The sequence below is a fragment of the Chionomys nivalis genome, chromosome 5 (assembly GCF_950005125.1).
Source record: "Chionomys nivalis chromosome 5, mChiNiv1.1, whole genome shotgun sequence".
Taxonomy (NCBI): Eukaryota; Metazoa; Chordata; class Mammalia; order Rodentia; family Cricetidae; genus Chionomys; species Chionomys nivalis.
In genome coordinates this window covers 23,193,247-23,254,194 of record NC_080090.1, presented here as the reverse complement: position 1 = coordinate 23,254,194, position 60,948 = coordinate 23,193,247, and the positions used below count along the sequence as shown (strand labels likewise).

The 60,948-nt window shown below is 45.8% G+C and overlaps 3 protein-coding genes and 2 pseudogenes across 5 annotated transcripts; 1 reads left to right on the top strand and 4 right to left on the bottom strand.

Annotated features, from left to right (window-relative positions):
- Positions 1-2,551: 2,551 nt before the first annotated feature.
- Positions 2,552-9,785, bottom strand: Fcrlb (Fc receptor like B). Its single transcript, XM_057770696.1, has 6 exons — positions 9,693-9,785; positions 9,391-9,411; positions 8,798-9,052; positions 3,930-4,196; positions 3,145-3,423; positions 2,552-2,979 (listed from the first exon to the last, which is right to left on the bottom strand). Exons 1-6 carry the CDS (start codon positions 9,721-9,723, stop codon positions 2,552-2,554), a joined length of 1,281 nt encoding a protein of 426 aa, XP_057626679.1. The 5' UTR covers positions 9,724-9,785.
- Positions 9,786-16,281: 6,496 nt separating this feature from the next.
- Positions 16,282-24,172, bottom strand: Fcrla (Fc receptor like A). Its single transcript, XM_057770493.1, has 5 exons — positions 24,093-24,172; positions 19,587-19,748; positions 18,847-19,113; positions 18,193-18,477; positions 16,282-16,528 (listed from the first exon to the last, which is right to left on the bottom strand). Exons 1-5 carry the CDS (start codon positions 24,169-24,171, stop codon positions 16,284-16,286), a joined length of 1,038 nt encoding a protein of 345 aa, XP_057626476.1. The 5' UTR covers position 24,172; the 3' UTR covers positions 16,282-16,283.
- A 1,188-nt stretch (positions 24,173-25,360) lies between these two features.
- Positions 25,361-30,150, top strand: LOC130874590 (40S ribosomal protein S24-like; annotated as a pseudogene).
- Positions 30,151-32,355: 2,205 nt separating this feature from the next.
- On the bottom strand, positions 32,356-34,265 carry LOC130874589 (serine hydroxymethyltransferase, mitochondrial-like; annotated as a pseudogene).
- A 5,440-nt stretch (positions 34,266-39,705) lies between these two features.
- Fcgr2b (Fc gamma receptor IIb) lies at positions 39,706-56,063 on the bottom strand. Of its 3 annotated transcripts, none has more exons than XM_057769416.1 (8): positions 55,895-56,063; positions 50,661-50,681; positions 48,625-48,882; positions 46,942-47,196; positions 46,178-46,306; positions 43,973-44,113; positions 42,068-42,105; positions 39,706-41,970 (listed from the first exon to the last, which is right to left on the bottom strand). In XM_057769416.1, exons 1-8 carry the CDS (start codon positions 55,995-55,997, stop codon positions 41,884-41,886), a joined length of 1,032 nt encoding a protein of 343 aa, XP_057625399.1. In that variant the 5' UTR covers positions 55,998-56,063; the 3' UTR covers positions 39,706-41,883. The 3 variants fall into 3 exon arrangements, with proteins under 3 accessions (XP_057625399.1, XP_057625400.1, XP_057625401.1); XM_057769417.1 differs by having other exon boundaries at positions 44,057-44,113; XM_057769418.1 differs by lacking the exon at positions 43,973-44,113.
- Positions 56,064-60,948: the final 4,885 nt, after the last annotated feature.

Sequence of the window (60,948 nt, the reverse complement as noted above, 5' to 3'; positions counted from 1 at the left end):
GTGATTTCAGGAATACCATCCCCTTCGGGGTTCCTGAGCACTGAAGTGTCACTGGCTTAGCACCTCTGATAATTAAAGAAGTCATTTATCTGTCTGCTCCTTTAGATTACTATCATTGCCCTTGTTTTCAGAATGAAGAAACTCAGAAGCTGTGTAGCCTCCTGTATAGGATGAGGCAAAAGTCTACCCAAAGGATGAACACATAAAAGATGGTAGCGTGTTGGGAAAACGACAAAGGGGTCAGTGTGGCCGAGAGTAGGGCGGATGCTGAGAGCTTGTGCCTCAACCTAGAGGATCACATTCAAGCTCTTACAAACAAGACACACATGTCACATATGGTGAGGATTAATGGATTTCTGTAAAGATGAGAAACACTGAGGAAGCACAAAGGCTGAGATGACGACCGAATCCTTAGGTCATCAAATAGAGCACGTTTGGGTTCCACGCCTACTGCTATCTGATATGGGAAGCGGCAGGTTTAGAGTCTGAAGCCTGAGCTTAAGATGCAGAAGGGCCAGGAGGGTGGTGGTGCACGCCTTTAATCCCAGCACTCTGGATGCAGAGGCAGGCGGATCTCTGTGAGTTCGAGGCCAGCCTAGACTACAAGAGCTAGTTCCAGGACAGGAACCAAAAAGCTACGGAGAAACCCTGTATCAAAAAATCCAAAAAAAAAAAAAAAAGAAAAACAAAAAATATGCAGAAGGGATCAGACAACCCGAGAGAAAGCAGTTCCCTCCACAGGTAACTGCAGCAACCTGCCACCTCTCCGATCTGGGGAATGGACTCCAGGATGCCCTATGGACAGCCGGGGATAGCTGACTTCTGTTTCCCAGAATGAGTGCTAAAACCGAAACAAAGGCAGGATGCAGCTGCTGCGGTCATTTCCTTGGTGCAGGCTCTCCTGAGAGATCCTGGCAGACACCAGAGGGGGTGGTCTCAGGCCTTCCCTCCCATGTGAGAGTGTGGGCAAAGACTCAAAGGTTCTGAACAGGGCATAGAGTTTCCTCTTCCTCACAGGGTAAGATAGGCTGTGAGCGATTTCAATTTTTGTCCAAAAGTTCTCCATCCTCCTCACTGTCCCCTCCACCACTAGCTCTAACGGAGGCAGATGGCAAGATGGGAAAACGGCATGCTGGCGTTTGATCAACTCATTTCATTTTGTTTTTATAGTGGTTTTTTCTTTCTTTTTCTCTTTTTTCTTTTTTGGTTCGTTTGTTTTGTTTTTGAGAGAGGGTCTTATTATGTAACTCTGGCCTGGAACTCACTATGTAGACCAAGCTGGTCTTGAACTCACAGAGTTCTGCCTGCTTCTGCCTCTCTGGGATTGAAGGCACGCACTTCCACAACCAGAAGATTAAAAATTATTATTATTATTACGACTACTATTATTGAATGGCCTGAGATATTTTGATTACTAAGCCTCTTGGCACTGATGATAGCTGCTTCTTGTCTAGATCTGGATGGGAAACACCTTGGGGGAACAAGATCAGAAGAGAGAAAGAGCCCGGGTACTGGAGAGGCTGTCCTAGAGAAGCCTGAATTAGAAAGTTGGGACATTTGTAGCTCAGGTATCTAACCCAGGGATTTGAACATCCCTTCTCAGAATTAGGCAAATATCCTTTGAGTTCCACAATGGAACCACCGTGAGTAGTCTTGTGCAAGTACACACACACACACACACACACACACACACACAAAATAGTAATCAATAAGAACACAAAAGCATGTCAGTTGTGGTTAATAAACTCAGAAGGAAATGAGCATTTGCATGTCACTGAATGTCTTTGGAGCAGAATGAAGAATGGGAGGGTGGAGTTATATTGGTTCTCAGCCTTTGACGTGAAGCTTAAGTGAGGAGGGCGTGATCCTGAAATGGAGTAAGGTTAGCTCTGGTGCAGTTAGTATGGCCTGCCACTCAAATTCTCCCAAGTGGCTCTGTCTGGCTACATGGGGACAAGGGGTGCCTCTGGGTGAGTCTGGCTCAGAATCTCTGACCTTTATAGCAAGAAATGAGAAGCTCACACTAAAATCTCTCCCTAAGTTGAAATCATAGTCGAGATTTTAAAGATATTAAACTCAGTAGTTAATAGAATTTTGAAAGTCATTTTAATATTAGAGAATAAATTCATTATGAATGATTACAACTTGACCCTAAAATTTAGTTCTAAAGCGCTCACTACTTCAATGAATTCAATTACAAACAAAACAAAACACCCACATACGCTGAGATGAGTACTTGTTAATTTCTGTGCGGTCTAAATTCACTTCCGAGAGAGTGTAAACTGACAAACAGGCGGCAGCAGCAGTCTACTTCTCTGCTGGATTATGGAAGAAAGGACACACCAGAGAGCTTGCTTTTGTTTACAAACTACTGTGCAAGCTTGCAATCGCTTACAAGCTGTCTAGTAAGGTGGAAGTCCACAGCACCACACTTCAGGGGCGTTTCTTTAAAAACCACAGCAGCACGAGGGGACACTAACAGATGTGTCTCAGGTTTGTCAATGAGCTGAAAAAGGGAAGATCCAGGAGGAACCATGCTGGAGAGCAGACACTAGCTGCCCACCCTACCCTCCGTGACAGTGGTCTCTGGGGTTCCGGGGCTCACAGAAACGTGAGAACTGGGTGTCTTGGGGGTCTCTGTAAGATCGCGGAGGGCCTGTGGGTCCTTTAATCCCAAAACCACGCGGCTCAGAAGGCCTTTGAGTAGCTGCATCTCACGAAGCAGGAGGTCCACCTTGGGCTGCAGAGTTTCGCGGGACTGTTCCACCGACGTGGACAGAGGTGCGCAGACATGTGGCCCGGCAGTGGGGACGTGGCCCGCAGCCAATGGCAGACCCGCAAAGGTGCTATTCGGGTAGGAAGTGACTGAGGGGACAGATCTGGACACCGGGGTCTTCCGGAAGGAAAGCGGCTTATCCCCGGGGGCTAAGGCTGCAGCCGGGACCGGAGCAGTGGTAGACGCCAGATCCAGGGCAGCGCCTGCAAGGCAACACACCTGGTTACCCGTGACTGAAATTGTTGCCCCTGATGTGGTGAGGGTAGGGGTGGGAATGTGTGGAGGACTGAGATGGAAAGGTGGGAATACTGCGGGAGGACCACGTGGTTCAGGAGGCAGGGCACCCGCAGTACTTAGCTATCACTCACCCCTTCCGGGGAGCTGCAGCCAGGGGCTGCGTTTTCGGACACTTCGAGTAGTGGTGGCGGCCTCGCACCAGTACGATTCGAGCTCCTCGACCTCGGGCTCAGGAACCACGTACTCGGCGCCCCAGTCGAAGCGGCGGACTGGCCGGCTGTACTTGTAAAAAGCAAACTGCAGTGGCGTGTCCCGCTTCTGCGGGTGCAGGCGCGTCTCGCAGCGCAGTACCACGCGACCGCGGGCCTCCTGCGGGCTCAGCGTCCTGAGTACGGGTGTTTGGAACAGTTCTGCGGGGAGGGCGGGCCGGAGGCCAGGATGCTCATTGAGTTCGTGCAAGGAGTGATACCCAACCAGGGCCAACCTGTCCACCGTCCCGGATCCCACTCTTTGCTTTTTCCAAGAGGTCTCCTCGCCGACCCAGACAACAAGAAGGGATGGGATAAAGAGAAGGGACAGAGAGACTGAGACCACGGGGGTGGGTGGGGGTGGGTGGGGGTGGGTGGGAGGGTGATGGGGACAATTTGAACGTAGGCGGGATGCTGACAGATGCTACAAGTTACATCCTAGCTGGTAATCAGTTGGCATTCTCTATATTTAAACGGGACAGCTGCGGTCCCTCTTCGTAGTAATATAGTACGCCCTCAGCACTCCTAAGTGGGATCCCTAGCTAGAAAAAGAAACCTGGATATGCGTCATAGGGAAGGGACACCTGCCTACACAACAGGCTGCAGAGGGCAGCCTCCTCCCCTCCCCCCTTCCAGCCCAAGAATTTCCCAGTGGTTGTCTCTCCTACCTTGCACAGTGACAGCCACCTTGGAGGAGAACATGGGCGCACTCTCCACTGGGATGCGCATGGTGCCTGAGCACTGGTAGTGACCGCTGTCACTAGCTCGTGCCTGTAACACCGTGTAGTTGGTACTAGAATGGAAGTATCTCACGGCCTGGCCATCGTGGTAGTAGTGAAGTTTGTAGACGATTTTGTCGTACCAGCCACGGCAGCGCATCACCAGGGGTTCTCCCTCGAACACAGCAGCGTAAGGTACTTGCAGAATTAGCCAGTCTGCAACAAACCCCACAGACACTGCTTACTCATCAGAAAAACCAGCCCTGCAGGGTGTGGTGGAACACCCTTTAGTTCCAGTACTCAGGCAGGCAGAGGCAGGAGGATCTCTGTGAGTTCAGAGGTCTTACAAAGTTCCAGGTTAGCCAGAGCCGTTACACAGCTGGCCTCCAACCCAAACAAGAAAACCCAGCAGGTCTCCCATTCTCAGCTTCCCTTAACCACTTCCCACCTCCCCTGCCCCCACATCTCCCCACCCCCACCCTGTTTGCACTCCAAGACTGTTAGCCACCAAGACCCCTTTCCTGTTTCCTAGCCTGGAATCCCCAACAGTGCAGAACACTGAAGGGGGGGGGATGATATCAGGGAAGCAAAGATACCTCAGATTTGGTTCTGGTCTCAGAGAGCCTCCTTTTACAATCAAACTTAGACCCTACAGTATGACTTCAAGGCCTTCCTGACCGAGACCCTGATAGCCTCTCCTGTGCCCTGTGTCTCTTTTATCCACCTCACCATTTCATTCAACACGAGCTAGGCCCAGCCACATTGAACTGCTCAGAAAATTAGCTCTGTACAGAGCCCAGGGCCCTTGTAAGCTGTTTCATCAATTCAAAAGACCTTGCTTCTCAGCGTAAATTGGGGCCTACTTGCCCTGCATGCCTGTGTTTAGGCCTTATCTTCCAAAGAAAAGGTCTCTAAGAACAGCCTTAGGTATCTCCTACAGCGCCCTGTATGTACCCAGTTGTCACCTCCACCGCCTCTACCACCACCAATGCCACTGCCACCACCACCTCCACCACCATCACTGAAGTCAGCACTTACTATCCTAGATGTCATTTTAGGTTTTATACATTTTAAAATTATTTAATTAGACACTTAAAGTCATGCTCAACCCCCTTAGCGATCAGGGAAATGCAAGTCAAAACAACTTTGAGATATCATCTTACACCTGTCAGAATGGCTAAAATCAAAAACACCAATGATAGCCTTTGCTGGAGAGGTTGTGGAGAAAGGGGTACCCTCATCCATTGCTGGTGGGAATGCAAACTTGTGCAACCACTTTGGAAATCAGTGTGGCGGTTTCTCAGGAAATTCGGGATCAACCTACCCCAGGACCCAGCAATACCACTCTTGGGAATATACCCAAGAGATGCCCTATCATATTACAAAAGCATTTGTTCAACTATGTTCATAGCAGCATTATTTGTAATAGCCAGAACCTGGAAACAACCTAGATGCCCTTCAATGGAAGAATGGATGAAGAAAGTATGGAATATATACATATTAGAGTACTACTCAGCGGTAAAAAACAATGACTTCTTGAATTTTGCATGCAAATGGACAGAAATAGAAAACACTATCCTGAGTGAGGTAAGCCAGACCCAAAAAGAGGAACAGGGGATGTACTCACTCATAATTGGTTTCTAGCCATAAATAAAGGACATTGAGTCTATAATTTGTGATCCTAAAAAAGCTAAATAAGAAGGTGAACCCAAAGAAAAACATATAGTTATCCTCCTGGATATGGGAAGTAGACAAGATTGCCGGACAAAAAATTGGGACTTGGGGGTGGGGTGGGATAGGGGTAAGGGAAAATGGGGAGAGAAAAGTGAGAAGGGGAGGATGGGGGGAACTTGGGGAAATGGGATGGCTGGGATAAGGGAAGGGTGGATAAGGGAGCAGGGAAGTATATATCTTAATTAAGGGAGCCATCTTAGGGTTGGCAAGAGCCTTGAACCTAGAGGGGCTCCCAGGTGCCCAGGGCGATGTCCCCAGTTAGTTCCTTGGGCAGCTGAGGATAGGGAACCTGAAATGGCCCTATCCTGTAGCCATACTGATGAATATCTTGCATATCACCATAGAACCTTCATCTGGCGATGGATGGAGATAGAGACAGAGACCCACATTGGAACACCGGAATGAGCTCCCAAGGTCCCAATGAGGAGCAGAAGGAGGGAGAACATGAGCAAGGAAGTCAGGACCGCAAGGGGTACACCCACCCACTGAGACAGAGGGACTGATCTATTGGGAGCTCACCAAGGCCAGCTGTACTGGGACTGAAAAAGCATGGGATAAAACTGGACTCTCTGAACATGGTGGACAATTAGGGCTGATGAGAAGCCAAGGACAATGGCACTGGGTTTTGATCCTACTTCATGTTCTGGCTTTGTGGGAGCCTAGCCAGTTTGAATGTTCACCTTCCTAGACCTGGATGGAGGGGGGAGGACCTTGGACTTTCCACAGGGCAGGGAACCCTGACTGCTCTTCCGACTGGAGAGGGAGGGGGAGAGGAGTGGGAGGAGGGGTAGGGAAATGGGAGGCTGGGAGGAGGCCGAATTTTTTTTTTTCAATAAAAAAAAAAAAAGAAGAAGAGCTGGAGAAAGGGAGCAATGGTACCAAAGAAAGAGGAATAGAAACTGGAAGGGCAGAGCCATATAAGTCCTTAGACATCAAATGTGGAAAAATAGGAGTTGGAGTTTGATCTGCTAGGTTTTGGTATTTCTCCCTTCCTCATTCTTTTGAGACTAATGCATATTCTGTGTCATTGTGTTTTGAAGTATATTGTGCTTTTTCGATTTACAGAAGTCTTCAAATAAAAAATTTCCCTTGAGTCAAAAAAATTATTTATTTATTCTTTTATTCATTTGTTTGGAATCGCATGTCATGCCTCTGTCTGTGTGGGTATGTGCTCTTGAGTGCAGATGCCAGAGGAGGCCAGAAGAGGGAGTCTTATCGGCTGGATCTGAAGTTATAGGTGGTTATGGCCTAATTCGGGTGCTGGGAACTCAGCTCCAGTTCTCTGCAAGAGCATTATGTATACTTAACCACTGAGCCATCTCTCCAGGCCCTGCTTTAGGTATTATACCCTGAGAAAGAATCCTGCAGGCCAGGTATACCTGTAATTTGAGCACTTGGAAAGTTGAAGCAGTATTAAAAGCCAAGGCATGCCTGGGCTTCAGATGGAAATCCTGTCCCCAAAATCTTTGCAAGGCATAATCACAGTTTCTGTGGCGTTCTCAATCTGTCTGTGGCCACTGTCTGTGGGCATCCCGGCTTCTACATGGGCTCAGACAGGAAACCTCTAGAAGTGTTAAATGATAATTTGAACATTAATCAGTGTTCTTTAGATGCTTAATAAAAATTACTGCCTGCGAAGGTAAGATCATCTGTCTTCCATACGAAGCAACTAATCGTATATGTTAATGAGTACATTTTTATTACTTTTCCTATCCTGGTTTTTTGTTTGGTGGACTTATTTGTTTGTTTTAACACAGGATATTATTCTCTAAGTAACCATGGCTGGGTTGCAGATTTCTAGCCATCCTTCTGCTTCTGCTTCTGCTTTTTCAGAGTTAATTTCTCATTTAACTGCTGGGTGCTCATGTATACATGCCAACAACATGAGTTTTATTAAGTTCTTTATCCAATTCCTTTGCCTGCCTTTCTTCTTTTCCTTCTCCCTCCTTCTTTTCCCCTTCCTTATCTCTTTTTCTCTCTCTTATTCTGTTCTTTATAAGAAGACTTTTGAGGTAGAGTATTACTATACCGCCTAGGCTGGTCTCAAACTTGCGGCAATTCTCCTGCCTCAGCTTCCTGAGTTTGAGATTATAGGTGTGTATTACTCTACCTGGCTATTCTTGTTTTTTTTAAACATCACAAATAAGCCAAGACTACTCAGAGAAATCCTGCCTCAAAACAAACAAACAAACAAACATCACAAATAATTAGCTTTCATTGTGGTATTGTTTTTCAAACAAACAATATTTTAAATTATTACCCCCCCTTCATCTCCAGTCCCCCTCTATTCCTTGTGGCCCACCATTTCTAACAGCCTTGTTACTAAGGATACTTACATGTTGCACTGACCTTTTGACACTCCCTCCCCGCTCTTGGTCTCCTACCTAATGTGAAATATATCCATTCTCACATCCTCTTATTTACATACACACAAACATTCAAGTTAAAATCCTGGCTGGACATGGTGGTGCACACCCTTAATCCCAGCATTTAGGAAGAAGAGGCAGGGAGAACTCTGTGAGTTCCAAGCTAGCAGGCCTAGGTCAGTGAGAACCTACTTCAAGAAAAAACAAAACAAACAAGCAAAAAGGACTGTGGTTGGGTATGGTGGTGCATGCCTTAATCCCAGTGCTTAAGAGACAGACAAAAGGAATCCTTGTAAATTCAAAGCCAACCTGGTCTACAGAGTGAATTCCAGGCCAGCTAGGGATCCTATTTATATATATATCTGAGAGAGAGAGGAGTGGGGAGGAGGAAGGGAGGAAGGAAGAAAAAAGAAAGGAAAGAAAGATAAGATTCCAGAATTATGGTGAGAGGGCAATTTTTAATTTCCTGAAACTGGGTCACCTCACTTAATATATTAATAATGTTTATTTTCTTCCTGCTTCATCAGGAAGATAAGGGGTCCTTTGGGGCCAGGAAAACTTTACTGCAGCCCTCTGCCTACTCCAAAGACTCAAAGTGGCACCGCATGACCTTTTTCTTGTCCTTTGAGCATAGCCTGGCATCTGCCCAGCCAGGCGGGTCAGTATCACTAGGAACAATACTGTGTCTTCTCCTCCTTTCATGTTCAGATCACTCACCATTAGACACAGAGAGGTGGATGGGGTCACTGACGGGTGCTCCCCGTGTTTGACATCGATACACCCCTGGTGTCTGTACCTCAATGCTCTTCTGGTGGGAAGGCAGGAGGACATGGCCCAAATACCAGAGAGTGCTAATGGGTCGGAGCTCGAGCAGAAGAGGGTGGTATCCATCACAGCGCAGCGTTACTCTCTCGCCCTTGAAGATTGTAGTCCAAGGTGGCTGTAGAGACAATACGGGCTTCTCCAGAGTAGCTGGGGGTGTGGGGCATGGGGCGGGGTGAGGAAGAAAAGGAGAGTGAGGTGCCTACCCAAAACTGAAGCTTGAGGTTGGGAATTCTTAGAAAACACCCATTTCTGGGACCCAGTCCACATCTGAACCCACCCTCGCGAGGAGGGAGACCACAGGTCATGGGGCTCCAAACAAGGATTCTATTAATCAGAGCCCGTTCTGACTGTCTATGCACAAGAAGACTTAGTCACCAAGATTGAGCAAGACTGGGGAGAAAGCACCATTTCAGGACAGCCGGGAACTGGGGCGTTTGCCCTACTGGAACTTATCAAAACTTGGATGAGAGATGTAGACAACTCACCAGCTTGCCCACTGCTTGGAGCTGCAAAAGCAAGAAAGAAGGAAGAAGGTGAAGAATGTTCTCTACGATAGGAAAGACTCTTGATCCCAGGAAAGACTGAATTGTCTCAAAGTCCGTTTTCCTTTGACCACGCCAAATCACCTAGCTTTGGGAGAGCTACCTCAGTTTCATCCTTCCGATGCAGACGCTGAGCCATCTGAAACCTGAGATCTGCAGAGCCAGCTCTCTTATCCCACACACCCTGCCCTGCCTTACCCCCCTCCCCAAATCCTACTGATGCCACCACAGCATCACCAACTCACCTAGAAGCAGGAGGGCTGCAAGGGTCCACATGATGAGTCTGCCTGCAGCAGCTGTAGAAGATTGAGGATACGCTGGCACGGAAGAGGGACAGAGGGGGGAATATGGCAGCTAGGAGCTGATACTGAGACCTAGGAAACACTGTTGCTTCGTCTGTCCATTCCTACTTCTTGAAGATGGTGGAGTAGAGAAAGCAGGACATCACCTAAATGTGCCACTCACTTATCCCTAGCATCAGGCACTGTCCCAGCTGCTGCCTTTGTTGCCATGGACTTCTACAGGGAGGGCCTATGGAGCAAACTCTGTCTTCTCTAGCACACAGAACCCCATAGAACCCCAGGTCCCTACAGGTGCCTTTGATATCTCATTCTCACTCTCGTCCTTTCCCCGCTGTTGATGGCCACAAAGCCCATCTTGTTTCTGCCTAATTCCTGAGAGGTCAATGCTGAGTTCCCTGAAGCAGAGCTCACATCCTCCCGCAAAATGAGTAAACAGAAAGGAATGACTCAACCCTCCTGCCATGCCCCTGCTGATCTGTTGTTCCCCAGTCAAAACTAGAAGTGTATTGTATTTTCTCCTTCTTTCCTAGAATCCAAAACCCTCAGAAATTAGAAAAGCCTTCCCTTCCAGTCCACAATGATCTCACCTTATAGCACCTCCACTCCCCTGTGCCTTTCTTCTTTCCTTCCCCCAGGCCCTAAGACCCCTCCTCAGCCACGTCTTAGTCCTCAGGGCTTGTGACCTGGAAGAAGAGTCACTACCTCAGAGTCAAAGGTGGCTCAGATCAGACCTCTGTGCTCTGGTTCTCCTGCATTCTGAGCCACGTGACCACACCTGAGCAATGGGGAACCTGAATTTTCATGTAAATATTTAATGAAGTTTCCAGCCCGATAGAATGTCTCCCCGAGCTCTATCCTGCCCACACTTGCTGTTGTTTAGAACCAGGACACCTGCTTTGCTTGGAACTCTAGCAGCAAGGAGATCGGTGATCAGATTGCCGAGATCGCATCCCCCAATTTTGCCAATGCGCCAAGTGTTCCTCTGAGAATTCCCTGATATTTTAGGTGCAGCATGCTTTCCCCTGTGAAAATGCAAATGTCTCTGAGGAAAATACGGCCAATTGTTTAAAGTATGCTGACGCTTCCGGATCTTGCTTTGGGAGCAGGATTTGATGGCGAGGCGGGGGTGGGGGGGTGGCAGATAAGTAGGTCTGAAAAGTAGGAAAGTATCTGATAAGGTGAGCAAGAGTTGGAGACAGAGCTGGATACAGAGAGCAGAGATGAATGCTCCCTTTAGGCAATGCTCTTATGCTTCCTGAACCCTGCCTGCTTCCTTATCTTGCCTCCTCCTTTGGGATCAGTGTGGAACTCTGTCATGGTATATTAAATAGGCAAAGATGTGTTACCTTTGTTTATGCTGAATTTATTTAATGATGTAAAGATGTGTTGTTGTTTCACCTTGCCTGCCTAAGGCACCTGATTGGTCTAATAAAGAACTGAACAGGCAATAGATAGGCAGAGAAAGGATAGGCAGGGCTTGCAGGCAAAGAGAATAAATAGGAGGAGAAATCTAGGCTTGAGAGAGAGAAGACAATGACAGAAGAAGAGTGAGGAGAAAAAGAAGGGCTACACCCAGGGAGAGAAGCCAGGCAACTGCTAGCCAGTCAGACAGAGAGACAGCAAGAAAGCAAGAGAAGCTCTGAGGGGAAAAGTTGATAAGGAGAAATAGGTTTATTTATGTTAAAAGAGCTAGCCAGAAACGAGCCTAAACAAGGCTGAGCATTCATAATTAGTAAGTCTCTGTGTTGTGATTTGGGAGCTGGTTGATGACCCAAAGGAAAAAGCCTGGTACAGGTCTCATCATGTCGGCCACAGCTGGTCCCCGTGGTCTGGCTTCTGCAAGGCCACCACCTCGACAAGAGTGCCATACACCTGACAGCTGTCCTTGCTGCACATACAAGCCGACTCTTGGTTTCTCGTAAGCCAGAACAAAGATCTCAGCCCCTTTACTGGATTTCAGAAGAAACCTGATCACACCAAGAATTCATTCGCTATGTAGTCCTGTGAACTCACAGGAATCAGCCACAGAGCCCTTTAACCACACAGACAATGCCCAGAGTTTGACCTGAAAACAACCCCGACCAGCACTTGTTTATTCTATGTTTTCCTCCGAATTTCTCCCAAGTCGGTCTTCTTCCTTTGCACATTGCCAAGTCCTTTAATACACAGACAAATTTGGAAATTTTTGTTGTTAGGGTCTTGTTTTTCCTCTTTAAGGGCCTTGTCATTCTGCCTGGCCTCGTCTCAAGCTCTACAGTGAGCTCAAGTGTTCCTCTTTTCCTCAGCCCTCTACGCGGTGGGACAACCGGCATGCATCACCACACTGGGCTTGAGTAATTCTTTGATTTCTTTGAAGTCTGTCCCAGCAAAACTTCCTGGCAAGATATGCCACGATTTGGTAAGGACTGTGGTAAGTAGACTGCTCTCAGAGACGACGTGGGGTAAGGAGAAGAGCTCACATGTAGGGAGTGCACCAGTGTGTGACCGGTACCACGTTCATACTTCACACGTATGGAAAATTACTTCATTCATTCCTCACGGGGGGGGGGCTCGAGGGAGGGATTATTACTAGTTCTGTTTTACAAATGAGGAAACTGAAGTGACAGAAAACAGGGATGCTTGGGGAGAAGCACACTCCAAAATCTGTTCTCAAGTTCATCTATGGTTAGGGGTCCACGGTGCTGAGCAGGGAAGGCTGTGGTCTTCAGCCTTTGTAAGTCTCCTCTCTCGTGTCCTTCTTTTCTTACTGTTATCTTAACCACCGAGCCATCTCTCCATCCCCTATATGTTTATATATTGAATCTTAGGAAATACTTAGCATTAGTAATTTACACAAATGGTGTATTCTGGGTGTTTTTCTTTATTTAAAATTAATTCTATATAAAATTCATCCTTGCTGCTCTGTGTGTATCACGTTTATTGCTTCACGCTTCCACCCACTGGTCCTGTCCACCCCCTCCCATGCTTCCACCAAGTGGTACCTGTCCACCCCCCCAATGCTTCCACCAAGTGGTACCTGTCCACCCCCCCAATGCTTCCACCAAGTGGTACCTGTCCACCCCCCCCCAATGCTTCCACCAAGTGGCCCTGTTCACTCCCTCATGCCCTGGCTGCCTCCCAATTCTCCACTATTGTAAATGCTACAGTGAACTCCTTTGGTGCATACTGTGAGGGCTAAAGGGAAGAACTAGACCTTAGAAACCTTAAAAATAAACGGGCACATAGTTCTTATGCCTTCTACACTCAGATCCTCCCTGGAACTCTCCTCACAGACCCATCCAGTAGCAGGGCTCTTAACTTATTTAAGATCTAATGGAGTTGACAATCAAGATGAATCATCACACCCTTGAAGATGCTAGGCACCACCATAAAATTCATTTTGCCATCTGTGTGATCCAATTTCTTTGTTTCTTTGTAGTATATCAAAAATGATCGTGTATGTGTTTGTTGTAAATTATTACAGTCTACACTGTAAAAAAAATAAATAGCACAATGAGAGCACAGTGGGAACACAACTCTACACAATGCAGGATAACGTGGTAGAATATGCATCCGCTAAGGCCTTAGTAACGTGATGTTTGTAATTCATCAACCAAAGGTCGCAGTAACCAAGGTTACTGCATCATTTGCAGGCTAGCGCTCATCATTTGAGAATGAACAATAGTAGTCCACGCATAGAACAAAGGAGTGTGACTACGATGAAAGTTGCAGGAAAGTGAGTGTCAGAAAAATAGCTGTCATCCTTGCAGAGATTAGCATCACTAAACACATTGCCGTGAGATAGTAGAGAAGGTGCTGGAGGGAGAGAGAGCTCCAAGTGCCTGAAGAAAAAGGATGGGAATAGAAAGAAGTTCCTGGGGACCCTGCTGGCAAAGGACTATGTAGGAAAGTATTATTATAGACTGAATCACCCACTGTGATCATGATAAAAAAGACAGCCTGACTACCTCCCAGCAGAACTTTGTGCTGTCTACACGGTGCTGGCTTTGCAGGCATGCAGTTATAGGGGTCATGAGGGATTACATTGAGTTTCCAGATAGAAGTCTGTGAAACAAGGCAATGCGTGCCATGCATGGTCAGATTCCCTGTAGACAGCCCCTACGTAAGCAATGGGAAATGCCGTGTAGGTGAAGCCGAATTGTACTGGAGACCTCAGGATGTTGGAGATACCAGATGTGGAACATCTGCCGGGAAAAGCTGCAGGCACTGAGTGGAACTGGCCAAAGAGAGAGCCCATGTGTGCTGTAGGTATCAGGGCCACAGGGGTAGGGTTGCCCAAGCCAACTGAGGGTCACCTTATGCCTTTGGATGCTGGGCATGGAGTGTGGTGGCTTAAATGAGATGTTCTCCACAGTCTGGGCATTTGAATACTTGGTCCCTAATGGGTGGTTGTTTGGAATGACTTAGGAGGTGTGGCCTTGCTGGAGGAAGTATGTCACCAGGGCAGGCTTTGATATTCAAAAGAGTCATGACATATTGAGTTCCCTCTCTCTGTTTCCTGCTTGTGCTCTCAGTCATTCCTGCCACTATGGCTGTGCTTACTGCCATGGTTTCCTGTAATGATGGTGGTGGATTCGTATTCCTCTAGAACCGTATACATAAATAAACATTTTATTCCGGAAGTTGCCTTGGTCATGGTGTTCTATCACAGAAAAGTAACGGAGACCTGGAGCTATAGGACCCAGCGTTTTCCCCGCTGGGTTTCAGTCATCCTTTGGTCCAGTCCTTCCTTGCTTCCTCATTTTGGAATGGGAATCTTTTCCATACGTCATCATCTATTGGAAGCATGTTTTTCAGGGTTCACAGCTAAGTTTTTGCTTTGAGTCTCAAAGGAGACTTGAGGCTTTTGAATAACATCAGGACTATTGGAACTATAGAAACTTTTGAAATTAGACTGAATACACTTTGTATTATGAGATGGCCTTAAGCCCTTGGGGCCAGGGATGAAATGCTAGGACTTGCCGGGCGGTGGTGGCGCACGCCTTTAATCCCAGCACTTGGGAGGCAGAGGCAGGCGGATCTCTGTGAGTTCGAGACCAGCCTGGTCTACAAGAGCTAGTTCCAGGACAGGCTCCAAAACCACAGAGAAACCTTGTCTCGAAAAACCAAAAAAAAAAAAAAAAAAACCAAAAAAAAAAAAAACCAAAAAAAAAAACAAAACAACCCCCCCCCAAAAAAAAACAAAAAGAAAAAACAAAAAAACAACAAAAAAAGAAATGCTAGGACTTGACGTCACAGGCTTATGTTTGGAATGTTCAGTGCTTGCATTGCAGGCTGTGGAACCTCTTAAGCAGAGGAGCCTTCCTGGCAGTATTAAATAACACGGGGTAGGCTTTTGAAGGCTATACTTGCCCCTGGTTCTGGCCATTTTTTTTTCTTGCCTGCCAAGATGTGAACATACACCCTTTACTACCAGGGACTGAATCAGGCTACTGTACTCCCCTGTTGTGATCGATAGCAACCCTCTGAAGCTGTGAGCCAAGCTAAACCTTCCCTGCACAACTTGTTTCTGCCATTCATTTCAGTCAAAGTGTACAAAAGTAGCTTCTTCAGTAGCTTTGAGGCTTTCTTCTGTAGAGATGCTGACCCTAATCATGAGGACTGTCCTTACTACCTATTCACCTCCCCAAGACTCCACTTGCTCACGCTGTAGCCTTAGGGATTACTATTTCAACATGGAGGGGGCAGCGCTAGGAGATAGCTCAGAGCTGAGAGTGCTTGCTATGCTTTCAGAGGACGGGGGTCCAGTTCCCAGAGCTCAGATTGAGCAGCTCATAACTGCCGAGAACCACAGCTCCAGGGGATCTGATGCCCTCTTCTGGCCTCCACGGGACTTATACACATGTGGTATATACACACACATACACATTTTAAAAAATTAAGATTTCAGCATAGATTTTTAGAGGAGGAGGCACATAAAAATTCAAATCACAGGGCTAATTAAATGCTAGTAATAATTGTTGAAGGAGAGTAATTAGAAGAGGTAAAGTGATTAACACCTAGTTTTTATTAGCCCCATATTTATAGTGTTATCATTAATAAAATTTAGGGACAGGAAGTCTTTTATTGGCTGTTCTGTGCCTTATAGGATGGCCAGCAGCCTCCTTGACTTGTAAATATCTTAACTTATTAAATTCTAGTAGCATATCTATCCTTTCCACCATGTGTAAAGCCCAAACATCTAGGGGATATTGCTTAATGTTTTCTGTGGGAATATAGGGAGGAAAAATTGCCCTCCCCCATTTGATTTTGCAGTATTAAATCCACTGCCACTACTTCTCTTTAAATTCTGTTCTAGGAAACAGAAAGAAATTCCTGGTCCAAGGTACAGAATAACCTTGTCATGGTAAAAGAAAATATACAGCTATAGGCACATTCTGGGTACCACCTTGTACGTGTTTATTTTCTCTCAACCAGCTCCATTAACCTAACAAAGTACCAAGGCAGCTTTCAGAACCATTTCTGCATACACACAGTCCAGAAACAGCTGGAATTGCTTCGTCGGTTGAGCATCACAGATGAATTAGTTTGTGTTCATTTGTCAGCAGCCTTCGTGACACCAGGCTTCAGGTAGACAGTCAAGTCCCTCAACTCCATGACCAGATGACCAAGGAGAACTTTTACATCCTGCATTTGTTTGAGAAGAAGGCGCATCTGGTGATGGAAGTGAGGGTCGAAGGAAGAGAATCCCAGGTGTTCTGCAGAAGGAGTGGGTGGTGGAGGCGGAGGACCAGGGGGCTCCGTAGGAGGAGTCTCTGAAGCAGTTGGTTTCTGAAGAGCTGGATTTAAGATGGGAGGAAGCAGCAGGATTTAAGGGACCTGAATTATTATGGGCAGGAAGCATATACAAGTAAAGCCTGGCTGGGCATGGTGGTGTGGACCTGTAATCTCAGTGCTCAGGAGGTTGAGGCCAAAGGAGCATTGCAAATGAAAGGCCAGCCTGACCTACACAGTGAGCTGTAGGTCAGCCAGGAATACAAAGTAAGACCTTATCTTAAAATAATAAATAAATGAATGGATAAATAAGTAATACCTATATAGGGATGATGTCTAACTCTGGCCCTGTCCTCACACTGTTAGCTACTTAGTGAGTCAGACACCTTCAGGGTCAAACTCCTATATGAAGGTGTCTTCCAAATGTTCTTTCTTTCACCTCCCCTAAAACTCTAGAAGGAAACTCAGTATGCCCAGGGGTATTCCCATCTATCACCTTAATGTTCCAAGTATGCGCTTCATTTTAATGAAGCATGCCCCCAAATGTGCCTACTATCTTTTCTTAATGCATGAGCTTAAACTGACCATGCTCAGAATACACTGCTTAATATCTTTAAGAATGGGCCAACCCTTACATGAGTAAAAATGTCTAATGATCCCTCCCATGCTTTCTTTGAGGAGGGCCTCGCTTTGGAAACAACGCCTGTCCTCTCCTCGCCTGACACTAATAACAAATCCTTACCCACTCTCATATGCTTCATCTATGATTATTTTGGTATTGAACTCAACAAGATGCAAACCCACTGTGTTTGGTCGCAGACTCAGTCTTCCCTCTTTTCTGAAAGTGGCTGCGGTACCTACCCACTGGCAGTCAGGGCTTGAGGACTCTTAGGTCCTTCCTAAGGCAAAGTTTAGTCTCTGCTTGAGAAGCGTTAGTGAGGGAGCCCGTTATTAGACAGCCCGTCGATTCTCTCTCAAGCCAGAATTTAACTTCTGCAAGTTGGCCCTGGGCTCAGCCTTGTCTTGTGTATGCCATCGGTCTAGTTCTTCATCTTTGTTTCGGTCCTCTCTGAGCGGGTCCCCGAGACACCCGCTCTTCAGTATGATTATCACGAGTCCCTGCCATGTTTCACTTGGCACATCGTCAAGCTTTCTCATCAGCCTAGGCAACTCCTTTTAGGTGTGTCAGGTCAAATACAGTCTTCTTCTTTTTTAAAAAAACAGGGTTTCTCTGTAGCTTTGGAGCCTGTCCTGGAACTAGTTCTTATAGACCAGGCTGGCCTCGAACTCACAGAGATTCACCTGCCTCTGCCTCTCAAGTGCTGGGATTCAAGGCATGCACCACCACTGCCCACCTCAAATACAGTCTTCCTAATGGTTACTTCCAGAAAATGGTAGACACTCTTCCTAGAGGTTGTTTGTTTGAGATGAGGTCTCACTGTGCCGTCCTGGCTGACCCTTTCTAGATATTATCTGCATTCTAGGTATGATGCTCCCATAGATGTTCATATTACGTAGAATCCTGATCTCTATAGGGAGATACAAGGGCCAGCCCATGTCTTGGATTGGTATATTCCATGGTCTGAGGGAGACATTCTCTTTCTGTGCTCCTTTCCACTATAAAGGACTTTGGATTATTGCCCCATCTCTCCTGCATGTCCTCTTCATCTTACTCCTCTGGGGTCTGGTTTCATATACACTCCACAGACATACATACACATTAACTCACCCTGCACCCGGATCTCCAGCTGAGAGCTCTGCTTCCAAACTTGCCTGTCCTCAGTAGCTGCCTCGCACCAGTAGGAGCCGGAGTGCTCTTCTGAAGCTTTGGGGATCTGGAGTTCTGAAGAGATGTCTTTGATACTCAGTGACCGTCCATCCTTGTAGAAGGAGAAGAGGAGGCGGGAAGATGACCTCTGCAGGGACAGCTTTGTCTGACAGCTCAGGGTCACTGAGCCTCCTTCGTGGAGCTCATTAGAAGGCGAGGCTTTGAGAACTGGGGCTGGGAACAATTCTAGGGAAAAGACAAGCAGTGAAGAAAAGTTTAGCCATCCTGTGCTTAGCAGACCCGTAACCCACCTTTCCTCTGGTTCCATTAGGTAAGGGTTCTTTTAGAAAGGTCCCATTTGAACTTTTCAGCTTCTACCCTCTCCTCCTCTTCTTTTGTTCCCTTTTTATTTCTTTTCTCCCTCCTCCTTCTCTCCCCCCTCCCTTCCCTTCCTAATTCCCTCCCTTCTAGGCAGGACTAGAAAAGACCCATAAATGAGCAAATTTACAACAGCCTAGGATGTGGCTCTGTGAGTACCAGGAAGCATAGATGGTTTGGATGGTTCTGGTCTCCCTACTCCTTACCTACCACAGCAACACTCCTTCCAGCTCTCACCTTGGACTGTAATAGCCACAGGGGAGGAGGTCTCTCGGGCCCCAGGACCAGGACTTCTGAAGATGCCACTGCAGTGGTAGAGTCCGCTGTCTGACATTTGCACCACATCGATAGAGAATTCTCTTTTAGGTCCAGGAGGACCCAGGGCTGAGTCCTCTCGGTAGAAGATGACCTGAGTCAGTGGCCAGTCTTGCCAGGCACGACAGTGCAGAACCAGAGGGTCTCCTTCAAATATGGCTGTAGCTGGACTTTGGAGGATCAGCCAGTCTGTAGCCCAGAGGAAGAGCAGAGTGTCATCCACATCCCTCGGGAGGTCCAAAGTAATTCTCCTGACAGATCCCCTAAACTTTCCAGGGCACTCTCAGCTCTGACTGGCCCACCTTAATGCTCTCTGTCCCCTTGAACATAACGAACAGTGGCAAAGCCTTTTTTCTCTGCCCTCCCCCTCTAGTCCCAAAGTATGCTGGTAACTGGGGTACAGCTTTTGCTTAGAGATTGGACGTAGAGTTATGGATGGCTCACCACACCTCCTCACCCTGTCCTGCGCCTTCACGATTGACCCAATGTCGAGGGAAGAACAGCTCTAGGGGCTAGGACTGAGGACGTTCTGTCTCCTGGAAGCTGAGGATGGGAAACTAAGTACTTCCACCTATGCCAGGCTCCCGAAGGGTCATTTCCTGATTGGGTCGGCTATCAGGAGTAGTTTGAGACACTGCTTAGACCTTCTCTTGGAACCTCACCATAGGAAACGATGAGATGGAATGGTTTGCTGAACTTGTAGCCTTTGATCTGGAAGTCAGCGTCACCGGAATGGGTCACATCCTCCTCTTCCTCATCAGTGTGGCAGCTGCTATGGTCAGGGCTGACAGGTCCTTCACACTTCAGAGTCTCTGAACTGGCAGCTGAGGAGGGATGGCCCAGGGAGAACCAGAAAATGATGCTGCAACTTAGAGAGAGGCTAGGAATGGCCCTCCACAAGGACTCCTCTTCTGACCCAGGGAATGAACCATCTGGTCAGGAGAAGAGGAAGGTATCAAAACCCCTCTAAGGGACTCCTTCGGCCAGGTGGCTGTGATCTTGGCTCACTGGTGTTCAGGCCTCCCAGTAAAAGGACTGTGGCTTAAGGAAGTTGGGGGCCGTGGGAATGAAAGAAGAGTGAACTCACCAGCACAACATCCAGCTGTTGGGTGAGGAAACCAACGGACAATGACAGCCATGACCCCACAGCAGGTAGTAGAAGGGAAGATGCATGTCAGAGTATAGCATCCGCCGGGTGCATACCGTGTGTCACGCACTGCTGTTACCTGCATGCTCTATGTAATCCCCAAGAGCATCTCAGGTAGTGACCCCACCATCCTTGGATCATTTTTGCTGTTGTTGATGTTTTATGCAGTGTGCGGCACAGGCTGGCCTTGAACCTGCAACTGTACTCTCGCCTCAGCCTCTTAAGTACTAGATTATAGGTGTAAACTACAATGCCTGGCTTTCCATCCCATAAACTTTAGAGAAGCAGGCCTACAAAATCAAATTTAAAGGAGTGTAAAGAAAGACTTGGGATGGGGGTTCACTGGGGAGATAGCTCAGTTGGAAAAACTGCTTAACTTGTATCTAGGAGGATCAAACATAACCTTGTAACCCCCAGTGCCAGGAGTTAAAGAGAGGAGAAGCCCAGAGGTTGCTGATCAGCCTGCCAGCTTAGCCTGGGCCACTAGGTGACGACTAGGCCAATGAAAGACCTTGCCTAAATAAATAAATAAATAAATAAATAAATAAATAAAATGGAAGGAAGCACCTCTGGAATGACGTCTGAGGTTGTTCCCTGAGCTTCAATAACACATGTACCTATATGCATGTACACCCACACACATACAAACATGCATCCCACATACATGCATGTACATTTAAAAAGGAATGAAGGAAGGGAGGGGAAGAGGGAGGAAGGAAGACAGGTAGGCAAGCCTGGTGGGAGAATATCTGCCTAGCCTGCCTGAGGCCCTGGGTTTGATTCCCATCAACAGCACCACCCCAAGAGTCAAGAATGGAGCAAGAATGTCAGGTTTAAGTTTAAAAGGACTGTCTGTTTTACTTCAGTGCCCAAACATAGCTTATTTCAGTCCTTTGACCTTCCTTGGGGACATCCCGCCCCCATTCTCTTTTTCCCAAAACTCACTTGGCTCTTCAGCCTTGGAATATGTTGTCTACGCCTGTTTTCTACATATGCCACTCTTCCCTCCTTGCTTCCCCTTTCAACTCTTCATTTTTCTTTTGTCTCTTTTTCTTTCTCTTGGTTTTTCAAGACAGTGTTTCTCTGTGTAGCCCTGGATGTTCTGGAACCTGCTATGTAGACCAGGCTGGCCTTAAACTCAGAGATCTGCCTACCTCTGCCTCTGGAGTGCGCCACCGTCACCTGGCCAAACCTTCGGGTTTTTTTGTTTGTTTGTTTGTTTTCAATTATCTCTTACCTAAATGTCCTCTGCCCTTGAACTTCCCCCAGCAATGGCAAAGCTTTCTCCATCCTCCTCTCTCCAGTTAAGTATTTATAGTTAGGCTATACTGGTAACCTTGGAACAATTCTTTGTCTCCAGGGTGAATCTTAGAGAGTCCTCCCCACATCAGTCTCCCTCTTAGGGCGATGACTGACCCGAGATAATAAGTGTCATTTCTCCCAGCTCTGACTGCTCTTGTCCTTCTAGCCCCTCTCTTCCTCTCCCAGCCCCATACTCTGTGTGCCTCTTTGGCCACTCCACTCTCTCCTGCCCCAGGCACCTTTGTTTTCCTCTGCTCCCAGTGGACTTCCCCATCAAGTCCACTTCCTAGTTCTCAGCGTTTCAGTACCCAGTGTTTCCTTTGTGCCTCTCCCCCTCTTCTCTACTGTGCTACCTTTTTTCAGTTCCTTCACTGTCATAAGACTACACTCAGCCTTCTCTTGTTTTGTTTCTCTGAAACAAAAGAAAACTCCAGGGCTGAAGAGTTGGGTCAGCTGTTATAAATGCTTGCTGCTCTTGCAGAGGACCCAAGCTCGATTCCTGGCATCCACATGGTGGCACACAACCATGCACAATTACAGCTGCAGGGGATCCGACATCCGTTTCTGACCTCTGCAGGCATCAGGCGTACACGTGGTACATAGACATACACAGATGAAACAGTCACACTTAAAGTTAATTGATTTAAAAAATGTTAAAGCCTTGTGGCATAGCTGGCATTGCCACTCAATAAACTTTATGTGGTTCTATCAAAGGTATTATCATTCTCTCTCTTTTTATTTTATTTTATTTTTTTGTGACAGAGTTTCTCTGTAGCTTTGGAGCATGTCCTGGAACTAGCTCTTGTAGACCAGGCTGGCCTCAAACTCACAGAGATCCGCCTGCCTCTGCCTCCCGAGTGCTGGGATTAAAGGCGTGCGCCACCACCGCCCGGCCTATCATTCTCATTTTTACAACAGAGAAAAGGGAACTCAGATATATTAAAAGTGATTTTTGTTTGAACAGGATTTTGCATCCTGACCATCCCTGAATGGTCTGGCATTTTCAACATAACCCGGGCTGACCTGAACTAGGGGCAATCCTCCTGCCTCAGTCTCCCTAGTCCTGAGATTACAGGTACACACTACTACACTCTACCGCAAGTGACATTTTCAAAGTGATACAGAACTAGTAACTAGAAAGGGGGCTTGAAATTAGAGTATGTGATTCCAAGACCATACGTAGTTCTTGCTACAAAACCAAAATCCCCGAGCCTCCCACAAATAGCTCTCGATTGGGTGGAAGACCAAACACGTGAAGGGATCATTGCAGGGTATGGATGCAAGCAATAAGAACAAAGTGTCTCAGGCAGACACTGGGGCAGAGAGGGCTCCCACAGGGTTTCTTAGGGAAGATGCTACCAAGGTGGTGTAATTAAGGATTCCTAGAAGTTTAAAAAGGGAAGGGAACTGGGGAACCATGGCAGTTCATTTCAGATGGAGCTAAAAATACACGCAAAGCCTTGGGAGCAGATAAGAACCTGGGCTGTGAGTAGAAGTGTGGGTTGGTTGAGCCTTTGTCAGAGTAGCAGTGGGAAGGCTGTGGGAGTGGTGGAAGAAGGGGCTGAAGAGGTTTAGTAGATGCCAGGTTTGGGACTTCATGTGCCATGACAAACGCTTGAATTTAGGTGCAGAGTGAAAATTCGTTCCAAAGAGATAAGGCTGAGACACGATTAGGAAGGAAGTCATTGCACAACTTCAGTCACAGATGATCGAGGCTTGTCCCAAGAAAGTATCTGTAGTGGTTCAGGGAAGAAACTGGTTGTGAAAGCAGTTTAGGAGGTGAAATTTGAAAAAGTCGAGCCTTCAGAGGACGTTAAAGGAAGAGTTCAGAATGCCTCTTGGGTTTCTAGCCGAGGTCCCAGGGGAGTCCCAGGGCAAGGGACTGAGATCAGATAAAGAAAAAGATGAATTAAAAAGAGTGAGGGTCTGGAGGACAGATGAATTCATCTCTGGTCACGCTGTGTTGGTACCTGTGACACGCACAGGTCCAAATGTCTTGTGTAAGGCTTAATACTCAAACGCGAAAGTCAAAAGCATGCTTAGAGCTGGGAGCATGCCCTAGGGCTCTAAAATAGACAACTGCTGCAGCAAAGCCATACAGATGCATCTCTGCAGGCTCACTAGGAGACTGTGCAAGAAAGAAGAGTGCGAGGGGGAGGGGAGGTCAAAGTGTGGAGAAGTCTGGAGTTCATAGGAGGGAAGGAAATCTCCTGACGGACCACAAGACATCCAAGCAGTATACAGAGAAAAATGGACAGGAGTCAGGAAAATAGAGGCTGCAAGAGAGACTAAGCCGTCAAAGAAATCCATCTGGGTAAAATCTGAAAAGCATGCAACAGCCTCATCGGTGCAGAGGTCCCAGACTCGGTGGAAGTCACGCTGCAAGCACTGAAGGATGGGTGAGACGTGAGGGAGAGACAGTAAGCCCACGCAACGCTTCCAAGGAAGTTGTACTAGAAAAACAAGAGATAAGATTTGCGGCTGGCAAAGGAGTCATAGTCAGAAGGGACTTTCAGGATGGAAAATATCTGAATTTTTCTATTTAAAAAGAGAGCCATTCTGTCCCGCACACCAGACTTGTCTTCTATCTGTCCTTGTCCCACCTAAACAGGGATTCTTTGAAAAGCCAAAGTCAGTCCATTTTCTAACCTTTGAGGGTTTTTTTTCCCTCAACATTAGGCCTGTCTCACTCCCACACCAACATTCAAACATTCCTTACCTGGGAACATCTGGGTTGCCAGGAGCACTGCAGGACAAACATAAAGAGCCCATGCCCCCAGGACACAGCTCAGCTTCATGGTGATGGTGTTTGTATCTCCCACAACCCCAACACACTGATTTTCTTCTACATGAAACCTCTCAAATTAGAAAAGAGGAAATAAATGTAACTGTCTTGTCTCCACACACCTGGGGCCTAGTCTGAGATTGGCTCTTCTTACTCAGGTTGGACCAGGTTGGTTCTGATGTCATGTCCATTCTCCCGGTTATAGATAAAATGCTAGGGCTCTCAACTCTTACAAAAAAAAATTTTCTTTCCTTGTTGAGCTCAGGGTTCTTTCGAAATGTGTTATTGATTGATGATCAACTGGCCTTCATATCACATCTGGAAAAGGTCCAATGACAGCTCGCTGGAGACAGGAGGTGGAAAATTAATGGAAGAAAACCACTGGGCCATGAGGGATGTGATGTGGAAGTGTCCTGCTCCAAGCTTTACTTGTGTCCAGGAATTAAAACATGGCAGGAGAGAGAGGAGGATTGATTGATAAGGGCAGGGGACAGATAAATCTCTTCTGGCCTCAGCCCATCTAAAACCCAATAAAATTGTACCCAAATTTCTCCTAATCTGTGGCTTCGCTTTGCTTCTACAGCATAATGTAGGCTGTTTAGTCTCCGAGGAAATCTGAGTACAAGGAAGAGTTACTACCCTGGGAAAAAGCATAAAGCAAAAGAAAATCCATTCCCAGAGGACCCAGCGGCAAGCCTAGCACTTGGGTTCCCTGGCAAAGCTCAAAGCACTGATTCCAAGGAACCTGAAGACAAGAAGTACCCAGCCCTTGAGCAAGGGGTTGAGACCAGGGAACATGAGCGATGTGGAGACCATGGCATCTCTCTTCCATCCACGTGGACTTACGGGAATCACTGCCCCTGATGTCAACTGTTTGCTCAGTGGCAGGACCTGTGCCTCTTTGCACAGTGACCACACTCCTCTATCCTCACTTGACACACTACTCACACCCAGGTCCAGACAGATTTGAAAGTGGGGTGTGCCATCAGAAATGTGGGGTTTGAAGGCAGAGGGCGGATTGATGGCCAGTCAGATAGAACAGATCACGGCAGAACAGATCAGGGCGGGCCAGTTAGCAAAGCGGGCATGGGCGGGTACAGCTTTTCCCCTTCTAGTAGAAGCAGTTAGAATAAATTTTCCATTATGTAATAAGTATTTTTTTTTTTTGCAGATGGCCCCAGGGAATGCAGAGCTGGTCGAATATGGGCGTGGGGGAAGGCAGTGAGGCAGTAAGTTTTGCAGCTGATGTGGTGGATTTAACAGCCTCAGAAGAGGAAGAACAATTTAGCCAGCTCTATGAGAAGTCAAACAAATAAACCATGTTTAGATGGACTTTCACCCTTAAGACTGCATACCAGATCTTCTCATTAGACAGGACAAAAATGGATTTTGAAAAACTATGATAATCTTTCCCTTCCCTTACAACCCGTGCCATCTGCACTGGTCTTGACAGAACCTCATCTCAACGAGGAAAGCAAGAAGGCCTCTGAAGGTATCACTTGAAGATCATATTCATTATACTTGATTATCCACTTAGCCATGGAGAGATTCACATAGTTGAAGCTCTATCAATGAACTATTCTGAATAAATGTAAAATACCCAAAGAAACTCAAAGAAGCAAGATTAGTTGTCCTAGGAAACAAATAGTTCATGGAGTTAGTTCCGCGATCCAGATCACCTCAGACTACTCACAAGGACATGGGACAAACCCAACCCATGACCAATTAGTACTTTGCGGCCTTCCTGGGTTGTTCTTGGCTTGTCACCAGTGGGCCCATTTATCTATTTCAACAAGATTCTTTGTTTGCTTTTATTTATGTATGTGTGTGTATACCTGCTTGTCTATATGGGCACCAAGCGCAAAAATTATTAACCAATAAAAGCAACACGTATACAGAAAGACTTCCCATACCAGGTGCCCTTGAAGGCCAGGAATGAGCATTGCATCTTCTGGAACCAGAGTTGCAAGTGGTTGTGAACAGGCTATGTGGGTGCTGGGAATTGTACTCTTGTCTTCTTCAAGAGCAAGTGCTCTTAACTGCTCAATCATTTCTCCAGCCCATTTACTTTAGTGTGTGTGCATACATGTTTGTGTACGCCAGGAGCATGACACAGGGCAACAACTTGTGGGAGTTGCCTCTTTCCTTCTTCCACGTCCTGCAGTTTTAACTCAGGTTGTCAGACTTGGCAACAGGACCTTTACCCACTGAACCATTTCATCATCCCAGGAATCTATAGCTGCTTTAAATGTGAATTGTTTATCAATTGGATGTACTATAAATGTTTTTCAGCCGGGCGGTGGTGGCGCACGCCTTTAATCCCAGCAATTGGGAGGCAGAGGCAGGCGGATCTCTGTGAGTTCAAGACCAACCTGGTCTATAAGAGCTAGTTCCAGGACAGGCTCCAAAACCACAGAGAAACCCTGTCTCGAAAAACCAAAATAAATAAATAAATAAATAAATAAATGCTTTTCAATATGTGACTGGCCTCTTCACCTTACGTCCTCCTTTTTATTTGGGCAGTATATGGAGGGGTAACATGCTCATGTATTAGGGGGTGCTAGTGCATATCAGATGCCAACCTTAGCTGTCATTCCTCAGGAGCCAACTACCTTGCTTTTTGAGACAGCTCTCTCTCTCTCTCTCTCTCTCTCTCTCTCTCTCTCTCTCTCTCTCTCTCTCGGACTTGGGGCTTACCAATTAAGTTGGGCTGTCTGGTCAGAGAGCCCACTGCCTGACTCCACCTCCTCCGCGGTGGGATTATAAGCATGTGCCACCATGTCCAGTTTTTTATGTGGGTACTGGAGGTCAACCTCAGGTCAATATGCTTGTGGGACAGGGACTCACACACTGTACTAGCACCCAAGCTCCACGTTGTGTGTTTTGAGACCACTTTATTGAGCTATGGAGAGGTATATCCAATTCACATATTTAAACAGTAGACTTTGATGAATTTGGGTAAAGTATGCACACGTGAAGCTGTCACCAGAATAAGATCAACAAAGGGGTGGCTCCTGAAATGTTTTTATGTCCTTCTGTGAGCACTTTCCGCCTACTTTTTTTGAAAAAAAAAAAAAAAAAAAAAACCACTAATTGATTTAAATGTCATTATGACCTTTGGCACATTTTCTGTAATCGTATATAAATTGAGTTATATCGCACATCCTTTTTGTCTGGGGTTCTTTCACTCAGTATAACTGCTTTCAGATACATTTTTGTTGCATCTGTCAATAGCTCTTTTCATTTGGCATATGGCTATACCGCACTCTGCTCATCCGCTGACACACTGGTTAACCAGTGGGTAGTTTCTATTTAAGGCTATGCTAAGCAAAGCTATTGTGTGTCCAGGTACATGTTATTACATGAACACAAGTTTCATTTATGTCGAGCATCTAAGAGTGGACTGACTGGATCCATACAGGTATGTTTTTAGGTATGTATATACTTTAACTTTTTATTTATTTATTTATTTTATTTATTTGGTTTTTTCGAGACAGGATTTCTCTGTGGTTTTGGAGCCTGTCCTGGAACTAGCTCTTGTAGACCAGGCTGGCCTCGAACTCACAGAGATCTGCCTGCCTCTGCCTCCCGAGTGCTGGGATTAAAGGCGTGCGCCACCACCGCCTGGCTTATACTTTAACTTTTTAATTTTTTTTTTTTTACTTTGTTCATTTATTTTTGCTTTTTTTGGGACAGGATCTCTCTGTGTGGCCCTAATTGTCCTGGAATTCACTAGTTGGGCTCAAACTCACAGAAACCAGTCTGATTCTTCCCCCTAAGTGTTGTTTTGTTCTTTTTGTTTGTTTGTTTTAAATCTTTTGTGTGTGTTGATGTTTTGCTTGCATGTCTTGCTGTGCACCTACAGAAACCAGAGGAGGAGTTAAAGATAGTTGTGAGCCACCGTGTGTTTGCTGAGAATCAAATTCACATCCTCTGGAATAGCAGTCTGTTCTCTTAACTGCAGGGTCATTCCCCTAGTCCCCTCCTCCTTTTACTTTTAACAGTTTAACACGGGTTCTTATGCTGTAGATCATACTGGCTTGGGACTCACTCTCTAGCCCGGGCTGACTTTAAATTTACAACAACCCTCCTGCCTCAGCCTCTTAGGATGCTATACAGGCACGAACCTCCACATCTTGGCTTTATTTTTAAACTTAAAGGAGAATGCTAAACATTTTTTTCCAGATTATATCCATCAGAGCTCTCCATGAAGAATAAAACTAATGTAAACAAGTGAGGAATTTATTCTAGGTTTTGGTCCACATGCTTATAAAACACAGCAACTCCCGCCTGCTTCCTGCAAGCTGGAGAACTAGGAAAGCTTGCCGTATACATCAAGTCCAAAGACCTGGCCGTCAGGGAAGTCTGTGGTTTCTCAAGATGAATCTAAAGAAGAAGTGAGAAGCAAGAGTGCTGATATCCGTGGGTGGGAAAAGATAGACCGCCCAGCTCAAACAGAGAAACCAGGTGCCCCTTCCTCTGTCTCCTGCTCTTTTCAGGTCCTGAATGGAATGGGTGTGGACCACCCACAGGGGATAAGGGCAGATCCTCTTTCCTCAAACTACTGACTGAATGTTATTAATGTTAATTTCTTCCATGGATTCCTTCACAGACACAGCCAGAAATATTGTCCTACCTGCTCGCTGGGCCTCCCTTAACCCAGGCATGTTGACACATTAAACTAGCCCTCCCAGTGGCTGACGCCTGTACAATGCCAGCAGCAGTACAGGAAAACTCCAATTATTAGGGAGGGTTTGCTAATGCCCTGCATTACACCATATGGTGTAAACATCACTTTCACAGGCTAAGCCTTGCTCTGACAGACTATCTTATAAACAAACACAGAAGTAGGGTGGCTCTATACCTTGGGGGGCATGTAAATGACGCCATCATTCCAACACCACTCACGGGGCACAAACTGATAAGCCCTAAAAATAGAAAAAGTGATACCCTATAAATTTATCAAAAATAAATTGGAACTGTAGGAACGTGGGTATATGAAGATCATATCAAGAGAGCCAGGTCCAAGAACGTATTAGAAACATCAAACTGAGGAAAGGGTACTACACTCCTTCATCTGGGGCTCATAAAAGAGAAGGCACTGAACTCTGCAGTGCCAATGGCACATACCTAGTGTGTAGGTCAAAGGATTGATGGCCAGAGAACTCCTGACTGTCCCTGGAGTTTCAGCTCAGTGTGATCCTGCTGTCGGCACAGACTGCTTGAATTATCATCCATCAGTTTGGCTTCTCATCCATCTGAACGGCTGTCTCTCTATCTGCCTGTTCCTTCATCTGAACCAGTTCTGCTCTTACTTTTAGGGCCTCTATGGTCCAACACCTTGTTTCTGGGCTCTCTGTCCTTACACCCTGACTCTACAGCAGTAGTAGGCCTGGTGTTTCCAGCAGGCCCACAGCCTTATTCCTAAAGAGGCTCTACATCCCTATCAGTCTCCCAGCTTCAGCCTCTCAGGTTGCTTTGAAGTTTCTTGAACTCTGCAGAATTCTCTTAACTCTTTGGAGCCATCCTGTGATCTACAAATGGACAACAGACCAACAGACGTGGTTTATACTTAGGAAGCACATGCAATGGTTAATCTGCATTGTCAACTCAACTGAATTTGCAGCCACCATCAGCTTCAGAAAAAACAAATGGTCACTGATGTCCTTCACCCTGGGAAGACAACAGTACCAAAGACAGAAGTTTGGTGAAAGCTAGCCCAAATCTGCAAGATCACACCAGAGATCATCTCTGTATTGGGACTCAAAAGTTATTTTGATGGTGGAAAGACAACTGACTTCAGCGTGATCGAGGACTCTGTGGGTTATGTAGAGAAGAACGAGCCTAAACACAGACCTGCAAGACATGACCTTTATGAGAAGAAAAAGACCTCCAGAAAATAGCAAAAGGAACTCGAGAAAATGATGAGGAAGATCAGACTGCAAAGGCCAGGGTCAGAGCTGGCAAAAAGCAAAAGAAGCAGAGCTTCTGAAGTGTTCAAAGGATCCTGCCCACTCTTCTGTATTCCGCAGGTACCTGCACTCTCCCATGTACATAGACCCACACATAGAGCTGCACATATATACATAATTGAAAATAAAATAAATCTTTTGTGGTGGTTTTAAAAAAATGGCCCCCAAAGAGAGTGGCCCTATCAGGAGGTGTGGCCTTGTTGGAGTAGGTGTGGCCTTGTTGGAGGAAGTGTGTCACTGTGGGGAAAGAGTTTGAGTTCTCCTATACTCAAGGTACTGCTCAATGTGGCAGACACTTCCTGTTGCCGGCAGGATGTAGATCTCTCAGCTACTTCTCCAACACCATGTCTTCCCACATGCCACTATGATCATGATAACAGATTGAACCGCTGACCTAATTGTAAGTGAGCCACCCCAATTAAATGTTGTCCTTTATAAGAGTTGCCATGGTCATGGTGTCTCTTCACAGCTGTAGAAACCCTAACTAACACACCTTTTAAATTTTTTTCTTGCTGGGTAGGTGGTGGCAACTCACTGGTGGCACATGCTTTTAATCCTAGCACTCGAGAGGCAGAGGTAGGTGGATCTCTGTGAGTTCTAGGCAGGTCTGGTCTAAAGAGTGAGTTCCAGGACAGCCACAACTATTTCCCAGAGAAATCTTACCTTGAAAAATAAAACAAAATAAACAATTTTTTTTCTCAAGTAAGAAATTATCATGAAGGAGAAAGGTTAAGAAGTTGATGTCTAGGGGCTGGAGAGCTGGCTCAGGGGTTAAGAGCACTGGCTGCTCTTCTGGAAGATCTGGGTTCAATTCCCAGCACCCACATGGCAGCTTACAACTGTGTGTAACTCCAGTTCCAGGGGATCTGAGACCTTCGCACAGACGCACATGCAGGCAAAGCACCAATGCACATAAAATAAAAATAAATTTAAAAAAATTGAGGTCTAGATGATCTACCTTAATTTCTAGCCTGTTTTAATTCTCATTTACCCCAGAAGACAGTGAGTTTGTGGACCAGAAGTTCCCCTCCGAGCATACAAGCTGGCTAGATAAAAAATGGCCACCAGAGTAAGCACAGAGTCCCCCTCTAACTTCGTTATAATCCCCTCTCCATGCTAAGTATGTAGTCTCTGGTGTCATGACAACTGACAGTTACGTAGAAATCATCGGAAAGAACCATAAAAGGAGAGAGAAGAGGTGGACCCCAAATTCTCAGAGGAAGTCCACCCAGTCGCAGATAAGGTCTGAACATTTCTCTCTTTTATGAACCTACCCTTTGGCCCTCACTTCTCCCAGCTATCTCTAGAAACTCCTACTTCAAAGGGTTGAGGTTTGCCAGGCTCTGTTCACTTCTCCTATTCTTGACCAAGAACGAAAGTGTCCCTCACTGCTCAGTGCTTGCTCTTTTTAAACAGCGTCACCATCTAAAGTGGAAAGAGACACAGTTTGGGGACAGAAAAAAAAAAAAAAACAAACGAAACCAGTAGCAAATTGTGTTCTAGACGCTTCAAATTGGAAAGGAGAGGTCTTGAAGGGAGTCGTGCATACACCTTTAGTCCCAGTACCCAGAAGGAGGGTTTCTATGAGTCCCAGGACAGCCAGGGCTACATAGAGACCCTGTCTCAGAAAGGAAAAAGAAGGAAGGAAGGAAGGAAGGAAGGAAGGAAGGAAGGAAGGAAGGAAGGAAGGAAGGAAGGAAGGAAGGAAGGAAGGAAGGAAATTTTAAGCTTTTTGGTTACGGACAAATTTTAAATGTGTCTTTTTTGGGGAGGTTAGCATTTTATTAGATAAAAACAGGAAAGAGGGTGTCTACCCACCCCTTCCTCTGGCTCAGCATGCAGCTCCCCCTGCCCAAGAAAGAGCAAGAGTCTAACACTGAGATACGGCAGAGGGCTGGGGCAGACGCCTGAGGGGGAAGTTGGGTGTGACGCTGTACACCTACAACCCCAGCACTTGGGAAGTGGAGGTAGGAAGGTCAGTTCAAGGCCAGCCTCAGCTAAGTGAGACCCTGTCTCAAAAACAAGCTGGGTGTGTGTTGGGGGCTTCTTCTAGAAATGGCTACAAAACAGAAATCTCAGCTACAAATTCCAGGAGGGGGCTTATGCCCGGTTCTTGCCCTAAATAGAAGGCCTTCCTCCCTCTACCGAAACCCAGAAAGATAAGCGGTGTCTCTTTTGTGGTCCAGGTAGGCAGAAAGAAAGGTAACTTCCAGTCTGTGTGGGCCTCAACGTTCATCAAATCCAGGCACCTGTTGCCTGAGATTGGTCAAACGCTGACTTGTCTCTGGGTCTTTGAGCAGGAAGGATTTGAAATCCTGGAGGTTGGCAGTCTTGCGCTTCACCTCCCAGCCAATGTCGACTCCTTCATCCATGAAATCAATGACCCTACGGAAGTCATCCTTGCGGCGGATCTGCCGAGAAGTCAATGCTGGGGCGCCGAGCCTCAGGCCTCAGGGAGTAATGGCACTCTGGTCTCCAGGACAGGTGTTCTTGTTGGCAGTGATGGACACAAGCTCCAACACTCACTCAGCTGGAGCTCCATTCAGGCCCTTGGGTAGCAGGTCCACCAGCACCAGGTGGGTGTCAGTGCCACCAGACACCATCAGCCATGGCCTGAGCGTTCCTCAGCACCTGTAAGGAGTACTCCTGGAACATGGGGGTGAGGGCCTGCTTGAGGGCCACAGCTACTGCAGCAATGACATGGTTGTGGGTCCCCCTCCTGTAAGGATGGGAACACAGCAAAGTTGATTTAGTCCTCAAAAGTGTAAGGGATCTCTTGGCCAGTCTTGGGGTCTACAGTCCGCACTCCCTTCCGGTAAAAGATGAGCCCTGACCTGGCCCCTTGAAGAGTCTTGTGAGTGGTGGTGGTGACGATGTCCACATACTTGAAAGGTGAAGGGATGACCTTGGCAGCCACGAGGCCACTGATGTGGGCCCTGTCTGCCAGCAGGTGTGCCTTGACCTCATTGCAAACCTGGGCAGGTAGAGAGACGTGCCTCAGCCTGGGAAAGCCGTCCTTCCCAGTGGGGATTGCTTGCTCTCCAGCCCCTCCAAATATGTGTCTTTTTGTCTTAGTCTCTAGATCAATTACTTGTCCTGTGGGTTAGATCAAAGGTTTATTAGGAATCAGAGTTTGAGGAACCAGAGTTTCTAGTCCATCACAGCAGGGAAGTAGTGGGGAGTAAGAGCTTGAGACAACGGTTCCTGTTGCATCTGCAGTCAGGAAGCAGAGAAAGATGACAATCCGTGTTTAGCTAGCTTTCCCCATTTTGTTACAGTTCTGGACCTCAGACCATGATGATGCTGGCCACATCAGGTGGATCTTCCTATCTCATTTAAACTAACTAGACAGTCCTTCATGAGCGTGGGCAGAGGCTTATCTCCTAGGTGACTCTAGACAGTCCTTCCTGAGCGTGCGCAGAGGCTTGTCTCCTAGGTGACTCTAGCTCCCGCCAGGCTGACAATCAGCATGAACTGCAGCAGTCTCTTCACAATGACCGATGACTGCAGATCTGTTCAGCAAAGCAGCTCCTTGACTGGTTATTCTGCCTGGTATGTCACAGAGACAGGCAGGCTCTGGCTGGGAGCTCGACACGAACGTTTGTCTCTCCGTTCTTTGTAGCTTTGCTGGAGATTGTCAGCATAGAATCCAGCCGTTAATTCTCAGTCACTACTGATTGGCTCATTTAACGTATTAATTGAGATAACTGTTGAAACAAAATATTGAGCAGTAATGAAATAGACTAGAAGATGTGGGGTACAAGCGGGCGCCGGGTGTGGTGGCTCACATGTGAGAGCCAAAGTGACATTTTAAGCTTTAATTACTATGCCTTAGAGAGCCATGAGACAAAAATGCCTCAGATCTGAAAGCCCCTTGCCCAGGGGCGGTCAGTTCCTGAAAGGCTGGAAGCTGTTGTTTATGCGCGCTAACAAGCCAAGTGTTTTCCACTCCTCTAAACAAGTTTGTTTGACCCATCTGCACTGGATCTGCTTGATCCGTCACATGTGGGCAAGAGGGTCACAGGCAGGAAAAATATCAGTATGTATGCTTGCCCTGATTGGATGTAAGCTGGAGGTACGTCAGGATATATGTTTGCCCTGATTGGATGTAAGCTGGAGGTACGTCAGGATGCATGCTTGCCCTGATTGGATGTAAGCTGGAGGTACGTCAGGATGCATGCTTGCCCAGTTGGACTTGATGAGAAATACAATGAATTATGGATTTTCCTTCTTAAGCAGCTACAAATCATTTCTGGAGCTGGGGTGATGGCTAAGTGGGTAAATCACTTGCTGCAAGAGTCTAGAGTCCAGATCCCCAGAACCTACATAAAGGACAGTCACCATAGCACAAACATCTCTAATCCTAGGGCACCCCTACCGGAGGTAGGAATTGCTGAAAGGTTGGTGGCCTGCTAGCTGGAAGTACACAGCAATAAACAACATGAGACCTTGTCTCAAACCAGGTGCAAGGTGAGGACCAATACCTGAGGATGTTCTTTAACATCATGGCACATGTGCATGAGTGTGCACCCATGTGTGCACACACACATAAAGTCATTTCTGCTGAAACTAATAAACATCTTTAACACAGTTCCTGTCAGAATACTAGCAACATTTTTTTATGTGTATACAATATTATCCTAAAATGTATATGGAAAGGCAAAAGGACTAGAATAAATAAACCACCATTTACACACAAAGATGGTAGGAGGAATAAATATAAATAATTTTAGAACTATATAACTACAATAATCAAGATTATATATAGTGGGCATAATGGCCTTTGCCTATAATCCCAGCACTCAGGAAGTTAAAGCAGGAGGATTATCTAAATGTTCAAGGCCAGCCTGGGCTACAGAGTGAGTCCTTGCCTAAAATATACAGGTTTGTTAATGCATATACATAGTTCCCGATACCTGGAAGGTAGTGACGGGAGGACCCCCTTAGGCCCTTGTCAGAGGCTTCAGTGTCTGTCTATACAGAGCACTGGTCATGGGACCATACCCACTCTACTGTAGCTACTATACTGTTCTGGACAAAATAGCAAGACCCTGGCTCTTTAAAAAATTAGAAATAAGAATAGGAATATCATTCAAGACTAAGTATTCAAATATAGAAGCTAGAAAACAAACAAAGAAAATACAACAACAACAACAACAAAACTCCAAAGCAACCAGACATGGTGGCACTTACCAGACTTGAGAGGCTAAAGCAGGATGATTATTATGCCTTTGAGGACAGCCTGGTTTACACAGTGAGTTCTAGGGTCGTCTGGCTACAGTATGAAACCTAGTCTCCTGGAAGGCAGCTGCAGAGAGGGGGGAGCTGCAAAGCCTGAATAGGACTTTAACTTCAGAGCGGCTGTTTAGATGAACTCAGGTATGCTGCATAACTGGGAAGCAGGCATCAATGGTATCTGTTAGATTCCCCATACACCCTTCCCTACAATGCCCCTGGAAAACACACTTTAGCCAATCAAGGACATAAGCCAAAATAGGAAACAAGATTTGGAATAAAAGGGATTTAGTGCAAAAGGCCAGTATAAGACGTCCCAGGAGCACAGCTGAGCAAGAGCCCTAGAGATGAGCCATTCAAATTAGTGCTGAGGAGGGACATTGTGTTGAAGAAAAAAAAGTGAGCAAGTGCTCCATGCATTTTACTGTACGGAAAACAATGTTAAGTCGCTTTTCAGTGTTTCTTTTTCAGTATTAGGAAAAGCTAACAATAGACACACATTCAACTAAGAAAACGACAAAAATGAAGCCTTGATTATCTCTGCAAGGGAAGAAGATTGTTCAAGAAAGGAAGTGTAATCAGACAAATGTCTCCCGGACAAATGGTGATAATCAAATTGCGACAAGGTTATACGAGAGTATTTGATGGGAAAGTGGGAAGCAAGGAAGCACAGTGGGACAAGAACAGTCCCTGAGTTCTACATCAGGAAATCATGGATGAGATTGATATTGAAAGCACAAACAAGGAGCAGCAACCCAGTATATTGTTTGGAAATATGGAAGTAAATTCTCACAAGACACCGTTAAAAGAGTTGAAGATGGTTCCATATGGGGTGCGGGACTTAGGGGATGTGGGGAAAGAGGGAAGGCAGAGTTGTCTTGTGATATGCCTGCCCCATGATGCAACTCAAATTAAGTGGGAAGCGTTGCAAAATATGACTTCTTTTCCAAATAAGAGCATTGCCTCCACACAGGCACTTACGGGAATTCATTCAGAAAAATCAGACAGGCCATGTTTGCTGGCTGTTGTGTAATAAAAATAGACAATAATAAAGATAGTGCTCAACATAAACACAACAGACACTTCAAAATACACTTTTGGCTACGAAGGAAGTAAAGGGGCTGGAGAGATGGTTAAACTTCTATAAACACATGATGCTCTTTCAGAGGACCTGAGTTCGTGGCAACTTAGCACCTCCTGTAACTCCAGCTTCAAACACACACACACACACAGACACACACAGACACGCACACACACTCACAGTCTTGGTTTTCTTTCTATAGGCATGAGTAAACACCATGACTAAAAGCAACTTGGGAAGGAAAGAATTACAGTTGACAGTCCCGCGTGAAGAGGAACTCGAGGTAGGAGCTGAAGCAGAGGCCATGGAGGAATGCTATTTACTGCTTGTTCCCTATGCCTTGCTCAGCCTGCTTCTATGTACAGCCCAGCACCACCTGCCTAGGGGACAGGGGGCAGGGGTGGCACTGCCTACAGTGTGCTGGGCCTTCCCATATCAACATTAATCAAGAAAATGCCAACAAGCAATCTAATGGAAGCATTTTCTCTGTTCCCTCTTCTTAGATGATCCTGGCTTGTGTCAAGTTGACAAAAATTCCACACTCAAATTAATAAAAATAAATCTCAAAAAAGAAAATGAAGCTAAAATTACAAACCGTTTCAAAAGAACATTGACAGACATGCATAGTGAAGTCGAAGAGTTAAGGAATAGAATACAGAAATAAAGGGTCAGGTCTAGAAACATGGAAATATAAAGTTGTAAGCCCGAACACATTTTGAGGAAAAAAATAAATAAAGCTAACCTTTAACAAACACTTTCTGCCTTGAGAACAGACATCCTGACAGCCATGTGGACAGAGGTAAACTTTTAACAATGGTCTCCTGCCTCCCAGCTTCCCAGCTAGGCAGGTACTATGGACAAAGAGTAGCTTCTAACTGTTGCCTCTATGGGACCCTCTGCTTGAATTCTCTTAGCTTTTAACTGTCCCCCTATGTGACTCTACTCTCTGCGCTGCATTCTGTCAGGGACAATGAAAAGCAACTGTGTCAGCCACAGGCTTTCGCAAACATCCTGAGTTAACATCCTAACGTTCTATAACCCAAAGTTGTAAAACTTAAAATGTGATATGACTTTAAGCCTGACCTCAAGGTTGTAAAAGCTCTTTGACCCACACCTGTGCTTGATTTTACTATAAAAGGAGGCCCAAAACCAGCTACCCTGGCCACAGCTACAGAAGCTCAATCTCTGGTCACAGCTATAGCTGATAAGCTTTGTGTGTCCCATGGTGATTTTTTCCCTCGTTTCCTAAAATAAAGCTTGCTTCTGGTTTAATAGATTTTGGTGGTCTGGCCCCCCATCTTTGTGCGACCCTGGACCCAGCAAAGTAAAAAGCTTATGACCAAAACAGCAGTAGAGAAGAAGTTACCATCTTTTATTATTTGTTTGAAAACAAAAAAATTAAAAAATAAGTAATATATGAATCTAAATAAAGTAGAAAATAGCATGCTTGAAAGCAAACAAAAGGCAAAATACTTGATTAATAAGTTAAAGTTATTACAAGACAAACAAGCAGGCAAACCTTTAGTGAGGCTTCTAGGATGGACAAAGACAGAGAAGTCAAGAGTTTCAGTCTCAATAGTCATTCTGGTTTGAAAGCAGTAAGCGAGGTATGATGTGGTCATCTTAGTCTTCTCTGTAATCCGTGATTTAAGTGTGGTCTGTCTTCATCAATACACTATGACAGAAGCATTACCAAGGACTTCTGAGAATATTTTCCTTATTCTCAGGGGACACATCAAAAAGGTAATTAGTCCCTTTCTTCTTCTAGATACCAGGATATGACATTTAGAATGACTGTGTATTCCTGCCAGTCCAAGAGCATTACCCAGAGGATTGCAGAAAAAAAGACTCAGAATCCTGATGCAAGGAGACACTCTGTCTCCAAACTTTTTGTTATGGGAAATAATAGATTTCCTTATTGTTTAAGCCAGTTTGAACCATGAGTTCCTGTTATTCTCAACTAAAGTCACCCTGATAAAAGAGCTCAGAGCTAAGAACGGGGGAGGGGGTCAGTGTGAATTCCTTGAGACCCTGACAAAGAAAGCAAGAGGAGAGAGACAGAGAGAGGGAAAGACACACACACACACACACACACACGGGGGGGGGGGGGGGAGAAAGAGAAGCATTTTGCTGCATGTCAATTAATAAAACGTATCATTTTCCGGAAATAAAAAAACCACACATTTTCAAAATTGACTTTAAAAATTCTAGAGAGTAACAGTGATATGAAGGGGAAAGGTTGTCTAAACTTTAGTCCAAAAAAAGGCCATATGTTATAGAGAAGTCTACATTCTAAACAAACCAGAAGCAGCCATTTGGGGTCTGGATGTAACACAGATGTCAAACCTTACCCAAACATATAAACATTGTAATTCTTACAATATACGTGGACATTGTAATTCTTTTAGCACCCTGTAGTATGTGGAATTTTAAAGTCTACCTGGAAGAGAAATAGCACAATAATGGACAAAAAAAATCTCAAAACAAAGGAATAAGAGACAACTGGATTTCTACATATGAAAATATGCTATATAACTAAAATAAATGAGTGTGTGTTATTGAGGCGAAAAAAAAACAACCAAAAGGAATAAGGCAACAGAGAGAGATTGCTGTAGACCTGTGTGTGGAAGCTGATAATGAACTGTAGCATTTCCAGTCATTTTGTCAAGGAATGACATGGCCATAACTGACCTCAGCACGGGTGAAAATTAAGTTAGATCCTTACCTTACACCAAATTCAAAAAAGAATTTCCAAGTGTATTTAAATTCAGATCTTTTCTAAAATGTTTAAGAATTTTGGATTAATTTAGTAAGGTTTCAAGGAAAGGTAATAAGTAGACTTTTCTTGAACTCTTGAGATTCAGAAAGCCTTCTCTGAGTTGCTATGACAAAATCCCACAGACTTGGGTAATTCCTTATTAGCATGTGGTTCTGGAGGCTGAGAAGTTCAAATCTGGGGGACCAGAATTTTTGCTGTATCATTCTATGGGCTAAGAAGGGGGAGAGTGGGGAAGGAAGAGAAGAAGGACAGAGCCGAAACGGCACCAAATTCACCTCTTAATAAGGACTCCACACGGGCTAATCACCTCCGACCAGATACCACCTCCCAACCCTGTTGCATTGGCGGGTATGTTTCCAATACATGATTCCAAGGGAACAAATCTAAGCCACAGTATTAAGAACATCAAATAACACCTGGGGCAATAGCTCAGTGGTAGAGCAATTAACCAGCATTCAAGAATATCAAATAACCCGGAAATCATGAGAGGAAAAATTTATTTATGAATTGATTCAACCATCTGTTTCATTGTCTTAGTCTCTGGAGTGCATTAGTGAATAACAAAAACAGGACCGTATTATGCTTACATTTTAGTGTACATGAGAATATATAAACAAGAAGATACATAGTTACCCACACTGTACCACGGAGAAAGTAAAAACAAAGTAATAGCAGTGGTTAGGAGAGGCCTTGCTAAAGAGGATGTGAAAAAGAACTCACTAGATTCATGGGGCATGCAAGGCTTTACTTAAAGGTACAAATTAGGCATACAAGAGCTTCTCGACGCATTCTCCCTGGTGTCAAATGACCTTATTTGTTTCATGTGTTTGGACTGAACCACTAAGATCCATGTAAGGTGTCTTCGTTATCAGGGATTTCAAAGCAGAAATTATGGAGAGAGTTTCGGTTTCTCTGTGTAGCCCTGGCTGTCCTGGAAGTCTCTTTATGAACCAGGCTGGCGTCAAACTCACAGAGATCCACCTGTCTCTGCCTCCAGAGTGCTGGGATTAAAGATGTCCACCACTGTCCAAGAGAGGGTTGTTATTATTATTATGTGTGTCTGTTGGATGCACACACATGGGAGTGTGATTATGTGCGGTGGGCAGAGGTTCAAGGAAACCATTGGACATTCTGCTTTCTCTCTTTCTCTCTCTTCTTAGTCCTTTGAGACAGGGTCTTTTAGTGAGCCTGGAGCCAGCCTGACATCCAAGCAAGCCCCAGCCATTTTTCTTGTTGAACAAAATAAGTCAACAACATAATCATGTGTAAAGTGCGGTCCCATACATAGGCTTTCTAAAACTCTAATATGTTAATATACATACAAAAAAATCCAAATGTGCATAAAACCTGCAACAGTGGTTACTCATGATTGAAGAGAGATAGAACAAGAACAAATTTAAGGGGAATGAGGACAACAGAGAACTTCTGCTTTTTTCTTTTATACCTCTGTGCTCTGAACTTATGTGGTTACAGCATGCTTAAATTTCTACCTAAGTGATCTTGTGAACATACAAAAACATACAATGTGATCCAATTTTTAAAATACATATACCAGCTCTGGGTGGTGGCATATGCCTTCCAGCAGTTAGGAGGTAGAAGCAGGAGGATCAGGAGTTCAAGGTCATTGATTTGAAGTTTAACTTCCGGAGGACTTGTGTTAACAAAACAGAGTGATTACTCTCTCGTCACAGTCACCGGAAGAAACACTCAGCCTCTGCTCCGGCTCCCTCCCATCCATTGCTACCAGGCCAGGCATGGTGGGTGGTGAACGCCTGTTTGTCATTGTGGAGCTCTGAAGGCAGCAGGAGGATGACAGTTTGAGGAAGATCAACTAACTGAAGGGGGCAGGGCACCATCTATGCAACTGTGAAAAAGCTGTCATCTGTGCTAAGACCGCTGTTTAAAGGTCACCCACACACCTGCAAGGAACCACCGACACCCCTCGAAGGAACCCCTCATCAATGTTCCCATAAGTAAGCCAAATAAACTCATTGGCACACCAAACTAGACTTGGGTATAATCATTACTTTGGCTTGTCATGAGCGCCTTTATGCTGAGATGCTTACAGATCTCCAGGAGAAACTAACCCCTCTCCCCATGATTATTCTCACAGAAGACCAACAAATCCCAGAGATCTCAGTCTACACTCCAATCACCTCAACCTTGAAAAAGTAAATAGGATGTTATTTTTACAGTATTTTAGAATAAAAGTGCATGTGATCTTTATAGAAAAATAAGAAAGAAGATTAAAATCCCTTATAATTCCATCATCCTGAAGCATGACTTTTGATATGTTGGTACAACCCAATTATATCATTGCTGAGATCATGTATCCTAATGTAAGAGTTCTCATGTAGCCTGTAGTATAAGCAGTTGCCATGGTGCAGTAATCTGTTAATGACAGTAATTTGACTAATTTTATTGACCGTGTGAATCTATGGCAGAAGAGTCTTGAGTTGGGAAGCGGTAAGTCATAGAAGTTATTAGTACAATCAGCCACTGGGGACCAGTACCATAGTGTCTGTTGGTTTCAGAACTCACACAGGTGACTGTGCATAGCCTCCTTAATATCTCCAGTGTCCTCTTGACCAGGAGATACTAGATCCTGGCCTTTCCGGAAGGTTTGCTTTTTCCAATCCCAAGTCAAGACAAGGGAGATTAAATGTGTTTCTGGTAATCAGGTTCTGCGTCTTCATCCGGAACTTCAGGATGCTTGAGAAGTGAATAGGTGATTGTATTCTCAACCTAGAGAAAGCAGAAATGAGTCCTGAGAGCTGCAGAGAGGTCTTGAGGAAAGCAGAGGAGCTGGGAGAGGGGAAAGGACCCGCCTGGGCTCACTCACCTCAGTTTTGGCGACTTCTCCGATATCAGGAGTATTGTCTGTGGGCAAAAACAAGTGATCAGCCGGAGCACTGCTGGAAAGGGGGGGCCTGATGCGCTGCTATTGAGGCTGCAAAACCAAAGCTCAAAGCAGAGCCAAGACAAGGCTTGCCAATGCCAACCCAGGCCTTCAGACTATGCAGTGTGGCAGTATAGCCTCCTTCCCTGGACCATCTTGGAGTCCAGCCTTCCCCGTTGGCCATGCTGGCAAAGGGAAACAAACACGTGCCACATTCTTGTCAGACAATTGCTGAATGTTCCCAGCTGCAAACCAGAAGCTTTGGGGCTCTGAGATGTTGGAGAGTGGGGAAATATTCAGATCAGAGTGAAATCGAGTCCAGATTAGAAATGAATGGCTTTTTCTCTACCGGACAAATGTAGTTCATTCTTGTGGAAGCGTTGAAGAACCATTAAAAAGAATGAAAAAACTAGAGTAGGAGAAATAAAGGAAAGAAAAGAGAAAGGGAGGCAGGGAGAGAGGGAAGATGGGAAAGAGAAAGATAGAAAAAGACAATATTTCTCTGAAAAATATCCCAAACACCACATTCTCTTAGACTTTTGCCCTAAGTTCCCTTTGCCAGTATGAAATGCAGCGCCAGTGTCTGTGAATCATCATTTTGGGAAGTGGGGAAAAAGGCTGAGACAATGCCTCCTGTCTCTTCCCCCAGCCCCTGCACACAAAGAGCCCTGTTTGCCATGTTCCAAATTCTGCCCCCACAACACGTTCAGAATTCCCCCTTTTAATACACTTCTTAGCAACTGCAGCAGCTAACGATGCCTTTAGGGGAAACCACCAGCTCCAGTACCAGGCTTGCATAAACGGGGTAGGAAATGTGTTCACAGCAGAGCAGACAAAGCCAGGCGAGGGGTGAATCCAGTCACGCTTAGCTTTTTTTTTTAGACCTAGTTTGATCCTAGATGTGGATCCGCACACGGGGCTGAAGGACACAGACCCTGCTCAAAGCAAAGCTAAGGAATGCTCTTTTGCTCAAGCTCTCATATCCGTTGGCTCTGCTCTGAGTCATGCGCCAGTCCCTTGAAGTGGACTCTCCAAGAAAGTCTTTCTCCTGCCTATTGCTGCTGTCATGGAAGCCCCTAGAGAAAACTCCACTTGCCTGTGTGCTTTGTCTTTCACTACAGTCAAAAATCGCCTAAAATACTCCCACTCCTTCTGCATGCTTCCCCCTGTTCCGGGGATGAAAGGTCACAATGGCTTTCTCTTCTCAGATCTATGAGGGTTCCGGGGTCATCTAAACCGCTCACCCACCCACCCGCTTCTTCATGGGGAGTGATCTACTTCAGATTCAGGTGTATGATGGTGGAAGGGTCAGGCCAGTGTTTAATAAACCATAATGAGCGGGCGTCAGAGCCAAGGTGTGCCCACGGAGCGTAACCCATGAGTACTGCTAATCCCCCAGAATTTTCTCAACTCAAATCTCCTCTCAATATGCTACTAAAAGTTGAGTCGTACCAAGCCTACCCTTACTCCTCCACAGGGAAACACACTTGAAAAATTCTCCAGGGTTACCTCAGACCTCTTCCTTTCCTCTAAGGGGTCTCCCTTCTTAATCTCACTGGCCGCCATCACACAGCCCTTAAGCCCTATTCTTTACCAGGTCTGCCACATCTCCCCGGAAAGATCAAATGCCTCTGACGTCCCGCTCTGGAAATGTCTCCAGACTCCTTGCTGGTCTAGAAGTTTAGTCAGAGTTCACTGTCTTTCTCTCCCCCGAACCAAAGTTCCTTTTCTCATCTCTAGTGAGAGCCTCCTTAGGGCCAAGAGCTAGACTCAGAGCTGACCAAGAGATTTGAGTTCCAGCCGTGCTCCCACTGCTCCTCCCTCTCCTGTACTCCCACTGAAACTCACAATAGCTGTTGCTTGCTGACTCCAGTCCACATGGAGGCCCTGGGCTGCCCGGCACTGAACCCTCAGAAGGCACGCTGTACTCACCTAGTTCCTTGGGAAGGGTATCTCCCATTTCCCTGTGATCAGGGTTTCCTGGGAGAGCTAGGAGGGGCATGTAGGAAGTTAGTAGGATTATGGGATGAGTCCTGGATCAAGGAGCAGGGTCAGAACTGAGTGGTCACCAACGCTCCTCCCAGCTTCCCAGTTCCCCTGCTTAGGAACCTCTCCAGTTTATGATGACTAACCCAAGAGAACACCAAGGGATGTCGCAAACCACTCCACTTGCATCTTTTTTCAGGTTTGCCTGGCCATTTTAGAAGCTTAATCTTTTGATTGGGTATAGTAGCCCCGGTTTTTAAAGTGCGATCTTTTGACTGAGCGTACGCCTTTAATCCCAGCATTCGGAAGACAGGGGCAAGAGGATCTCTGTGAGTTTGAGGCCAGCCTGATCTACATAGTGAGTTCCAGAGTGGCTAGGACTACAAACTGAGACCTTTCCTAGAAAAAAAAAAAGTGTAATCTTTCTCTCTGCATCTCTCAATATTTACTTATCACCTGGAACTGAATTCCTATGAATTCCAACTGCAAAGCGTGTTACGAGGTATTAGATATTAATCAGTGGCCGCATTTTCTCCTTCTCAGTGACTTCCATCGGCCACAACATTCCCCATTTCCACAGGTCCTAGAATGCTCTTCCACTTCGCCTAGCTAATGGCTACCCCCAGATTTCACCCTTCTCCACTGTGGTTAACAGCTCACACTTACATGCTCTTTACTGTCTGTTAGGCACCGGTACAAAGGGTTCAGATCCACTCACTGTCATAACACTCCTGTAAGGTGGGTCCCACAGTGTTCTTCATTTTTCAGACTAGTAAACTGAGCACAGAGGTTGAGTAATTTACTCGACATTGAATATTTGCTGAGCTGTGAGCTGAGATTTGAACCACAGCAATCTGGTCCCACTGTGTGTATTTCAATCACTATCCGGGCTCCTCAAGGAAGTCTTCTCCAACTGGCCCAGCCAGGCTGCCTGCCACAGTTTGTTAAATTGTGTTTAATGTGTCTTAAACACATTAAAATCTCATGTGTTAAATGCTTGGTCACCAGGTGGAATAACTGGGAGGAAGTGGAAACTTTGAAATCATGTATAGAGTGGGTAGTCTTAGGTCATCAGGACATGCTCTTGAAGATTGTGGCATCTTCCATCTCTTCCTTCATCACTTTGCTTACTGGCCATAAGGCGAGCCGCTTTGCCCCACTGTGCACTTCCTCTATAGGCCCAAAGCAATCGGGCCAATATGGATCGAGTCCTACAAAAGTGTGTTAAAAATAAACCTTTTTGTTTATTGACTTATTTGCTTAAATATTTTGAGATAGGATTTTGAACTTGTGATCCTCCTTGGCCTCCTGAATGCTGACATGTATTTACCATTGTGCCCAGGAACTATTTCTCTTCATGGGTGGATTATCTGAAGGACATTGTTACAGTGACAGAAAGCTGATAAACTCATGGGGTTATGAAATCTTCCCTTTGTAAAGTTTTACACAGGATCTTGCTGTGTAGCACAGGCTGGCTTCAGACTCATCCTTCAGCCCAGACTGGCTTCAGAGTCTTTGAAAAAAAAAAATTATTTCTTGTTGTATGTGGTATACACTCTAGCATATCCATGATGGTCAGAGGATACTTTTTTCGAATCAGTTTCTCTCTTCCCACCTTAACTTGGGTACCATAAACTGACTGAACTAAGATCACAGGGCTTGTATTGCAAATACCTGTACTGACTGAGCCATCTCACTAGGTGTGGCTTCAGCCTCTCCTCCCTTCTATCTTACCATCCTGGGGTCACAGAATGTGCTGCGACCTCCAGTGCCTAATCACACTTCTATCGTCTCATTGCTCTAACCCCTCTTGTAAGCATCCCCTTGCACCTCTGTCTGCTTCACAATGCTGAGAACTAGCTGAGGGCAGAAAGGGAACGGAACACCTCCATTGTCCAGCACAGGGTGTGGTAAATCACCAAGCTTGTTCAAGTCTGGTTTAACAGATGAATTTGTAAGCAGATGAATGAATATGATGGCACTATATCAAAAGCAAATAAGTCTCTAAGCCCTAGCTAGCCCCAGCTAAGTAGGAACTGATAAGAGGGTTCAGAGAGAGCCACTTACCTGGAGCCTTTTTTTGCTTGACGTAGATCAAGGATACCAGGATAATAACAAGGGTTGCTACAGCAATTCCAGTGACAGCAGCTACAATTGTCAAGACCGGTACAGAGCTGCTGCTGCTGGATCTGGGTGCTGGAAAAGACAGAGGGGGTGCAAGGTAGTAAGTTCTCTCTGTGTATCCACCCTTCCTCCAACGCTATGCCCAACGTCTGTCACCTAGAGTTGCTGTGTCCGGGTCACCTCAGAGGTGTAACACATCATCCTGAAACCTCATCTACATAGGTTTCTCTGCACAGACTTTTGCCTCTCCAATAACCGAGTGCTTCCAGCAAATTAATGAGGGCACACTGGCGAAGATGTAGGAGCAGAGGGGACCAGCCCAGAGGCAGTCTGAAGCCTCCCCCAGTTGGCGGCACCACCACTGTCTAGAACATGTCGGGCCTTAGAGAATGAATGACTATTAAATGAGATACAAGAAGTTACACTTCAGCTCTTAGGGATGTCTAGGGTCGCAGAGAACCCATGCACCAATGACAGGGCTCTGTTTCTCTGCTGCCCCGCAGTCCTGCCACCCGCCACCCTCAAGAGAGGAGCTCTGGGCTGAACCCACTTGCCCTCACCTGGCAGGGCCTTCACTGCTCTCCTCTTTGCCTCCCAACCCAGTTTTGCTGTTGTGACATTCCTAGAGCTCCACGTGGGACTATACAACTTTAGCCTTTGTCCGTCTCCTCCTCTCCCTTTCCAACATCCTGACAGAGGCCCCGTACCTTGGACAGTGATGGTCACAGACCTCGACTTGTGTTTTCCCTTTCCTAGGTATCCTGTGCAGTGGTAATCACCGCTGTGGCTGTGATTTGCTTTGGAGATGGAGAAGTTGCCGTTGGACTGACGATATTTTATAGATTTTCCATTCTGGTATAATGTGATCTTGTTCAGGGGTTTGCTCTTCCAGCTATGGCACCTCAAGATGATGGTTTCCCCTTCCTCAAACACCAATTGAGGGGTCTGGAGCAGCAGCCAGTCTGAGCAACACAGAAAGACCATCGGACTCAGAGGGCCTGGGCTCAGCTCTGAGACCCAGTCTGAGCAACACAGAAAGACCATCAGACACAGGGGGCCTGGGCTCAGCTCTGAGACCCAGTCTGAGTGACACAGAAAGACCATCGGACTCAGAGGGCCTGGGTTCAGTCCTGAGACACAGGTCACCCTTCCTGGTGGGATATGATCTGCTAAGGGCGAGGGAGCTTTAGTTTGACATCAGACAGTCTTGATCTCTAATACTAGCTCCACTCATTCACAAGCTCTTTAGTCTTGGGCAAGTCATTGAATTCTTCTGGGCCTCAATTTCCTCATCTGTGAAATGGGCATTGTCAGATTTTGCAGCTACAATAGTTCTTGGTGCATAATAGTCTCCTTCCTCTTCTGAGAGAAGGCAGCTATGACCCTGTCCTGTCAGGAAGAATACAAGAGATGGAGATACAGGAAAGAGGAAGGAACCCAGCCTGACGGGCGTGAAGAGAATACGACAGAGCCTTCCCTTTGGGAACTTCTGAAGCCCCCCCCGCAAAAAAAAAAAAGGTTGGTTTCCTTGATAAATAGAAACAGGTGTGGACCTACAGTCCAGCAGGGCCAGAGGAAAGTCGTTAGCTTGCTGTGCACATGCTGGTGAGAGGAAGGCTCTAAGACGGACAGCGACAGTAGTCTACAATGCAGTCTCGCGGTGGCCTTTCTGTGGAGAAAATCTACTTTTTGCCAGGAGTCTTATAAAATCGTTGATCTGCCCAGAAAAGATTTAATAAGCCCTGCCCTGTTCCGGGTACTGCAAATATGGAAATGGATGAGACACGGCTTTTCACCTCATGTGTCCACAAGCTGCTGGAAGAAAAAGAAAGACAAGGACACCCAGGACTGTGAAGGAAAGGGATCAGAAAAATATCCATGCTCTCCAGAACCTCGGGGAGGAGACATTAGCCTTCTCGGCTAAGCAGAGGAGAAAGCTGAACTCAAAGTTAAATAAATAACCATATTTGTATAGACGACTCTTTCCACAGCCTGGGTTCAGTTGTGGGCTAATGGCATTTTTCTGAGTGTCGTGTAACAGCAAGGTTTCTATGAAATAGGGACTTCCTTTTTCTGTCTTATTCAGCTGTCTGTCTTTGTCCATGAACCTCTGTTGCTCAATCAGGACTACCACAAAAAAAACAGCTATTCACACATGCTGAGGAATTTCTCAGGAATTCACAAGCCCTCCATGTGCGGACCAAGCACAAGGGAGGGTAAACAGGGAAATGAGTAGACAAAAGTCCTCCAAACAACTCTTAGTGATGCTTCCCAGAAACCAGGCCACCCCTTTTTCTGCAAACCTTGCAGTAAGCAGATCCACCCCACGCCACTCCATCCCACCCCCAACTTCCTGGTATCCCAGCTCCTTCCTGGGCCCATCTACTAACCGGCAATCACTTCCAGTTGTACAGGGTCACTGAGGATGTTCTGCTCCAGTCTGCACTGATATTCTCCACTGTCATTGACTGTGGCTTTAAACGTGTAGTTGGGCCGGACCTGGCTCCAGAGAGAGCTCCCATTGTGGAGCCACTGGGTCGAATAGTTCCCGGGGTTGTGGGTCCCTTCGCACTTCAATGTCACACTGTCTTCCTTGAGCACCTGGATCCATGGGGGCTCAAGTTTCACCACGGCCTTCGGGAGATCCGCTGAATTTTGGAGAGAGAAGGCAACATGAGGCAAGGGAGCCCCAAGAGCCTAAGCAGGCCCCGAGTCTCGGGTGAAAAGGCACCCGTATTCCTACTGAGTGAACCAAGGGTGGGATCCCGTACAGAAAACTTCTTCCTCGAAATTCTTCTACTCATTCTGTCCCACAAGCCCAGAGAACTCACAGGGAATGTAACTGACTCTCAGCAGGGTGGAGCAAGGGAGAAGGCTGGAGAGGGCCGCCAACTTTCAAACCGGACTTGGGTGCCTGTTTAACACATGAAAGCGTACCTGCCGGCCAGGGTTTCCTGGCATCCCTCAATCCCTACCTAATGTAGGATAGGATATGGCTGTCATATCCGGCTCCCTCCCTGAACTCTCCAACCCAAGTCCTGGGCTGCCCTCCCCCCAGAGGGTCTTCCCTGTATAATAAGACAAGTCCTGACTGCCCTCCCCCCAGGGGGTCTTCCCTGTATAATAAGACAAGTCCTGACATCCGTGCAAAGTAGAGGACTTGTCAACACATGGGACAGTCTAGACGGACAGTAGTTTTCTATGTGCTTGAATCTTATTCGGGGGGGGGGGGTGAAGTTGGCGGCTTTCTTTCTTTCTTTCTTCCTTTCTTTCTTTTATTTTTTTGTTTGTTTTGCTTTGTTTTTGCAACAGGGTTTCTCTATGTAGCCCTGGCTGTCCTGGAACTTGCTCTATAGACCAGAATGGTCTAGTACTCAGAAATCTACCTATGTCTACCTCCAGAACACTAGGATTAAAGGCATGCACTGCCACACACAACTGTTTTTGTGTGCGATTTTGTTTGATTTTAAAAAGTCTTTGATACATATAACGATGTATTAATGTATGGTGCTTCAGTACACGCACATAATGTGTAATGGGCGGAGTTATTTGGATGTCTATGACCTCACACATTGAATGTTCAAATCCTCTATTCGAGCTACTGTGAAATTTACAATTAATTGTCACCCATAATTACTCTTCGTGGTGCTTTGAGTGAAAATAGCCTCCATGAATAGGAATGGCAGTATTAGGAGGTGTGGCCTTGTTGGAATAGGTGTGGCCTTATTAGAGAAAGTGTGTCACTGGGGGTGGGCTTTGAGGTTTCCGATGCTCAAGCCAGGCCCACTGTCTTTCTCTCTTCCTGCTGCCTGCTAATTCAGATGTAGAACTCTCTGCTACCTCTCAGGCACCGTGTCTGCCTGCTTGCCACCATGTTTCCCACCATGATGATAATCTGAACTGTAAGCCAGCTCCAGTTAAATATTTTCCTTTATAACAGTTGCCATGGTTACGGTGTCTCTTCACAGCCACAGGAACCCTAACTAAGACAGCCTTCTTGCTATAGCACATTAGAATTTGCTCCTCACATCTAATTCTACCTCTGTACCCTTTAACTATCTTGTCTCCATCCTTACCCTCTCCTCCACCCTTCCCAAGCTCTGGTCATTTACTCTCTGCTTCTTTGAGATCAACGTTTCAGACTCTCGATTTGACCTCTCATTGTTTGAGATAATTGGTCACTTCTCACTATAACAGAACCAGAAGAATTGCTATACTAGCGAGCCATGCTTTTTGACCACTTGTCTCCCCAGACAGAGGGAAGGAGGAGAAGGGCAGGAAGTCTTCTGGGAACAATAGCCTTTTCCTGGTCCTGACCCGGTCCTGAGCTTGGTTGTTGGCACATTCTGAGCACTTCCGGGCAGATCATTGGGGGAAGAGGGAGGTGACACGTAGGACAGTGATAAGGTATGAAAAGAGGACTCACCATGTGTCCCAGCAACAAGATCTGTAAGAAAGGAAGCAAACATCAACCAGGGTCTGGACTTCCACACTGAGACATGCCTACCCAGACCCAGAGGCCCTTTCACCCCCATAGCCCAACCTTCACGTCAAGACCTTCCCCTGAGATTGCCTAAATGAAATACACTTTCAGAAATATTTGAGTTCTGACCCCAAGTAACATCTGTGCTGTGACAGTTTCATTAGGCCGAACACTTTGACTGTCAAAGTTTACATGTGATTTGTATTTCAGTAGACTTTGCCAAGGTCCATCCTGAGAGCAGGGTTTTTCTTTTGTGGGGAGGGACTACAGATCACACAGGTAGTCCATAATCCTTAGGGGAAAGAGAAAATATACATGACAAACTATTATCACCTTAGCACATGTGTCCTTAGAATGTCCCCATGGACATATATGTAAGTGTGTGTGTGCGCGTGCGGGCGCATGCATAATGTTTGCGTACAGATGAACAGCAAATGAGACCATACCAGAAAAGTGTTCTCCGGCCTGGTCTTTCACTAAGCAATACGAGATCTAGTAGCTGAGTCTGTTCTATGTTGTCATTTTTAACACCTGTGCCCTATCCTACAATTTGATTTTCCTGTATTTTATCTCACATCCCTATTGCTTAACATTTGGTCTTCCAGTTTTTGCTGATAGGCAAATTTGATAGGAGGAAGAAACAACAGAAGGACACCATGGGGCCGGAGAGATGTCTCAGTATTTAAGAACACAGGCTGCTTTCCCAGAGGACCTGGGTTAGATTTCTAGCACCCATATGGTGGTCACAACCATCCAACTCCAGTTCTAGGGGCTCTGGCATCCTCTTCTGGTCTCCCTGGGCATCAGGCACACGTGTGGTGCACAGTCATACATGTAGCAAAATACTCATTCACAAAAATTAAACTAAAAGAAAAGAACACTAGATTTGTAGCTTCCTTTGGGGGCCGATGGAATGACCCACGGAGACAGAAATGGCTTCTCAAGTAGAAGCTGAGCTTGGAACGGGAATGCTGAATGGGAGGATGGAGCTCTATGCACGGCTGTTGGGTATAATAGTGAAGCAGGTCCTGCGATAACTAGAGCCCAATGTGTGTGCTGTGTGTGGGTAGATCTATGCACCCGTCCATGGCGGGAGTTTTTGCTTGCACTTGTGCTGAAAACGTCACGCGCCTCCCAAGTTTGAATCCTTTCAGAGATAAAAGTGTGAAAATGAGTGCCGAGGAGGGGATGCTGCAAGGGGAGTGATGCTCTGGCAGCTCAGAAAACGGAATTCTCATCCCCGTACCGCCGCATCTCAGTATGTACACACAACCAATCCGTCCTTTTGTAACCCCAGAAAGTGCACTGACCATCTCCTGCCCTGCCATTCATCCTGAGTGCACCTAAAGGAAAAGATATAAGTCCTGGATCCCCACTGAAGCCAACGGTCTGATGATAAGACTAAACATGTGTGCAACATAATACTTAAAAGACTTTTTGGTTTTGACACAATCTCATTATGTAACCCTGATAGACCTAGAAAGTGCTATGGAGACTAGCCTGTTCTTGTACTCACAGAGATCTATCTACCCAGTTCTGCTTTCCTAGTGTTACCCCACTGCATCTTATAAAAGAGATGCTCTCAATGCCTTTAGAAGAACATAGACAAATGTTATGAAGATTCAGAGGAGGAAGAGAGTATAGGTCTTTGATTTTGGCAAGATTTTGCCTAGGCAGGAATGTGGGAGAGTGGTGTTCGACACGAAGCTTCAAGTAGTCTGTGACTGTGACAGACAGAAAGGGAATATTCCCTAAGAAAGATGTTGAGATATTTGTCAACATGCTCAGCAAGTTGCAGACCCTCAGTAATGAGAGTCAAAGCTGAAGATAGAAGTAGATGCCACATTCCGGAGGACCGTTGTTGCCAAATGAAGTGAGTGGCAGCGAGTCAGAGCGCACGGAATCATGCCATGACTTTATCATGGTGGTGGTTAGTCTTCATTGTCAACTTGACTAGATTTAGAATCACCATGGAGACACGTTTAATTGTGTCAAAAAGGGTATTTCTGGAAAGGTTTAACATAAGTGCTAAAACCCACCCTGAATATAAGTGTGGTTTAGTAGGTCCAGTAGGCTGTGGTCCCAGCCTGAATAAACAAGAGGAGGAAGCTAGCTGTGTACTAACACTCATCTCTCTCCTGACTGCTTCCTGACTGCAGGTGTGAGGTGGCCAGCCCAGGTTCCTGTCACCTTCCCACCACAATCTATGCCAAAATAAACTCTTCCTTAAGTTGCTTTTGCCTGGTGTTTTGTCAAAGTAATGAGAAAAGTAATTAAACACAACTAATGAACCTAATAAACCTTGCAGAGGTAACTTTACTTCTCTCTACTTTGATCCACTTTCTTATAAGTGGAAATTTATAAATTTATGGCAATGCCCATGCCATAAACTGTTGTAAGGATTAAGTGATACTGCAGACACAGCATCTGTGTGGTGCCAAAGGCACCATGTGAGAACCTTTAAAATGATCGTAAACAAACTTCCGAAGTTTGATGTTTAGTTCAGTAAACAATGAGAAGTTCACATTGGGGCTGAAAGTGCTGTGTCAGACTAATTGGGACAGAGGAAGTGCAAGAGATTAGCAAGAAAAAGACGGTGATCTAGAATGCATGTTAATGGCTGTGCAACATCTGGCTTCTTCATCCCTTGTCTTTCTCATGTGTAGAGATCCTGCTCTCATATAGATTAGCCACACAGGCCCATGTTACACCTCAAGGCCTTGTGATTATCACTCCCAGCCACACCAACTTCAAAACCACAAAATCAAATGTTCCAGGCTTCAGTCACAACAATAAACCTCCTCCTTTTTCCTCCCATTTGCCCAAGTACAGCCTCTATAGTCGCCCGACCACAACTTTTATCTCACCACAATCTACCTCTAAGTCCACCCCCAACACACACCTCTAGCTTAGAGTACCTGTTTCATCATTACCTCACCTCATTGCAAATCCCTTTATCTTCTTGTTGCTGTTGTTGGAGCCCAAGCTGGCTTCACACTTGTCAGGTAGCCCATGTTGGTCTTGAACTCTAGTCCTTCCTGCTTCTACTTCCCAAATACCATGAATGGATCCCCTTATTTACCCTTTTGACTCTATCAAAAGCATCAATATTCCCCCATGACTTTGCTTCTTCATCTGCATTGATAATAGGAAGTAAAGAAGCCCCACATGCGAGAAAAACCTAAGAGGCAAGACTGAGAAAAATTAGCATTTAATAAAGCATGAAGTTGATAAATGTGCTTGAGCAGGGGAAAGGTGGCATTGCTCATGCAATTAGAAATATTAGAAAGATAAGAAAATTTGTAAGGAGATGATGCTGTTAGATTTTGAATATAGTGTTGTTTCTAAGCTGACAAATCTACTTATAGATGTCTCATCAACAGGCAGGGAAATTAAAGTCTACAGAGGAAGAAAGGACAAATAAATGACATAGAAGTAATAACTGAAAATCCTGAGTGTGAGAGATTAGCAAGGAGGCTAGTACAGTGCATGAAAAGGAGAAAAAACCAGATATGTGGAAGGGAGAAGCCATCATTTATATGTTCATTCTATAGTCAACATACATGAAAACTATGCTCTTGTCCAATGCAGTCATTAGGAGGAAGATGAATATCTTGTACTTTAGGTCAGAAAAACTGCCTGTTCTGTTCTCTGACATGTCTCCAAATCTAGTCTCTGGCACAAAGAACTTAGAAGAATGAACTGAAGCACAGGTAGTAAAAGGCAAGCATAGTATCCACACTGCTGGCAGAGGAAGATCCCTTGTGGATGAAAGGGGATCATGACGAGCAGGTACTAGAGCCTTATCTGGAGTCAAAGGGCCAGCCCTGAAGACACTTAGAAAGCACCAAGCCTTCCCATAGCTGTCCTGGAAGATTCCAGAACTACACAGGGTCAAAGGTGAAAGCAAGCAAGACACAGTCAGAGGGTGTTATAGTATTGAATCAAGGGATAAAATCCTAAGTGTGGAGGCCCAGAAAACAATGGGGAAAAAATAGACATTCAGCAAAAGAAAATGGAAGAAAATGTCATTCTTGGGAGTCTTCACCAGGTGATTGATGGCTGTACAGCACAAATAGAAAGGCATATGCATCTCTAAGACTGACCCTTCCCATGTGAAAACTGAGCTATCTGGTGTCACTCTAATATACCTACTTGTGGGCAAATAGTCTCTCTTCCATACCGCTCTCCCTGGTAGCCAAGTCCCACCCAGCACTGACAGCTAAGGTCCCTCAGGGATGACCAGATTTCACTATGAGTCATAGCATGTCACATAGCATGACCAGGGGGTGGGATGGCTGTATGCTCTCCTCTCAGAGGTGTGGGTAGAAACCCCAGAACTGAGCTTAGAAGACAGTCCCTCAACAGGACTCCATTACTGTACTTCACCCAGACTCTTCTAATCAACCAGATCCATCGCTTTCTTCCCTCTGGCCCACAGGTGAGACCAGGACCAGGAATCTTCCTCTGTCTCAGTCTAAGACCCCCCAACCCTGACTTTCTTACTGTGCAGAAGCCAAGCCCAAGCCCCATGGTCTATGCAGTGAAGGAGGCAGGAGATATTTCTCTGGCCCCATAACTGACAACTCCAACTTGCCCAGATTTGGAATGATCTGAACCTAAAATCCCAGAACAGCCCAGACCTTCTTGTGCCTGCCCTTATATATAAAGGTGGGAGGGGTCCTTCTGGTGGATAGAGAGGCTTCATAGGCACAGAGAACATCCATTGCCACCCCCTCAGATGCATCTTAGTGCTCCCTCCCAACTCTTGTCTAAAGCAGCACAAGACATCTTGCCTGGATTTGGTCCTGTGTGAATCACAAATTCAAAGGGAAACTGGCTGATTAATAAATTTATCACTCAAGTCTAGGGCACTAGACTTCCCTTAGAGAAGGTTCTGGTGGGGAGGGTGCATCAGGAACCTGAGTACCAAGTGACAGTGGGTTCCAATGGGAAAGGGTTAGTGCAACAGGGACCTGAGTACCAAATGACAGGAAAACAAGCAACAACAAAAACTCCTGCCAGCTTTGATTTTTAAAGCACAGCCAGGCTGTTACAGCCTAGTTCTTAGCCTACTACCTACCGACATGCTTCCTGTGCTATGTCCATCCCTGCACAAGTCCAACCCCAGCCCAGGTGTCCTTGCCCCTGCTTCCCTTCTGGAGGTTCTGACTTACTTAGAACAGCTGCCCACAGTAGCACTTGGCACAAAGTCTGGGAGAGCATACAGGCAGGCCAGTTGCTCTCCGGGAGGAAAGGTAGGAATGACGGGATTCTCATCGTTCCTGGAGCGAGTCAGCTGCAGGCACAGGCTTCTCTCCAACCCTGGCAGACTGTAGCCAGAGAACAAATTCTGGAGTCCAAATGAGGAAGTAGAAAGAAACGGTCTGTTTAATCATTGGCTCCTCCCCTTCCACCCTCTTTCCTTTCTTCTTTACTAGAAGAGTCAGGACTGACCAAGTGAACTTGGTTCAGCTCAAGCCACAGAACACTGAGAAACTGAGACCCAGCTCCTGCTTGTTCTGCTGGAACCACAGCCGACCTGGGACTCAGACGGGAGATGGCCACCCAAACTCAGCTCAGACATCATTTGCCTCAGTCTCTCTGTTCCTCAAGAAAGGGGACGAAGTATGGTAGACAAGAATCTTCTGGAACTTCTGTAGACGAAAAGCAAGAACAGATATGAGAGGAGCAATAGGAGAGCATTCATCCCCCACATCTCCCTCTGCTCACCCCGCTGTTCGTGAGCACCAGTTTGCGCCCTGGTTCTTAACCCTGGTCCGTTTTCCCCATCACTGGGCTCACCACTGTGGCTTTAGTGAAAGATCATAGGTTTCCAAGCTGTGAGACCGAGTTTGAGTATCAGGGAGCTCCTGAGAGCTCCTCTCTCCTGGACTGTAAAATGAAGATCATCATTTCTACCCACTCAAAAGTTTCTCAGCTTCTGCGGCACCCATACTTTTAGCAGAAAAAAAAATGAAGCAAGTTGTTATGTAACCCAGGATGGCCTGAACTGGCTATGCTGCCTAAGGTAGCCTCAAGCTTAAGCTCCTGCTGCCTCAGCCTCCAGGATACTAGGATTGCAGGGGTGTAGGAAGTGGGGGGTTAGGGGTGGGCCACCCCACATTAGTTGTCACATAACTCTCCTGAGGGCTTGCCCTGGGCATTGTGGGGTGTTTAGCAGCAGTGAAATTGCTCAGCTTTGAAAGAAAAGGGTCCCAAGGCTTTGGTAAATGTTCCTCTGAATAAGGTAGGCAAACTGTCACTGGTGAAGAACCAGTTGTATTCAAGGTTACTGGAAAATAAAAAGAATATGAAGGTACCATGAGTGGATGCTGTTTTCGTTTTTCTTACCTCCTTGTCCTCAGATCATGAGATGTTCTGGGGTCAATTTTAGGGCCCTCTTCTGGGGCCTCTTTCCCAAATTCCCTTTCAGGAAGCAAGCTGTAATACTCAAGGAAATGACATAAAACCATCTTACATTCTGCAGTCTTCAGAAACCTTTCCACCCTATTACCATATGACTTTACTACTGGGGCGATCTTACCTCCCTGCCAGCTTTTATCTGACTTTTAACTTGTGGGAAAGAGCAACGGGATGACATCAGTTTAAATATCATTGGAAACTAAAACATAAGAACAGAATGTAGTTAACATAGCAAGAAACAAAATCGGTAATTATTATGTAAACACAGGAACGCTAGCCAACTATAAAGGACACACTAGACTTGCCTGGTTTAATGCAACAAGAAAGTATTATTATCCTCCATTAGCGCATGTAGATCCTATGGGGCAGAGTCAGAATACAAAGCCAGGTGTGCTCATTATTAAAGGTTCCAGTCTTACTGCAGCATTCAAGCAGCTTTCCAATCTCTCCAGGAACTGCCTTTGGGCCTGTGTGCATTAACTTTTGCACTAACCCTTTGTCTTAGGGTTTCTATTGCTGCAATGAAACAGCATGGCCAAAAAGTGAGTTGGAGAAGAGAGGGTTTATTAAGAAAGTCAGGGCAAGAACCTGGACGCAAGAACGGATGCAGAGGCGGTGGAGGAGTGCTGTTTACTGACTTGCTGCCTGTGGAGTGTTCAGCCTACTTTCGTAGAGAACGCAGAACCACCAGCCACAGGATGGCACCACCCATAATGGTCTGGACCCTCTCCTATCAATCCCCAATTAAGAAAATGCCTTACAGCTGGATCTTATGGCGGCAGCATTGTCTCTATCGCCGTTCCCCCCTTTCAGGTAACTCTAACTTGTGTCCAGTTGATGTGACCCTAACCAGGACAGGCGTTAAGTGTCCCTCAGGCTTGAGAATGACTGGATGACACAGCGGTGCCAGCTGAGAGGAGCCTCATTTGTTTGCATGACATGTGTGGTTTTTTCTGAGTACCCAGATGTGAAGATGTCCGGAAAGCGTGGCACGCCACACGTGTTACTCTTTTGAATTTTCTCAGACCCAGCCATCTCACCGAGCTGGAAGAAGACAAAATCCTCCGGATAACCTATTAAGTGAGACCCTCACAAAGCCATCCCGGGCATGTCCAGGAACGCTACACTGAAACAAAACTTGGAGTTTCTTTCCCATCACACCTGGGCAAGGACTACAGGGGAGACATGTCTAAAAGGAAATGGTTACAAACACAGGGATACACACCTGAAAACTGGAATAGGCCAACCAAAGAGGAAGAGTCCTCAAAAGGGCCGCATGACAGGAAGCGTTTTTCTAGTCCTGGAAAAGATCAAAGTGGCAGAAAAATCATGGAAGTCCATTGGTAAAGAACAAGATGGCCAGGCGTGACAGCATTCACCTGCAATCTCAACGGTCAGGAGACTGAGGCAGGAGGATGGTGATCTCAGTGGAAACTTGGATTGACATAATGATTCAAGGCTTGGGGAGAGGAAGGGAGGGGAGCAGAGAAAAACATAGCTCAATAAAATCAATTAAAAAAATGATGAAAAAAATGATCCAAGGCAACTACTCTGGGCTACATAGAAAGATTCTATCTCAAAAGATTAAAACCAACAAGAATGACAGCCAGAGAGCACAAGTTTCAGAGACAGGCCAGACCAAAGCCTGGTCCTCTCACAGACATACAATCCTGAGTATATTTGCCATTGTTTCCAAGCTCTGTGAAATGGAGATTTTCTTAGTGTTGAAGCACAGCCTGCACCTTTAAGTCCCAAACAAAAGCCTGACTCGGGCTGTGCCTCTTCACAGCTCTCTCAGCTTTCAATCGAGGCTCCTCCACATTTTGTCACGCGCACTATGGTGAACTACATCATGTCATACGAAATTTCCCGCCACCTTCAAAAGTTTACAAAAGTCAGCCTTTCCTTTGTTCGGGGGATCGCTTTGAGACTCCCCATGGGGATCTGGTCCAGAGGTGATCGAAGGCTGCTGCTCTCTGAAGAGGATTCCCTCGCCTACCCCACCATCCTTCTCATGATGCTTCCCACCCCACCCTGCCCCGTCTCTCTCTTATTACACTGTGACTGAATGTCTGCTCTGAGCTTTAAAAGAAAACTCGCTTTTCCCCTTTAAAGACCTACCATGTTTATAACTCCATATATTACACTGTTTCTGCTTGGTGCTCTCCCTCCCACCTCGGGGCTGATCATGGCCTTGAGGCCTTCTCATAATAACTCATTGCAGGGAATTCCGTGGCAGCTTCCACCGTAGCCTTTGCTTTGCCTTCTTTTTTTTTTTTTAAACAGTATTTATGATGCTGTAAGATTAATGCAAAATACACAAACAAAGGTTCACTTAAAAGTTGACATAAATTCTCTCTAGAAGTACTGTCATTAAAGACTAGAAAAGTTCAGTTTGCTGCTTCCAGCTTCCAGGAGCAAAAGTATTTATTGCCCCAGATTGCGGAAGGTAGTAAGTGCTTTAAACCTAAAGGGTTCCAATTCTAGACTTTCTCAGATCCTGCATCTTCTCTGAGTGTTCTTTCTTCTTGGTTGAGTTTTGTTTCTCTTCCTCTTAGTATCCTGACCACCATGTCAGTGTATGCCTGTGATATGACTTTATCAGTCCCCTCTAGGGTTTCCTGGTTACAACCACTTCCCTATGAACTGAGTCTCCCTCAACAATAAAAGCAGATGCCAATTCCAGGGAAGTGCAGGCTTGTGAGGGAGTCAAAGAGGACAGTTGAGTTAAAGAGAACTGGTTGGAGACATCTCAGCTAGATCCAATCACCAGCATCACCCACCAAGGGAATCAGGTCGTAGTTCAAACACAGCCATCTCCAATAACCTTTTAGAGATGCAAATGTTCCAGGCTTTGTGGATCACTAGCTCCAGAATGTAAAGTTGTTCACAGTTACTTTTCCTCAGAGCAGCAACAGGCTGAAGAGGTCTAATAAGGGGGCAGGGGATGAAGTAACAGACAGCTACGTCTAAGGAAGCCAAGACCGTTGACATAGTGAAGACCTAAACTACAAGTAAAATTTATCTCTAATCACCTACGTGGTAGGGATCAGGGAGAAGGGGGAGACAGAGGAAACTTGATTTTCCGCCCAACACTAAAACCACATAACCTTGAGAAAAGTACCACTTCTCTGAACTCTAGGAAGTGATGGGGATGTGCTGTGGGACAATGGTCTTTCATCCTGTCACTTGTATTATTTTAATAAAATGCTGATTGGCCAGTAGCCAGGCAGGAAGTAGAGGTGGAGCAACAAGAATTCTGGGAAGAGGGAAGTTTCATTCTGCAGTCATGACTAAGCCACAGAGGAAGCAAGATGTGACTGCCTCGGCAAAAAAAGGTACCAAGCCACGCGGCTAACATAGAAAAGAATTATAGGTTAATATAAAAGTTAATAAGAAGCCTGAGCTAATGGGTCAAACAGTTTTATAATTAATGTAGACCTCTGTGTGATTTCTTTGGAACTTGACGACTGCAGAAACTGGGCAGGGCAGAAACCTCAGTCTACAAGGATAGAGTGTGCATTTTTTGTAAGCTAGTGTGAGGACCTGACTTTGCAAACTCCAGAAGGGGCTTCATCTTAGGTCATATAACGGGCTGTGTGTGTGGGGGGGGGTGTCTCAGCTCCAGAAATGTGCTGCCATAGCAGAAATTTAAACAGATACCCTAAAAATGGTCAATTAAAAAGATAGGGAGCAGGGCCATAAAATTTTGATGGAGGAAGGTCATTGGCTAATAAAGAAACTGCCTTGGCCCATTTGATAGGCCAGCCTTTAGGTGGGTAGAGTAAACAGAACAGAATGTTGG

What these genes read in the sequence shown, in the direction of transcription:
- Fcrlb (XM_057770696.1), bottom strand. Translation starts at nt 9,723, where the DNA reads ATGTGGACCCTTGCAGCCCTCCTGCTTCTAG. An exon ending in TCCAAGCAGTGGGCAAGCTG is followed by an intron (nt 9,053 to 9,390) that starts GTGAGTTGTCTA and finishes CCACACCCCCAG; the next exon opens with CTACTCTGGAGAAGCCCGTA. An exon ending in GCTGCAGCTCCCCGGAAGGG is followed by an intron (nt 2,980 to 3,144) that starts GTGAGTGATAGC and finishes GTTGCCTTGCAG; the next exon opens with GCGCTGCCCTGGATCTGGCG.
- Fcrla (XM_057770493.1), bottom strand. Translation starts at nt 24,171, where the DNA reads ATGAAGCTGAGCTGTGTCCTGGGGGCATGGGCTCTTTATGTTTGTCCT. An exon ending in CCATCTCATCGTTTCCTATG is followed by an intron (nt 19,114 to 19,586) that starts GTGAGGTTCCAA and finishes TCTGGGCTACAG; the next exon opens with ACTGGCTGATCCTCCAAAGT. An exon ending in GCTGGAGATCCGGGTGCAGG is followed by an intron (nt 16,529 to 18,192) that starts GTGAGTTAATGT and finishes TCTTAAATCCAG; the next exon opens with CTCTTCAGAAACCAACTGCT.
- Fcgr2b (XM_057769416.1), bottom strand. Translation starts at nt 55,997, where the DNA reads ATGAGAATCCCGTCATTCCTACCTTTCCTCCCGGAGAGCAACTGGCCT. An exon ending in ACTGTGGGCAGCTGTTCTAA is followed by an intron (nt 50,682 to 55,894) that starts GTAAGTCAGAAC and finishes CCTTTCTTACAG; the next exon opens with ATCTTGTTGCTGGGACACAT. An exon ending in GAGAAGTCGCCAAAACTGAG is followed by an intron (nt 41,971 to 42,067) that starts GTGAGTGAGCCC and finishes TGCTTTCTCTAG; the next exon opens with GTTGAGAATACAATCACCTA.